This window comes from Podarcis melisellensis (assembly GCF_964234715.1).
Source record: "Podarcis melisellensis genome assembly, chromosome: 6".
Classification (NCBI taxonomy): domain Eukaryota; kingdom Metazoa; phylum Chordata; class Lepidosauria; order Squamata; family Lacertidae; genus Podarcis; species Podarcis melisellensis.
The window spans coordinates 25,104,403-25,176,491 of record NC_138538.1 but is presented as its reverse complement, the minus strand read 5'-3'; the positions used below and the strand labels follow the sequence as shown (position 1 = coordinate 25,176,491).

At 43.4% G+C, this 72,089-nt stretch overlaps 1 protein-coding gene across 2 annotated transcripts; it reads right to left on the bottom strand.

Annotated features, from left to right (window-relative positions):
* Positions 1-17,439: 17,439 nt before the first annotated feature.
* Positions 17,440-54,380, bottom strand: ARHGAP40 (Rho GTPase activating protein 40). 2 transcript variants are annotated; one of them, XM_081916882.1, is made up of 15 exons: positions 53,967-54,380; positions 39,617-39,813; positions 35,720-35,940; positions 33,399-33,474; positions 32,318-32,475; positions 32,003-32,168; positions 31,128-31,219; positions 30,903-30,980; positions 29,176-29,335; positions 28,158-28,240; positions 27,702-27,908; positions 26,452-26,592; positions 24,860-25,020; positions 22,805-22,860; positions 17,440-20,559 (listed from the first exon to the last, which is right to left on the bottom strand). In XM_081916882.1, exons 1-15 carry the CDS (start codon positions 54,074-54,076, stop codon positions 20,453-20,455), a joined length of 2,013 nt encoding a protein of 670 aa, XP_081773008.1. In that variant the 5' UTR covers positions 54,077-54,380; the 3' UTR covers positions 17,440-20,452. The 2 variants fall into 2 exon arrangements, with proteins under 2 accessions (XP_081773008.1, XP_081773007.1); XM_081916881.1 differs by having other exon boundaries at positions 32,318-32,478; positions 53,967-54,376.
* Between the last annotated feature and the right edge of the window lie 17,709 nt (positions 54,381-72,089).

Genomic DNA, 72,089 nt, shown 5'->3' with positions numbered 1-72,089 from the left:
CCTACTGAGTAAATTGCAGTAGACCAACAAGGATTTCTTATGTTTAGTGATAGCAGTAACAAAATGATTCCCCCTAAATTATACTTCAGAAATGGAGAAAGCTTAGAATTACGGGAATGGTGTGTTTTTGTGAGTAGGTGGACTGTGAGCTCCATTTTGTTCTGGATCTCAAAACGAAACCCCAAGGCTCAGAATTTGTTATTTCTAAGTGTTTACCTTTTGTACCAGGCTCCATTGGGTGAATCTCAGAACTCTAGTAAAAACACACACACAAAGCAAAGTTGAACCCATAAGTCTGAAGCCTGCTCACTCCTGCTTTAATGTGTATTTTCACAGCCAATAAGAGCTAGAAACTTGATGGCATTAAATGGTATTATAATAAAGTTGAATGTTAAAACCAACGTCAGCTCCTGGCTGTGCTTCTGCATGTGGGATTACAATATGCTAGCCTTCTTTGCACAGTATCGACCTTCATGAAACAAGGCAGAGTTGGCCAGCAAAAGAGCATATTTTTCCACCCGCACCACTCAGCCCGCTGCAATTCTCTTCCCCTCACACATTATCCTTAATCACAAGAATAATGGAGGTTCCATTTGAGCCCTCAGCTGCATTTCCTTCCCCATTATTCACAATGCTGTAATTTTCCTTATAATAAACAACCCCCCCCCCCGTTCTTTTTGGCATTGATCTTGCCTGGATATTCAAAGAGAGGCCCCCTTTTAAAAATAATTTTTGCACATTACTACGTGGAAGCCCCCCCCCCCCCCCGGCTGGTAATGAAGATAAAAACTGGGGGGCTCTTAACCAGAGCATTAAATTGCATGAGGGCACAATCAGGAGACTGCCAGCTTTCTTTGTTCTCTTTCAGATGCAGTCTCTGGAAAATGATTATCGTCATTTGCAACTATTTGTTAACACAATTTCTTCCCCCCTCACAGAGAAACGCACGATTGTGCAGACAGGGTAAGGTTCAAAACTCTTTGCACTCTTCTGTTGTATTCCTGGCCAGCTTCATCCTTTAAAAGCGCAACCCTATGCCTATTTCCTCAGAAGTAGAAATGGGGGTAATTTTTCATTTAGTTCACCTTTAAAAGCAAATCTACCAAAACAACACTTTCCAAAGAAATATGCAAACCATCCTTTGAAACCCGCACTTCTCCAAATTTTACAACGCAGCACTCCAGCCATAAATGTGTCCAATACAAATGCATAAACTTAGGTAAAGTGTGCTTAAAAATTAATAAATTCATGAAAATGGCATACAAAATGCATTATATTAGGCCAACAAGCTTGTGCGCATTAGGAAAGAATGCATATCAAAATGTGTTTATTCACATTAAAGCATGTGTGGATTTTCATGAGGACTTAAGAAGAAAAAAATCACAAACTGATAGGGAAATGTGAAGCCCTGGACTTAAGGTTGGAAAAATGAGAAACTGAGATAAATCAATATTGACAGATTATCCCAAGGGTGCATTCAATGGGACTTAACTCTCATTGTTTGTAGCATGCAGAGTAGTAGAGTAGTAGACATTCATTCTCTGCTTCAAGAACTATGAGAACTTGTGGTGGCTTTGTACAAATTGAGGATGGCAGAGAAAACCAGGAACTGTTGCAGCTCGAGCCAATGGGCCAGTGGATTCTACTCACATTTTAGGTAAGTTGTGAATATTCTTTCAACTTTGGGGTGTTTGCCAACCTGGGTTTCTTGGGGAGGAAGCGTGGGATATAAATCTGATATTTATTTATTTATTTATTTAGCACACTGATGGAAGGCAGCATAGCTCCAACTGAGTGAGCCTTGTGTACTGGACCATCCACACAACATCCCCCCCCCCGAACATCCCAGCACATTGTTGGTTGAGGGGAAGAGAGAAGAACAGGTTTCTCAATCCCTATTTTCACATGAGTAACATATCTGTTTTCCAGACTTTTGTAGCTCAATTAAGAGTTCAACCCGGTAGCTAGTGTGCTATGTTATGGGTGCATTATATTCTCATCCTAAATTAGGTTTGGAATGTTTGAACATTTGGAAGAGTCTACATAGTTTGAAGATGACCACCTGCCAGAGATTCTTTAGTTGTGATTCCTGCATTGCAGGGTATTGGACTAGATGACCCCGTCAGGTGCTCGTCCTACACTTGAGTAGGACCCTGGTAGAGACACATGCCTGACTGGCATGTTCTCTCCCTCCTGGTCGATCATTCAGGAGCTTCAAAAGCTATCTTCAGCCCGAACATCACAGCGACCCATGCCAACAGACACTGGCACACTTAGGGATCCGCAGAGTCTGTGCAGTTCACGTGACAGATCTCAGCAACTCAGCATTTTGGCTAATCTACTTTATTTACATATAAACACACACAGAGCACTGCAACACGGCTCCCCCTCTCTCTAGCATCAGACAGCAAAGAGAAAAAGAACAAAGGACAATAGTCCCGCTTCACGGAACACAGTAACAGAAACATCCTGTTTCCATCACTTCCCACTCTGTGGAGTCAAAACATATACTCTCATGTGAAAGACAACAATCCCATGACTGCAATCACAGAGCAGGAATTCTAACAGACCCTTGGATTCCTTTCCAACTATACAATTCTGTGATTCTGTAAGAAAAGCAAATAGCTTCACCTTGAAGGTGTCACCCAGGCCAGGCCAGGTCCAAGAGAAAAAATGGTGTCTCCATTGTAATAAAAATATAACAACAACAACCCTGACAATTGCTGCCAGTCAATGTTGACAGTACTGAGATAGATGGAACAATGTTCTGACCTGGCATAAAGCAGTTTCCAAAGTGCCCATGTAAGCTTTGATATTAAATAGTCAATGGAAGGCTAGCAGTCATAAGCAGTTACAGATAGGTAGCCGTGTTGGTCTGCCATAGTCAAAACAAAAAAAAATGCTGATACACTACCACTACCGGTAGTGTATCTGATACACTACCACTACCGGTAGTGTATCTGAAGAAGTGTGCATGCACACGAAAGCTCATACCAAGAACTAACTTAGTTGGTCTTTAAGGTGCTACTGGAAGGATTTTTTTTTGTTTTTACTCATAAGCAGTGTGAGTGGAATCTTTTCCACTTGCTTGCAGCCTTTGATTTATTATTTGCATTTGCTGGATCATAAACACATTGGCCATCAGTCCACAAACAGTTGCCTGTTTGTATCTGAACCGCCTTGTATCTGGCCTGATGATTGATTGAATGTTGTGGGTGTGCCTCAAAAACACAAGCCCGTCTCAGCTAGCATGATCTGTACCCATGGAACTTAATCATTATCAGAGTAGCCCTTGATATCCTGTATTCAATCATCCCCATATTTTCTCCTGGTATTATTATTATATTGCTATTAGCCTTGGGGAAGCATCTTCAGCTATTTAGTCTGAATTAACCATGTACGTCAATCCTGAGAGCACACAGATTATGAGATTTAAACCTGTGCTTGCTTCACATCTCGTATGCTGCATCTAGAGGATTGTTGATTAAAATGGTGAATGACTTTTCTTTTTCTTAAACTGCCAAGATTATTTTCACGCAAGCTTTGTGACACGCCAATATTTTAAGAGGCAGCAGAATGGAGCCTTTTTCCATTGAAATAGAATAGAACAAAATAGGGCGTAGAAGCAAGACAGCAGATGAAAATAGGAACATGCTTTCATTTCCAGTGCTTTTCGCTTGGCCAGTTTCCTAACACCTCTTGTTCTCTTTTGCTCAGCCATAAAACAGAACTGGAGACCTCAAGCCTGCAGCAAAAGAGCTGTGACTCAGTGGTAGAGGACGAAATGCAAGGAGTCAGGAATATGCAGATTGCAAATTGTTGTGTATTCTTGTGTGCTTTGCACAATACTTCTTCCCTGGAATAATCAGCTTCGGGGAATGGCTGTAGCCCAGGTAACTATGCTGAAATAGGGAAGTTTACCCAAGCCCCCTAACATGTATTTTTAGCCAACAAGGGAGAGGCAGTCAGGATGATGAGGGGGAGCTGGTAGAAGTCTCTTCATGCTTCAAGAAAGGGTGGAGGGGGGTTCTAGTAGAGAAATATAAATTCTGCACTTTTCTAAAGCACACCCACACCGAAGTTAGTGAAAATTAAGCTTAAGAGGCAATTGATTACTAAATACATCAACATATATATTTCTTCTCAAAGCAATAACATATGCCTATTGAGCCCCTTATCAATGTAAAATGAAATACATCAATGGTATGGTCCTTATAATAGGCTTTGGGTGCAATTCAGTGGCAATATTGACTGGGAAAAGCAAATTATGATGTAGAGACTCTCCATTGGTATTAAGTCTCTGCCCGTTGCTCAGCCAAAGATATGCCAGCATAATTTATTCAGCTAGCTGAGGCAAGATTGGTGAAAGTCACCCCCCCCCAAAAAAAGGCATTCCAGGAGTGTATCAGGGTTGGGATCAGAGAGTGGGGACTTAGGCTGGATCTGAAACCAGATCAGCTCAGCTACATGACCAAGCAACCCATTCCAGAACCATGTTTTAAAGGCTTATTTCCCATCTGCCAGGCTTAGGCGGTGGCAGCCCTGTTTGGATCCAGCATAACTTTACCCCAGCTTAACATACACTACTTGCTTCACGCCAGTTTCTTGTGCACAGAACTTTCTCCCCTAATAATTATTAAATTCTCAGGAAAGAAAATACTACAGTTCTAAAAAGAGATGACACACATTTATGTTATGTAAGTTGCACCATTGTGGTATTATGTTGGTCACAAGAAATGTTGCATGTAAAGCACATTGAAGTTAATATTGCACCTCATTATTGTAATGCTCAGAATCTCAAATATGAGAATAAAGTTCAAATATATATATTTGTCTTTCCATTTGTTTGAGGAGGGGAATATGCATTTTTGTGACAAATGTAACACTCTCAAGCAACCTAAGCTTTGCTGTCCTAAACTCATCTAATTTTGTTGCTAATGTAAAAATTCTTGTCATTTCACCAAATGAGAAAGCAAAACTATCAATACCAATACTGGTTCTTCTAATAATGTGCAAAATCCAATTTTTAAAAAACTGTTGTCAGATAATCAAGAGTCTGGAATCTAAGCCTTATGAGGAATGCTTGAAGGAGCTGGGTATGTTTAGCCTGGAAAAGAGGAGACTGAGAGGAGATATGATAGCCATCTTCAAATATCTTAAGGGCTGTCACATGGGAAATGGAGCAAGCTGGTTTCCCCCTGCTCTAGAGGGTAGGACTCGAGCCAGTGGAATCAAGTTACTAGAAGGGAGATTCCAACTAAACATTTGGAAAATCTTTCTAACAGTAAGAGCTGTTTGGCAGTGGAACAGACACTCACAAGAGGTGATGGCCTCTCCTTCCTTGGAGATTTTTCAGCTGAGATTCCTGCATTGCAGGGGGTTAGACTACATGACCTGTGGGGTCCCTTCTAACACTAAGATTCTAGGATTCTATGAATTGAAACTTTGGAAAAATCATCTTTAAAATGATACAGAACGTTAACTACATATGAAAATGAAAAATCTGTCTGCATATTGACATTTTAATGGAACTAACCAGTCTACTTTTTCAGGGTTCCTGTAAGTGGCACTGAAATAGTGCACATGTAGTGTTCTGAAAATTATGCATTCAGAAACCACAGCTCATACATATAAGCAAAGACACAGAGTAGACCCAAGCCTTGCATTTAAAGCCCATCCAAAGCACATTTAAAACAAATGACTCCCACCCCTGGGATAATATTTGGAACTGTAGTTTGTTAAGTGTGCTGAGCTTTGTATCTCTGTTCCCAGGATTGTTTGGGGAAAGACTTGGTTTTTTTATTTTTTAAAAAAGTACTTTGGATGTGTTGCAAATGTATGGGGTGAAACTGGCTCCTTAGATTTTAAGTAGTTAAAGGGGGGTGAAGTCAGTCGGCAGTGATCTCTCCTGTTCCTTCAGATGTAGCAGTTGGAGGGCATCCCTCCGTGATGTTCTGTGTTCCAGCGTTTTAAATATAGTCATTGCCCCTGCAGCCTAGCTCATCTAGTGATGACTCAGAAGTGTCTTTGAATGCAGAGATATCCTTGCTTGACAGGGGACCAGGCTGGAGAGAGGGATGATGGATGAATGGATAATCTGTTTTTCCCATTTAATCCATCACAAATAAGACTGAAATACTGTAAGAGGCTTGGCTATATTTGGACAACAAACACACAAAGATGTTCTCCTGCACACGCTCCCTTGAAATGAAATCCCATTTCATCACGACAGCAATTTGCAGGAGACCTTCCCAGTACACTGTGCCATATGTATACCATAAACAACCCCCGTTTTTAGGCAGGGGAGGGGAAACATGCCTGGAGTAATGGAATAAACCAAGAGGGGTAAATCCAAGGTGAATAATTATTTTTTCCATCTCATTAGCCTGCCAGCTGTAGCCCTTTCATATGGGCAGAGAGCAATGCCAAAAGTTCTAATTTCTTCAGTCATGAAGCTCATAGCCTTAAAATGAAAGGAGGAGCAGACAGGAGGAAACAAAGGTTCATCTTTTTTGGCTGACCTCTTCTTGAAAAGTCAGCCACGATTCCATTTTATTAGCCTAGATTTTTAAACACACAGCCCCCCTGTCCTGCTGAAAGGCTTGCAATGACAACAGAGCATTTCATAAGCTGTAGAATTTGACATCTAATGCATTTGGCATAACCCTTGCTGCAAGTGGCCAAACCTCAGTGTCCATATTTGGAAAAGCAGTTAATGGCTACAGATGAGCAGGGTTATGCTACTGGGCCAAGTTCAAGGTGCTTGTGCTGATATATAAAGCCATGAAGGACCACCTGAGTTCTTACATCCCAGAGGAGGGTATAACCAAGAAGAGGGAAACCAAGATGTTCAAGGGTCTGGAAACCAAGCCTTATGAGGAACAGTTGAAAGAGCTGGGCATGTTTAGCCTGGAAAAAAGGAGATTGAGAGGAGATAGGATAGCCATCTTCAAATATCTAAAAGACTGCCGTGTGGAAGATGAAGCAAGTTTGTTTTCTCCTGCTCTGGAGAGTAGGACTTGAACCAATGGCACCTAATTTCCAGAATTAGAACTTTATAATATAGTGATTAGGGTTGTTCTTGTTCTTGTTTTTATTATACATTTTGTGTTATTATTTTGTGATTTTATGTTGTATTGGGTATAGGGCAGTATGCAAATTTAATAATTTTTATAATAATAAAGTCACAAGAAAGGAGATTCTGATTCAACATCAGTAAGAATCTTCTGACAGTAAGATGTGTTAGACAGTGGAATGGGCTCCCTCAGGAAGTTGTAGACTCTCCTTCACTGGAGGTTTTTAAGCAGAGGTTGGATGGCCATCTGTCATGGATGCTTTAGCGGAGATTCCTGCATTGCAGGGGATTGGACTAGGTGACCCACAGGGTCCCTCCCAACTCTACAATTCTATGATTCTATTAGTCTATCCCAGCTTGATCACTTAGATCACCTGGTAGTGTGCTGCTAGTTGTCCCCCATGTCACAGATGCTCAACTGACCACCACTAGAAACCAGGCAAATAGTGTTGCTGGTCCCTTGCTGTGGAGCCCTCTTCCAGCAAAGATTCAGCAGGCATCTCCACTTTTGACTTTCAGGGGTCCAGTCCAGTGGAGACTGGTCCAATAGGACCACTTGGGCACTGCCCCACCAACTTCAGCAAGCCCTCCACCTACCTTCTTACTTGCATCCAGTCCAGGGGTGGCACTGTATGCTAGTTTCTTCTTCCTTAGTCTGCCCCAGGGGCGAACGAAGGTGTTGTGACACCTGGGGTGGGGCTTCGCCATGTACGGCACATGTGCGGCATAGCGACGCCACACATGTGCTGTACATAGCTGTTTGCTGCTGGTGCTGCTCCAGCACCATACACACGGTGCCAGGATCCTCTACATGCATCTGTAGCGGCGCTGGAGGGATCCCACCACCATCTGTACGGTGCTCGAGAGGCTCCGGCGGCAAACCACCATGTACAGCGCAGGAGCAGTGTCGTTACGTACAGTGCATGTATGTGACAGCGCACATGTGCTGTACATAGCGGTTCTCCACTGGCATTGGGATCCTCTGCTTGCAGCTGTGAACAGAGGATCCTCCACATGCGGCGACGGCAGTGCGACGGCTGCTCACACCACAGTGGCAGGGCGAGCCCCCGCGGAGTGCCTTCTTGTCACCCCCCCCCCCCAGACATGGCACCTGGAGCACACCCCCCATTGCGACGCCACTGGTCTGCCCTTGTAGAACTCAGCAAGGAAGAGGATCGGAGGAAAACTTGAATGACCTGTCTCTGGCTGTCATTTCCTCTGACTCCACCTGCAGTTGGCCTCTCTGCTCCCAATGGGCACCAGCCACCGCTTCAAGCATCTCTTGAAAACCTTTTTATGCTGACAGGCCCATGCAGCCTTGGTCAAAGGCAATTATGTTTCTGAATACCAGTTGTGGGAAATTGTGGGCGGAGAGGGTGCTTTTGTTCTCAGCTCCTGCTTGTGGGCTTCCCAGAGGTGGCTGCTGTGAAAACCAGATGTTGGACTAGATGAACAATTGTTCTTCTCTAGCAGGCTCTTCTTATGTTCAGCTCTGTAAAAACACTGATTTGAAAGTCATTTGAATAATTATTTTGTAGTGCCCTATCTGGGTGGATGGAGCAGCCAAGTAATTTCGTTGTCCCTGAGAGGGGGCAATGACAATAAAGATATTATTATTATTATTATTATTATTATTATTATTATTATTAAGAAGAAGAAGAGTTTGGATTTGATATCCCGCCTTTCACTCCCCTTCAAGAGTCTCAAAGCGGCTCACAATCTCCTTTCTCTTCCTCCCCCACAACAAACACTCTGTGAGGTGAGTGGGGCTGAGAGACTTCAGAGAAGTGTGAGTAGCCCAAGGTCACCCAGCAGCTGCATGTGGAGGAGCGGAGACGCGAACCCGGTTCCCCAGATTACGAGACTACCGCTCTTAACCACTACACCACACTGGCTCTCAAAATGGTGTTTGATTATTATTGTGTACATATTGTTCTACACCACCACTTCAGTTTTCTGAGACTGAAGTATATAACTCTTTTAAAAATAAATAAATAAATATTTTAATAAATAAATAAATAATACTATGAAGTGGGGGCAGGGCAATATTCCAGTTGTCATTTTTCAGGGGGGGGGGCAGCCATTTCAAATCAGCAACCTGTCATAATATTTCTGTTTCATTTGTCTGTGAGGGTAGAATTTATTGACTGCAAACAGCCTGGCTTTATTTATTATTATTTTTAAAAAATATAGTACTGGGAAATATTTTCAAATATTTTCATTCACAAAATGAAAACCTTACCCCCAATTTAGCTTGATTACACACTTGCTTTCCCAGTCAGTTCTGTTAACTTTGTGTTGAGAATCAGATTGGTTTCTTCCCTTAAAACCCAATATTGTCTAAAAAATCTGCCATCCAATAAATTTATGTATTCTTGACCCGTCAGAGTTTGGAAATGCAGCTCAAAATAAATGAGTCTCTATGCCATTGACTCTGGAGTTAATATTAAACTGTTTGGCATTGAGGAAATTGCTTTTCATAAACATCCTGGGTTCTCTCTCTCTCTCTCTCTTTTTAAATGTCTGATACACGGAGAATTGTCGTTAATCTGTATGAATCCACAAACTGCATCACTAATGAGACAGGAGGAAAATCTATCATTTCTGGATATTGAAATATTGGGAGTAGAGACTGAAACTAAAGAAGGAACTCCCATTTAGCAGACTGCAGTTTTCAGAGGTGTTGAATCCTGATACAATTACTTACTTTATTTAAAACATTTGCATGTGACCAATATGAGAATACCAATATGAGAAACTCAAGAAAGATACGATTTCTCTCTGTGTGTGGGTTTAAAGTGGGGGAAAACAGCATAATGACCTTGTCTGGTTAGCTTAACCCTAGCAAAAATGCTCATGCAGAAAGATTTTACATGGTTTTCATTAATCGCCTTTGGAAATATGACAATTGCTATATTTGGGGATGATCGGACTAACATGAGACTGTCTTGTGCATAGGTGGCAAATGCCATTTTGCTGCCTGAGACAAAAAGAGGGGTGGTGCTGTGTTGCCACACCATCACAGCCTCCCTTACCTGGGTTGAGTGGTGGTGGCACTTGCTAAGTAGTGACAGCTGCTTCTAGCGAGATCTCACCCAAGGCAGCTGTCTCACCCAGCCTCATGGGTTGGGTGGGCCAGCCAGCCCTGGTGCTAAACGTGGTCAGTAAATCCACTTGCACAATCAAGGTGAAGTAAATTTCATAAATACCATCTTCTTTCTGTCGTTCTATGCATGAGAAAGTGGAGAGCAGGAAGATTTGGCTCCAGCCTAGCTTAGAACTGAGAGGGATGCGGGTGGCGCTGTGGGTTAAACCACACAGCCTAGGACTTGCCAATCAGAAGGTCGGCGGTTTGAATCCCTGCAACAGGGTGAGCTCCCGTTGCTCAGTCCCTGCTCCTGCCAACCTAGCAGTTTGAAAGCACGTCAAAGTGCAAGTAGATAAATAGGTACCGCTCCGGCGGGAAGGTAAACAGTGTTTCTGTGCACTGCTCTGGTTTGTCAGAGGCGGCTTAGTCATGCTGGTCACATGACCCGGAAGCTGTACGCCGGCTCCCGCGGCCAATAAAGCGAGATGAGCACCACAACCCCAGAGTCGGCCATGACTGGATCTAATGGTCAGGGGTCCCTTTACCTTTACCTAGCTTAGATCTGGGTGGAAGGTCACAGCCTACCATTGCAGGGGTGCCAACTTGAATAAAATATTGGGGTCGACGCATAGTTAAGCCCCACCCTGCATAAGCAATCACAAGATGCGGCACACACACAAACAATTTGAATGGCAATGCCCATCAACTTTGGAAAGGGGGATGAGCCCCTCAAATATTTTATTGGGGGGGTCAAAGGGACGTTGGCTCCTAGTAGTTGGCTCCTATGTGTCCCTGCCTCCCCTTGGACATGTGGGGTGAGGGAACAGGGGCTTACTATGATTCTGCTCCTGCCAAATGCAGAGCCAAATCAAACCCCAAGCTTCAGCCAAAATTTTGGACAGAGAAGAATTGAGGTTCACCCTCTCTCCTGTAGAGCTCCAGAGTCTGGAATAAGCTTATCTCACTTGCCAGAACCTTGCTTCCTCCTTCACTATAGTAAGGGGAGTGAATGAGATTGTCAGGCCCTGGCTATAGGTGTAAATGCCGCCTGAACAAGAAAAATAAAATCCACTGGCCAGCTGCTGCCTCAGGAGCACAACAAACCAATTTTGACAATGACTCATGCAAGCCTGAAGGGCAGTTATGAAAGGAGACAGAAATGCCAGGCGTGAAACATTGGGAAAATGTTGCAAAGGGCTAGAAAAGCATTTCATCCATGTCCATTAAGGAGCCCCAGGTATCTTATTTTATTTATTATTATTTATTGAATTTATATACTGCCCTATACCTGGAGGTCTCAGGGCACTTCACAGAAGTGGCCTTTCAGAACTCTGTGGTTGCGTTGTGTTTGCTGCATTTTCCTTTATGATTACTTTAAGTCTGTCAAAAAAAAAATTTATCTTGGAAGCCACCCAGAAAGCTTCTGTAAATAGTATAAACACCAAGGGCTGTGTGTTTGGATACCAGTTGCTGGAAACTACAGGAAGGGGAGATTGCCCATACACTCAGGTCTTGAATGTGGGCTTCCCATAGACATCTGATCGGCCACCATGAGAACAGGATGTTGGGTTAGATGGACCGTTGGCTGGATCTAATGATCAAGAACCCTAAGGAGGGAAAAAAAGAAGAGATCAACAGTTAGAACCTGGACAGCAGACTGAGCAGGCACACAGGTCACCTGCTGACAGTCTTCTCCATTATGGTGAGATATACTGCATCCATCCATCCATATACAGAGGTACCTCTGGTTAAGAACTTAATTCATTCTGTAGGTCCATTCTTAACCTGAACCTGTTCTTAACCTGAAGCACCACTGTAGCTAATGGGGCCTCCCGCTGCCGCCGCACCACTGCTGCGTGATTTCTGTTCTCATCCTGAAGCAAAGTTCTTAACCCGAGGTACTATTTCTGGGTTAGCGGAGTCTGTAACCTGAAGCGTCTATAACCCAAGGTACCACTGTACATATAAAATAGCACATGCCCTTTATCCATCCTCTTTCATTGGCAAAGTAGCTACTATATTGCAAGTTCCAAGGAGCCAAATTCCATGTTTTGCCAGGGTGAGAAACTGGGTCAGGTTGGTAGTGTGGTAAGTGATAAGTTTGTTATCACAAATAAATGGCTATGGAATATTGCATATGCCATGGACCTGGTTTCTGAAAGCAGTTTAAAAGCTTCTGCACCAATGCTGGGAACACAAATATTTAGAATCAAGCAGTCTATTTGTGGCAGTTTTGTGATTTAAAAATAGTAATGCAATCAGATTGCACAACAGGAATCCCCTAGCCCTACCTTCCCAACGTGTCTGAAGGGAATGACACAGATTCTAGCAGGAAGCAGAAAGAGAGCCAGTCAGTAAGCACGTTAAGTCATAAGATTAAAAATAGCATCAAAGAGTCCAAAACAGACCTGGGGGTAGGCTGTTGTGCATTGAAGACTTGAACTGTTGTAAGAAAAAACCAAAGGTTCTTGGCATAAACTGGTTTTTTGTTTTCTATAAAAACCTATCAATATGTAGCTAGGAATAAATTATCATTTGCATTGCAGCTAAATTGAAGAAAATTATGATTATTTCCTCCCTCACCCTTTCCTCCCAGAAAACTGGAGATGTAGACCAATCTGGGTTGCTAGGCAACTGAGGCCTGCACATGGCTGATAACACTCAAGGCATTATTTGCCCGCCTGACTGCACTGAGTCAGAACAAAGGCCAGCTAATGAAGCTTTCAAATGCTGTTGGCTCTTGCCTTTGACGGTTCAACACAGGTTCTCCCCGCATGTATGTGACAGTTACAGCAGCCATGCGACATCCCCTCCAAAACACAAATGCCTCCTGAGCTTGGACAGGAAAAGCCCAATGGAAAGTGACAGACGGACAAGATAGAGTATGAGCAGCAAAATGTCTGACAGATATGCAGCCGCTAGTTTCCAAAATGGAGGACAGCCGGGAAGAGAAAGAGAAGTTAATAACAAACAGAAGCCAACAAACAAGCAAACATATACACAACAATTGCAGACCCGATGAATGCTTTAAATCCAAAACTGTGTACATTTAATTTTCAGCACAGAGTAGAATTCTGTTCTCCAAGACTGAAGTCAATGATTCATCTGATGCCAGAGCACAGCAGAAATGTGGTCCAACAATAGTACAAACTTATAAAAGATGAATATATTTTTTTCCTGCATTAGTTCATTTATAAATCCCTTGATAAAGAGCCTGGATATTTTTATTTGCAACTCTGTTGTGTAAGATGCAACCTATAATCTGGTAGTGCTCTATAAATTAGGCCTTCAGCAGACTTCATTCAATCTACTTGGTATTGTACCGTATATCAACTGTTCAGAGGGAAGCAGCTGAAAGGAAAGAGGGCCTTGATGTTGCACAAAGCATGCAACTGCAGCTCCTTCCTCTGCCTGAAGAACTGCTGCAAGAGCAAAACATAGGAGAAAACATCTCAGAGAGGTAGACTTGCATTCCTTGCAAATATGCAATTTTGCAATCGCATGCATGCATGCAATTTTCAGGATGCAATTGCATTGAAATTTTATGCTTTAGGTAGTTCTAAGGCCCTTGGCGTGCTATCCAACATTTTCTATATTCTGTATAATTTTTCCAAGAATGTTGTTTCTTACATATGCAAATCAAGATTTTTGTTATTCTATTTTCTCTTTTTAAAAAAATAATTAAAAAGTTATTTACACAACAAAAATAGCTGCAAGGCAGGCCTTGCAATCCAGCTGTGCCCAGTGATGCTGTTTGTGTTCTGCTTTGAGCAAATGCCTCAGCAGTATCTGGGCAAGGTTTCCATGGTACCATGGACAGCTCTGCTCAAAGCCTAAGGCTTAAATACTGTGTTGTTGTTTAGTCGTTTAGTCGTGTCCGACTCTTCGTGACCCTATGGACCAGAGCACGCCAGGCGCTTCTGTCTTCCACTGCCTCCCGCAGTTTGGTCAAATACTGTAGTGTAGGATGTTTCAGCACTACCTCAGATGCTAGCTCTGCCTCCAGTGATAGAACCGCTTTATTTAAAAGAGGCCCAGCCTGCTTTGGCAGTTGTTGACTCTCAGTGAAAGCTGTAATTCCGCTTGTGAGCTGAAGTCCTTTGAGCCAGAGAAGGGGAACTTTACACAGTAAAAGGATTATAGAAAGTTTTGCTGCTTTTTCTTTAGATAGGAGTGCAGAGCATTCTGATCCTCCATGGAGACAAAGCATTAATACAGAATGCATTTAACCTTAATTTATATTATTGCTGTATGAAGTAAGAAGGGCCTGTCAGCAACTGTTACTCATGACATCTAAATGGAAATGCAATCTTCAGAGAGATTGGTGGGTGTTAGATAACAGGGGCCAACAATAAGAGAGGACTATCATTACCTTCATGCTGTGAGATCTTCCAGATAAAAGGGGGCTACATTTTATGAAGACACACTTCTCTACTGGATGTTCCAAACAACACATGATTACTGCTCAGAAATACTCCCCTCTCAATGATGATTATGAACTATAATAAATATTTCAAAAATAGTAAAAGAATTTGCTATTTAAACTTGAATATATCCAGGACCTTGTCTCCCCACCCCACCCCCACAAAAAAGCCCCAGGGTGTTTTGGGGGGTTTTTGGCAACAAAATGTTTTGGGCTGCATACACACCATACATTTTCCCGAAATTCTACTAAAATACCTTCTGGAAGACTCCTCAAGCTCAGTATCATATGAGGTGGCCAAATTTTGCACTTTAGTAATCAGGAAGCGTAAATCTCTTCTGTTGAATGGCACACTGCGAAGTTCCCTTGTGTATTTTTTCCCCCCCTGATGTTGTTGTTGATTCCTTTTTGTTTGATCTTGTGGTGTTTAATGTCACTGGCTTTTGCCGCAATAAAACTTGAACTGAACTGAACTGAACACCATACTTTTAAATAACATCCCCCCAGACCCCCCAAAAATATCCTGAGAACTGTTATTTACCTCTACAGTTCCCAGGATTTGAGAAAGGGAAAATGTGTTTTAAATATACAGTGGAAACACATTCTTGGCCTGATCTGGCTTGTAAAACAGTTCACTAACCCATGGAAACATTACAAAATCTGCTTTCGGACATCTTCAGTGAATTTGTTCTTTTCCCTGATTATCCCTTTCTGTACCAGTTTCTGACTGCAGAAATGTGCTCTGGCTGCAGACAGAATAGCCCAAGAAGAAAGAGTTGCAGAGATTTCCATTCTGGGTTGTTACTGAGAAGCTTAAGATGCAATCCACTTTTGCTACTCCTATAATTTGCAGCCCTCCTTCCCCGCCTTGATACCGCTAAAGCTGCTCTCATTTTTGTCGCCCCTTTATTCTGTCCCGAGCAAGTCAAACAGCTACCGGGATTGATCAGATCGTTAATTGCAGTAATTTTACCTTAAATGCAGGCAGCTGAGTGATCATCAAGTCACAAATTTCGCTGTTGAGTAAGACCTCCCCCAAGCAAAATAATTAGGGGATAATAACAAGTGGATCATAATAAATGCAACACACAACAAATGTGCTCTAAGGACATGAAGCAGAGTCAGAAGGGCTATTAGAGAACCCCTGCGACTTTGCTCCCTTTTTTTGAAGAGGGGGGAGAAAAGAAAAACAATGCAATATCCTTAATTGTCTCTTGTAAACGGGAATCCAGCTCATCAACCAGCTCTGTTGGTTTGTTATAAATAAGACCCAATTATTCCCCTTTTGGCAGCCTCTTGTGTCCAGAGAACAGCTTCCCAGTGTCATCAGCACAGATGAGAACTGCCACCTCAATTTACATCCATGCATAAAAAGCTGTAATGGAAGGCAGTAGGAGATACACACTTAAGTTAATTACAGTATTCTCAGACCTGCACCTGACAGAAACCAATTTGCCACAGCTCCCCTAAGTCTTGCACAGCTATTTCAGCCTCTGTTCCCTACCGCCTCACCAACAACTCCAAAGGTGTGGGTTCAGGTGCTCTGGGACCCACATGCAAAGCCTGCCCACCACGCCATCAAATTATGTTGGGGCTTCTACTCTCATCCACTTGAATGCCCACAGTTAGGGTCCCACTCTATGAGCACAATTAGGAAAGGGCTGGAAATGACCTGAAGATGGCTTCGGCTGCAAGTGTCTTAAAGACCATATCCTCCCCGATATGATCATCCTCTGCTGCCCTTCTTAGAGTCTTCCCACCTTCTGGATAGTCAGGCAGTAATTAGAGAGCTTTGTTGGCTGTGGCATCCACTGGGTCAATGGTGGAGGACCTTTTTCCGCCCAAAGGCAACCTTCTGGGGCCTATGTGTCAATAGCAAATGGGGCAGTGGATGGGATTGTTTCCTTTATGCAACCATGCAGTGCTCATATACTGTGCACACACACAAAGAGAGACATCTATCTAGGCAAGCAAGAGGCATTATCATGGTTCAAGGATGTACCCCTGGGCAAGGGGGCATAGACTGGGCAAAGTACCAAGGTCCAGAGGGAGAGAGCTTGAGGATTGCTTTCAGCCCCAAGTCAGATGTTCCCCATCCCTGACACGTGAATGTCACTATCCAGGAAGGCTTGCTTGGTACAAAATTTCTCAGCGGCAAGGGAATACATTGTTCTTTGGGGTCTGGGGGATGTTATTTATTACAGAATGTCATCTGTTTGAAATCACAGTATTTCATTGTCACTGCTAATCTGATTCATTTTTAAAAATTGTTCTGGAGTCATGGCTTTGCTTATTCTTATTGACAATGGCACAATGGCTGTGTGCATGTGGTGGAACAGAATCTCCCTCCCAACTCCAGCATTGTTGTTTCTTATCTGGTCCAGACTGGGCAAGAGGTTAAGAGACTGGCCAATCCAGCAATTCCTCTGGTGAAACTGCTTGGCTTCAACTACTTGCAACCAGGTAAACAGCAGTGACACTAGATGATGGTTCTGCACCACCACTGCTTATTGGTGATTTGTCAATCTGGAAGTTGAATTGAGAGCCAAAACCCCTTTTCATGTTAGAACAAAACTGGATGTTTTCTGGACTCTACTTCTAAGGCCACTGGTTGAGAGACCAACAAAGTATTTGAAAACCATGTCTCGATCCCATGTTGTATCTCTTTCTGGGTCTTTGCTTACTCTCCTTCTTAGCTATTGAAGTGTGTTTTCCTACTGTTTACATTCCTTCTTAGTCTAGTACAAAACCATTTCTTTCCCCGTTGTTGTTGTTGTTTTTAGTTCACAGAACCTCTCTCATCAACAAAAACAAATCCAGCAACTGACAAAATAAATTACAAAACAGAAGACATTTTGGAAACGTATCTAGTTCTTTATTGATTAAATACAGCATTAAAAATAATATAAACCATCGTTTTTTAAAAAAATACACACACGCACACACACAAGTGAGCTTTACCATTTTATGCCTTGCCACTTTAACTGCCATCAATAAAATTTCTAGAGACACAAAAAGACAGTGAAAGTGATGACAGACTGTCAATATTATGGACAGATTTGGGCCTACACCATCTTTCCCCCTCAAATGTTAGTTTCTCTCAGGTTTTGCTCCTGCACACATAGCTTTTTGCAATACTCATTTCACATTACTCTGTTAGCATTTGACAAATCCGAGTCATTTTCTTTCATCCCCCAAACTATTCGTTCAAATTGGCCCCAAGTACAAAACTTGAAAACTTGGAAGCAGAGATTGGCCTCCCTTCGACCTTGACCTTTTCTGAATTACCAAAATTGCCACCTTGCACCCTTTATCATACAGGACCAAAGCATACCCTCTGCTTGGCAAGCCTGCTATGCTCTTAAAGTTCTATACCAGCTTTCCCCAAGCTTTGGACTACAACTCCTATCACTCCTGGAAAATTCCCCATGCTAGCTGGGTGGGAGTATGCAGAGGGCACCAGGTTGGGGAAGACTGTACTGTACTACTTTCAATGCATTGGCATGAAACGATTTTGAACAGTGGATTTAGAGTGTGCTATACCTATAAAAAAAATACTCAAGGGATTTTGTAGACAATTCTGTATTCTTTTAAGGCTGTGCTGTGCCATGTAGATACTTTCCTAAGCACATCTTAGTCATCCAGTCTGTGTTGCTCATTACATCTGTTAGTACTTTTCCAGAAAATTCTAATGGACTTCTGCACCTATCCTTTCTCTGGTAAAAGTCTACAAAGGATGAGAAATGCAAAGTTTGGAAATGTTTATGCTGAGCAAGACATGACTCCTGCACTCTGGTCAGAACAAAATGACACAGCTTTAGAAGAGAACAGCTTCCGTGTGAACTATTCCCCACCTCCATCTGTATGGTTAAATAAAACTTGCTTTGTGTTGTGATGTCACCATGATTCCCTACTTTCTTGCCCCCAGCACTGACCGTCAGTGAGGCTGGGGAAAGAAAACACTGGCAGTAATGATACCAAGACATGGGGCTAGGTTCGACTCAAACTTACACAGGGGGAAGGAAGGGGAGATTTACATGCTGTTGCCATTTTTAGCAGGAGACACCTCTTCATGCAATTTCTCATTCCGACCTCCAATAAAGCCCCAAGGGATTTGTGAACTACCCACGCATCACCTCTCAACGCCACCCATTTACACTGGAGGGTAAGCAGTCAGATGAGACTATAAATGGACCTAAGGAAAGAAAGCACAGGGCAAGTGGAAAGTAACTTCACCGGTTAATTTGCTTTCTTCCTATCCGTATGGCAACTCATTCACCAGATGTTACAGGCAACAGCCCTTGATCCTCTCTTCAAAAGGCAGCCTTAGGAGGGCATGATTGACAGCTGAGCAGCAGGGAGGGGCATTAACCGTTTCCCTCCTAGTGTAAGCAGCTTCTCCCCTCCCCGCTGCAAAAGAAGAAATGGGGTTTCAGATACTTGCTTCCTTTCTTCCAAAGCTGCTTTTCTACAGAGATCAGATGTGCAATGCACGTTTGAATTAAAGGTGGACTCCCTGCCCTACTCATCCACCCTCAAGCACGAATTCCTTTCTTATGCTGACAAAATGCTTCCTTCTAAACCCTTTTATGTCCAAATGAGGCAATCTTCTGGCATATGTGTTCATATTTTGCTCTTCTGACAACATCAGCTCTGGTGTTGGGCTGAGAAAGGGTTTAGCTTTCTCACATCCACTAGTTTGGAAGTGGGTAACATGAAACAACCATTTAAACATCTCTATTAGTTGACATTTTCAAAATAAATAGGCCCTCTTTTAAGTCACAAGTGCAAAATACAGATATTAAGAACTACCAAATTTGAGAAACCCTCTACACATTTAGGTGGATATTTTGGCCTTTTAAAAAATGTGAGCAAACAAGGAAAGGAGGATTTTTAAGTACAGATCATCGCTTTCTCTAGAACAAACTAGACCATTTCAACAGGCTTTTGGTAAATATACCTACAAACACGACATTTTAAAAATGCAACACCAAAGAAACAATGAAGACATAAAGACTAAGAACATTATATGGCTCAGGTGTTTCTGGATTGTCTTGGTCATAACAAAAAGACTTGTTAGGGCCCAGTATAGGAAGACAAGTCTCTGCTGGGGAGTTTCTCTAAAGGAAAAAAATATTACAACCAGACAGGGATGTGAAATCCAATCTGAATATTAAAAAGGTTGAATTAAACAGTAATACTGAGATGGTTTGCTCTAATCAAATAACAACATGTATGTGGAACTGTGTGTGCACACACAAATACACGTTTGTGCACTGAACTGCAATGTCAAGGCTGCATCCCAGAAGACATTACACACCTACAGTTCTGCATAGTTAAAATGTCACCAACACTGTGCTTGGGACATTAGCATTTTGAGGGCAGAACTTCTCCTCTACATTCCTGGCAATTTGGTTACCTTCAGAAGCAAAATGTAGATAACCCCAAGCTTCTATCTGAGAAGCCTTACTTCTTTAGAACGTATGCAGGCTTTACATGGCAGCACATTTGTTCACTGGGGTGTCTTTCCACTAATGTGAAAACCTGAAGCTTGCGCATTAAAAGAATCAAACCCAGATGATCTCCATCAATTTCTTCAAGGACAAGACTGTCTCTTTTTAAAACTTTCTTTCCAGAAGTCCTTTACTACAGGCAGTCACATCCTATAGAAGCTCTGCTACCCCAATGTAACCCTTCAATTAGCCACAAGTTCATGCGAACAGTTAAAGGGAATCGCTTCTTTTTTCACAGCCTCCCATTAAAATAAAAATAAAAATCCAGGAATAAAAAATTCATCCCCCCGGCCCCATTTGACTATTTGTTTAACATAATTTCCAGCTAGGTCATTTCCCTCTTGCCAGTCTTCCTAGAGTGTCCTTGGAAAAGATGGGTTTTGTCTTATAACCCATTCTGCATGAGGATTCACATGGTACAGGTCTAAGAGGTATGTGTCTGGGTCCAAGCAATGTTCACCTGTTGGGATAGAGAGAAAAGATTTATTTTAAAGAAACCATTCCACAAAAATATAGATCCCACTATTCCTCCTGTGCCTGGTAACTTTGGGTAACTTAGTTTCAGATTATTTAATAAAGTCCCTAACAGTGTCAGGACTTTGGAAAATATTACCGTATTTTTCGCACCATAGGATGCACTGGACAATAGGACGCACCTTGTTTTAGAGGGGGGAGAACAAGGGGAAAAAATTCTTCCGCTCTCTGACCAGCGCCCCTTCAGCAAAGCGGCAGGAAGCGCTGTGCAAAGAGTGGGAGAATTTTCCCCCTCTTGTTTTCCCGCTCTAAAACAAGGTGCCATTTAAGGTGCGTTCAGGCGGCTACCTTGGAAGCCTGGAGAGCTATAGGTGTCAGTGCGCACCGACCCCTCTCACTCTCCAGGCTTCAGGTTCCTTTCGACCTGCTCTTTGGGGCTGGCGGGGGGAAGCCCACCACCAGCCCCAAAGAGCAGGTCTGGGAGCAGCGGAAAGGCGCAGCGGAGAGGCTGCTGCCATAGTCACGCGTCACTTCTCCAGCTGGGAGAGGGTCGCGGGGCTATGGCTTCTTTATCCCCGTCCGCGCTCTCCCGGCTGGAGAGGTGACGCGCGGTTATGGAGGCTCCTGCCAGAGCCGCGCGTCACCTCTCCAGCCGGGAGAGGGTCGCGGGGGGCTGCTTTAGCTCCGCGCGCGCTCTCCCGGCTGGAGAGGTGACGCGCAGCTATGGAGGCTCCTGCCATAGCCGTGCGTCACCTCTCCAGCCGGGAGAGGCTCGCGAGGGGCTGCTTTAGTCCCGCGCGCGCTCTCCCGGCTGGAGAGGTGAAGCGCGGCGATGGAGGCTCCTGCCATAGCCGCGCGTCACCTCTCCAGCCGGGAGAGGGTCGCAAGGGGCTGCTTTAGCTCCGCGTGCGCTCTCCCAGCTGGAGAGGTGACGCGCAGTTATGGAGGCTCCTGCCAGAGCCGCGCGTCACCTCTCCAGCCGGGAGAGGGTCGCGAGGGGCTGCTTTAGCTCCAAGCGCGCTCTCCCAGCTGGAGAGGTGACGCGCAGTTATGGAGGCTCCTGCCAGAGCCGCGCGTCGCCTCTCCAGCAGGGAGAGGGTCACGAGGGGCTGCTTTAGCTCCGAGCGCGCTCTCCCGGCTGGAGAGGTGACGCGCGGCTATGGAGGCACCTGCCAGAGCCGCACGTCACCTCTCCAACCGGGAGAGGGTCGCGGGGCTATGGTGTCTTCGCTCCATAGGACGCACACACATTTCCCCTTTTGAAGGGGAAAAAGTGTGTCCTATAGAGCGAAAAATACGGTATCTCCTATCACTTTCTGGATTACAAGTATTGTGAGTTGTGGGGTGGGTGGGTTGCCTATAAGCATGAGTCTCTTCTTGTTCCTGAATCCACCAAGGATTCAATTGCTGGAATAGCCAGGCCAACTTTTTGGTGAGCTAAAGGCCACTCTAAGTATGGGTTGCTAGGGTAACAAAGAAAGTGGCTTTGTGCCAGAAGTCAAATGGGTGTGCTGCCACCCTCTACACCTGGGTGTTGGTGAGAAGGACAAGAGCCAGAGGTGTGTAAGTGCTGGGCTGGAAGAAGACTGCTAGAAGAAGCAATGCTTGATTTCTGCTTGAATCCAAGGCTGTGGCTATGGGATAAGCAAGACAGTACAGAGCTACAGGAACTTATGAGCCAACTTGTTATAAGGCAGTTTCCTATGTTCCTAAGCAAGGCTAAAAAATAGATAGAGGCATAATCATTAACCACATAATGGGAGAAGTGTTTTCAGGAGGACTAAGTGAAACTTTGAAGCTCTCTTCTTATTTTTGCTTTTGGATACTGCTTGTTGTTTAGTTAATGTTGTTATATTTATAGCATTGAAATGTGGGTTTTGTACATTATTATATCTGCTATTGTTTTGCTATTATTATTATCATTATTAGGAAATTGTTACTATGAAATTGTTTCTGTACTCTTTGTTCGAAATATATTTCCGTTTTCTTTGCTCGAAGCCACTTTGAACATATTTTTTAAACCGGCTTACTTGGTTATTTGCGTTATTAAGGAAATGCCTTTAAACAACCCTATGTGGTCCAGCAAGGCTTAGGCCTGCTAATTCCCAGTGGTTCCCTATTTTGATTCATTCCTAGGACAACTGTTTGCTTCAGCTGCCCACCTCTTAACCCACTAACTCACATTCCCCACCATGAAAAATAAAAAATGACAACAGTTCAAATTTACATACTTATGTTGCCGCCGACTTCATAGAAGAGCAGGTTCATCGTATCTACCGAACCATTACTGCAAAATTAAAAAACACACACTAATTATAACCATTTCCAAGACAAAGAGGCTAAAATATATATATATTGGAATTGCTCTAAATAAGAGTTCTCCAACATGGTGCGCCTTCCAGCTGTAGCTCAGAACTAGATTTCCCATTATCCCTGACTATCAGCCATGGAAAGCATTAGGTTGGGGAAAGCTGTTCTAGACCTGAGGATGGCCAGCTCATGTTAAAACGGTATAGTGAATTGGAAAATATCCTTTAAGGTTGCCTTTAAAAAAACATGCACATTAAATGTAATGGATCGTTTTAAGTAATATGGACGAGGGTGGCCCTGTGATCTAAACCACTGAGCCTAGGGCTTGCTGATCGGAAGGCCGGCGGTTCGAATCCCCACAACAGGGTGAGCTCCCGTTGCTCGGTCCCTGCTCCTGCCAACTTAGCAGTTCGGAAGCATGTCAAAGTGAAAGTAGATAAATAGGTACCGCTCAGGCAGGAAGGTAAACAGCGTTTCCGTGCACTGCTCTGGTTTCGCCAGAAGAGACTTAGTCTTGCTGGCCACATGACCCAGAAAAACTGTCTGTGGACAAACGTCTGCTCCCTCGGCCAGTAATGCGGGATGAGCGCCGCAACCCCAGAGTAGTTCACGACTGGACTTAACTGCCAAGGGTCCTTTACCTTTTAAGTAATATATATGTATTCTTTTAGAAGACATCTGAAGGCAGCCCTGTATTTTACTGTATTTTAATATTTAGTTGGAAGCCTGGGCTGTGGACTGGTGTTTCATACTCACATAAACCCTTTTAGCTTCTCCTCTCAATAGCAGTTTCACCCCCAACCCTAAAAAAACTTTCCTCTGAAGTTAGGGGCTCTCAAGAGCAGCACCCAAACCTGACCTAAGGAGTTGCCAGCAATGGTTTAAAAAGACCACAACCACTGGATGGTCTCCCGCTGTATCCAGAAACATTTGCACACTATGCATGGAACACACAGTTCTCAGCTATCAACTACTGTGCCCCAGCAATGAACAATGGTGCTTTCTGCCCCTCATGAATGCATCCTATGCACTCCCCAGATCTGCTCCAGACCATTGGGGGAGGGGGACCCTAAAAGACATTTAGCGGCTGTGTGGGGATAATTATATTAATGATTTGTTATTATTTATATGCCGCCCATCCAGGGCCGGATTTAGGTTTGATGAGGCCCTAAGCTACTGAAGGTAATGGGGCCCTTTATATGTCCAGCTGTCCTTTGTCAACAACAAATTGTCGCTGTTTTTTGTGTTGAATATATGCTATATGGAAATTTATGGACCTAACAGGTATCTAAAGCCATTTGCACATAACAAATTTTATCAAATTTGTTTGGTTTTTATCTTATATTTTGGAAATGTACATCCAGGGTTTCTTCCCTTTAAATTTTTTTGGGGGGGAGGGCCCAAGAGAGAGGGGCCCTAAGCTATAGCTTGTCTAGCTTATCATGTAAATCCGGCACTGCACCCATATGACTGGGTTACTCCAGCCACTCTGGGAGGCTTCCAACAAATTAGAACACAATACGACATCAAACATTAAAAACTACCCTAAACAGGGCTGCCTTCAGATGTCTTCTAAAAGTCAGATAGTTGTTTATTTCCTTGACATCTGATGGGAGGGTGTTCCATAAGGTGGTGCCACTACCAAGAAGGCCCTCTGCCTGGTTCCCCAAAACCTCACTTCTCTCAGTGAGGGAACTGCCAGAAGGCCCTCGGAGCTGGACCTCAGTGTAAAATCTGAGATGGAGAGAACGTTTCCTTTGACACAGAGAAATTCTTACACTGTCAGACCACTGGCGTAGCTCTACATTGGATTCCACTCGTAAAAAACAAAAAGACTGATTTAAGTGACACAGCGGAAGTCCCCTTCATTAAATGCTGCTCATCTCAACAGACATTTAAAAAAGCCTCCTGCCTAATCACGCATAAAGAAGACAAGCTACATTTCCTTCTAAGCTAAGGAGAGGAGGTGCTTTTACCACTTGATAAGTTTGACTGTGTTGACAATATTCCAGCCATTTTGACAGAGGTTCTTCTGGAACTGCCTCAGGACATCTGCAGCTTTGGTTCCACTGGTTAAGCGAACTTCCAGGGAATCCTTTAGGAAGGGGGAAGCCTGGACTTTCACTATTTTGGATGGCTGGAAGATGAAGGAGGCAGCATTAGGGGGGCGGCGGGAGGAAACTTAGATGTAAGAAAATCCAAAGCGTGTGCACAAAACATGAAGACATAATCAAACACTCTGTTTGAAAATGCTTGTTGTCCTCCAAGTAAAATGGTTATGTATGCACTTCTCCAAAAGCAGGCAAAGGGCAGGATGGATGCAAAGCAATAAAAATTAAATTTGATTCAGTCACACAGCGTGAGAAGCAGTAGCATTTGACTAGCGTTAATAAAGTAAGCATGAGTGCCCCCTGGTGTTCACGCAAGGGGAAGTGTTTGTTTCAAGCAAAAAATTTCACCATCAGCCAGTTGACCACGCAAATAATTTCTCTCTCTCCATTGAGCAAATCTCATATACAGCAATTAAAAAAACCCAAAACCTGCATGCCAGGCATCTCAGAGTTTGGTTGCCTCTGAGAACCAAAAGGTCCACACAAAATCATTTGATTTAAAAAAGCAAACAAAGAATATCAGATGGGCCCAGGTCACCTCCAGATAACCTGTTCACTGGACTTCATCCTGATTTTTTTGCACAAGGTTTGCAAAGTGGTTATAAACATATGTTGGCTGTTCACTGAGCATACATTCCAATTTAGATGGCAGGGAGGTTATACAATGTCGTCTCAAGCAATTCTGGGTTTTTTAAGGCACTATGCCATACCAGAATGCCAGTCCCTTTTTAATTGCACAACGTGAATCTGTAAGAACATGGTTGGCTCCCACCTACAAAACCTAGAAGTGCCCTCAGACTAGAAGAGTTCTTTTGTTTTAAGTACAGATCTAAGAGGCATCAAAGTACAGGATCCCCTGCTCTGATGATGAACCTATCCTACAACTGCTGCTGTTGCCTCTCTGAGAACCAACAGCCAAACATGATAGTGGCCCACTAATTCCTTGAAACTTCTGTCTGTATCTCTTCCAGCTTATTCTGCTAAATCACTCACGCTTGCAAATCCAATCTAACTCTGAGTCAACATGGGAAGACTTATCCTACAGTCTGCATGTGCCAAAAGACAATTGCAAGTGGGCCTGGCTGGCCACAGTTCCATCTTCTAATGCAGCCTTCAGCAACCTGGAATCCTCCAGATATTTTGGATTACAACTCCCAGCTCCCATCAGTTCTAGCCAGCATGGCTGCGGGGGCAGCAATATTTCTGGATAGGAGTTCATGGAAACTGCAGGGTAGAGAATGCTCTTATGATTGGGTCTTGTTTGAGCCCCTACAGGGATCAAAGTGGCCACCGAGAGAACAGGATGCTGGAATTCATGGGCCAGATCCAGCAGGCTCTTCTTAAGTTCTTATGGAATTGTAGGTCCAAATACCTAGAGGACACCAGCCTGGTGAAGGATGCTCTTAATGCATTGACCATGCATTGACAATGCAGTGGGCAATGAGGATTTCACTCACTTCGCCATGGTTTTTCTCAGTCTTCTCCTTGTCCAGATTAATCTTCCTTAACAGGTTTTTGATCCTCCTGTCACAGAACTGGTACCTCCTGCTGCTGCTCTCGTTCAGTTTTCTCACTTGAGCTACCAAGAAAGATGCAACCTAAAAGGGAATGCAAAAAAAGAAAGAGGTGTGAGGCTGTTGTCATTCTGAAAGTATCTCCGGAAGAGATGAGAAACAGGAGGTATGTAGAGAAGGGTGGATGGGAGGGAAACCTTTCTGGCACAGCAGGTCTGACCTTCTTTTTAGGGTCTTTTATTCCAAAACTCTGTACCTACAGCTCTGAATAACAGCTGCTTGGTATCACAAAGAGTCCTGTTACAATTAGAGCTGGGTAATACCTTGTTTTCAACACTGTGATATATCAGCAGCTAAATTCCATGATATTCTGATATATCACAATGTCTGGAATGTACCTTGGCTGCTTCTTTCTCCCCATCTTAGGGGAGGAAGCCGAGATACATCACCCAGCCCAAGTCCCCATACCTCTCCAACTCCCACGAGCCAGGGAGTGGGGTGGGGGGCTTCCTCAAAGGTGCAGGCAGACAGGAAGACAGTGGCCAAGAGTGAAGAAAATTATTTCCTTTGTCAAAAATCAGCTGCAGGAGGGGGAGGAAAGTCAATTTGTCTGCAGGCAATTTGAGCTGGGAATATATCATGGCTCTCCGGCCACTGCAATGTACTGCCAGCTCAAAAACCAGTATCATGATCTGATACGGTTTCAGACAATTTTCCCAGCTCTAGTTACAATCAGGTCCTGTTTCTGGGCTTCCCATAGGCATCTGGTTGGCAACTGTGAGATCAGGATAGCTGGACGAGATGGGCCACTGGCCTCACCCAAGAGGCTCTTTTGTTGTATGCGGCTGCCATTTTAAATATCAAAAAGGTTACAGTAGTACCTCGGGATGCAAATGGGATCCATTCCGGAGCCCCGTTTACATCCTGAATGGAATGTAAGATGTGACGGCGCGTCTGTGTGTGTCGCATTTTGCCGCTTCCGCAAAAGACGTCATTTTGAGCATCTGCGCTTATGCGAGCAGCGAAACGCAGAAGTAACGCGCTCCGTTACTTCTGGGTTGCAGCGGAGCGCAACCCGAAAACGCTCAACCTGAAGGGCATTCAACCTGAGGTATGACTGTATTTTAAAAATCAATATAGAGTTTTATCAATGGCAACTCAAGGATGACTCAGAAAATATGGCCCCAACTTACAGTCCAGAGTAAATCCTGATAATGGATCATCATCCGCACCACGTCTGCCGCACCCTCAGCCAGCTGTTTCTCCTTCCCTTCCGGGATCTTGTTCGGCAGCCCCTTGTGCATGAAGAGATTTGGAGCAATGACTGTGGAAACGTTCCAAAGATTCATCTTGTTTTTCCGCTCCCTGGTAACCACCAGCCTCAGAAACTCCAGCAAAGCCTGATAAAGGAGAGGAAAATTATTTTCCGTTATCAAACATCGGCTGTAGGCAGTGGGGAGAGAAGTCAAATTGTCTCTGGGTTCTGAGATGAGGAATATGAGAGAGTGCTTGCAGACAACGTATTTGCAACATTGTGATGTAAGAATGTTGTCCGTACAGCAATGCCACAGTTCTAAAAGGGCGAGTTTGTATATCATTCTGCACTCTACAATCAGGGCACTACGATCCCCAGGAGGTGGCGATATTACCTTCAGGGTGTTTCGGTTGGGTTCTGGCAAAATCAGTATAAGCAGATTGAGAGCCTGCAGCCTCTGTTTCAGATCTGGGATATCTGTAATGGAAGGAACAATTGACATCCAAAATTACTGGGAAGAAGAAAATATTGGCCTAGAAGCCTCTTTAAAACTGCATTTTATATACAGTCAAACCACGGTTGTCGAACATTATCCATTCCAGAAGACTGTTCGACTTCTGAAACATTCGACAACTGAGGAGCGGCTTCTGATTGGTTGCAAGAGCTTCCTGCACTCAAGCGGAAGCTGCGTCGGACGTTCCGGTTCCGAAAAACGTTCGAAAACCGGAACACTTACTTCCAGGTTTTCGGCATTCGGGAGCCGAAACGTTCCAAAATGGAGGCGTTTGGGAACCGAGGTTTGACTATACCAGTAGAAGACAGGGCCACACTATTTCATACTCACTCATTGCCTCTCATACACAGTAGCCAGCATGTAATACCTAGGCAGTTTCTTAAGTAGCGTGCATGGCTTAGCATAAGATGAAGACAACTCCCATGGCCTTAGAAATGTCAGATTACTCCAACATTTAATACACACAGACACCTTTAAGAGGATGGCATACCTGCCGTTGTTCCTATTCAATCACCTGAAAATACCCACCCCTTACTGTGTGGAAGGACAACCTGTTGCTGTTGGGCTACAACTACAGTCATCCTTGGGGTGATGGGAGTTGACCATCTGGCAACATCTTGAGCGCAACAGGTTCCCCATCCCTGGCTCACAACCATCCGTCAGTGACACTTGTATCACACTCTCCCCCAAGAAGCTCTGGAAAATTTAGGCTTAGCTGTACAGAGCCTGACTTTGCCCAAGGTTTCTTGAGTGAGAGCTTTATGGCTGAGCAAGAAATTGACCTTGGTTATCTGACGTCCAACGTATCTGCTATACAACGGCCACCTAATATACTCAACAAGGAAGAAGACAGAAATCAGTGGCAGGGCCTGATATCTTTGGCCAAGGCCTCACTCACTTTGCACAGCTGCAAAGGCAGGTAAGTATTCTGCCGTCAGCAGAGGGGTGGGCAGTTCCCGGATGAACCTCTTCAGCAAGCCAGAGACATCATTCTGATGGACCTCATCCCACTGGAAGAAACCAGTATAGAACTCACTTTCTAGCTTTTGTTCCAGGCTCTGTGGGGGAAAGGAAAAGAGGGGAAAGTCACATACTGAAGGTAGAAAGATTTGGAAAAAGTAAACATGGGAAGGGGTGGGGAGAAATGACTGCAATGTTTCAACAGCATAGCAATAAAAAGCAGCTATGAATATTAATAATAAACCAGAGTTTGGGGTGCAGGCTAAGGGAAGAAGTGGGATTTCTTTCCCTGGTGACAAAGTACTGCATTTTAAAGAACTGGGAAGACTGAGATGTCCCAGCAAGGGAAACGTTTCCATGAGGAAAATCACCTAGGATTCTATTGGCCATGCTGGGGGAGGGGGGCTGATGGGAGCTGTAATTCAAAACTCCAGCAGGCTTATGGGAAGGTTACTCTATGGCTTGGAGTTCAGCAAAAGGAGGACTATTTCTTTTTGCAGACCTTCTGGTCTGACCGGAAACACAGGCTATTGCATTTTTAAAGAAGTTATTCACAGTGAAACTTCCACAAGCAACGGCAAGCACAGGAAGACACACCGAACCTTTTGCATCCATTAACGCACGACACCATGTGGGTAGTTTTCAAATATCTACCCCCAGGGAACACTTTCCACACCAACCTGTCGGATGAGGAATCTCTTAAGACTCCTGCATATTACGGAAGGTTCCAGAGCATGACTTTCAACACCACACTTTGCTCAGGCACTGTGGGGTTTTCTCCGTTGACTAACCTCACATGAACTGAGTGTGCGCTTGAAAGCAGCGGTGGGTTGACCTATGTGACCTACTTCTTCTGGGGTCTGCCAGTCCACTTTACATTTACGAAGGGATAAAGGGCACCCTCAGGATCTCAGAACTCATATGTGTCAAGTGATTCCCATTATGCACACTTGCACATGAAAAGAAGAACAGCCACTGCAATGCTTGTTTGGGGGCATGAAGACCTAACTGCATCAGACCTCTATCCACCATCAACCTTTCCCCATGATTACCCAGAAACATGGCGGTTGAGGTGCCTTCCAGCTGTGAGGATGAGAAGGTTAAGCTGTAGGTCCCTGCCCTTTAAGTGCAGGCACAATCACCTTGCTAGTCCAAGGTTGTTGTTGTTTTTTTTCAAGAATCTCAGCAACCAGAAGGTGTTAGGTTGTCCACAATAAATTAGTAATCCACCTTAGTCTGGATCATACCCAGCACTCTCCTTCGTCTGTATATCACAGGGGAATGTAGATACTGTAGCTGTAGATCATGGGTAGGCAAACTAAGGCCCGGGGGCTGGATCCGGCCCAATCGTCTTCTAAATCCGGCTCACAAATGGTCCAGGAATCAGCGTGTTTTTACATGAGTAGAATGTATCCTTTTATTTAAAATGCATCTATGGGTTATTTGTGGGGCATAGGAACTCGTTCATTTTTTCTCTCCAAAATATAGTCCGGCCCCCCACAAGGTCTGAGGGACAGTGGACTGGCCCCTCGCTGAAAAAGTTTGCTGACCCCTGCTGTAGATCAAAATCTATGCGGGAAGTGTGACCTTCTCATGAAGAACACCTAAGTTTCCAAGGAACTAAAGGACATTTCATAGGGTATTAATTTGACCATTGAATTCTACCTTAATGCGGCTCTGTGATCCTGAAACTCTTAGGATTCCTTCCGTGTCCAGACCTTTCTTTTCTAAACATGACAGCAACTATAAAACAAGACAGCAAAACGTCATCACCAAAAGGCAACAAGGAGCTGTCAATGAAGCTCAAAGCAAAGAATAGACAATGATTATTTTTTTTATGGAAGAAAAAAAAACAGGAGAAAAACAAATGAAGTTGCAAAATAAACTTACTGCTTGCAGAATCAATGGAACCCTGGTATTTGGGAAGAGCTTTTCGTCATTTTCTAACAAAGTGCCAAGTGAAACCCCAAAAAGCTTGCGCTCTGCAATGGAAGACACTGTGTTATAAGCGTTAAAAAAAAATACTTCATCTATAAATAAATAAATATTTCTGTTTCCTCAATTAATAAATAAGGGCACACAGCCATCCAGAGAAATCCAGGAAGTGACATCACATAGGGCCAATTATCACGATACCTGCCACATTCACACAATACTGTTATAATCAAAATACTGGCCTATATCCCCTACCCCATCGGGTTTGCCCTTATCAAAGAAAGTTCAGCAAGATTTTGGTAGGGATTTTTGTTTATTACAAGAAAACAAAATGCTGTTGCTAATGACCCATCTGCAATACCCCAATGACCCACTTATAATACTAAGCACCCGTGTAGAGTTAGCCAGAGTGTACATTGTGCATAGCCAATGCTAGTCCACACTAATCTCTCTCCCTTTTCCTTACAGGGATAGCAGGGGAACCCGTGCAGATCCATTTCAAGGCATACATGTCTCAGATCAGGCATGGAGAAGCCATGGTGGTGCTCTAGGCATTACTGGACTTCACCTGCCCAGCTAGCATGGCCAATGGTCAGGGATGAGGGGAACGGGAGTTCGACAATACCTGCAAGACCCACATCCTTGCCGTACATACACCAAATCTGCTGAACAAAACATCTGCAAGCTCTACCAAAAGGAGACTGCTTGCAGATAAGCCCTTTTACTCAGATTGCTGAGAACTACCAATAGTTTTCCTTCCCTAATTTTAGTCAGTGACAAGAACCACAAGATGTCAAATTCATGCTAAGAAGCACCAGGAAAACAGGTACCTGCAGCCTTCCGCTTTACTGCTTTGTTTCTCTTCAGCTCCAAGCCAACGACGTCGCAGAGAGCGGTTAGCTCAATGAGTGCCAGAGTGGGAATCTTTTTCATATCCTGCAGAGATAAGTCTCCAATCCTGGTCACTCCCAGCCTCCCCTTGGGAATCTTAAATTTCTAAAGCAAAAAGGACAGTGGGATGGAGACTGGAGTGACATATCAGAGTCAATGCAAATTATTATGTCGCTATTATTGGTGATTATTATCATTACTGTCAAATCACAGCCACAGGAATCTGCTAGGATATAGCAAAGTCTTGCACTTACAGGTAAACAACTCTCATCCTTTATCCTCCTGGATTCCCTTGGGAAAGATCCTTTGAGTAGGATGGCTGCCTGCTCAGAATAAGCAATTTCCGTGCTGAATAGCTCCTCTCTTGCAGAGCCTCTCAGTGGCGATGGGAAGTCCTGGGTTTCCGTTGGATCTGCTAAGGTGGGTGGGATGCAAAGGTGCATTCAAGATTTGCAACACAAGATGGACCTGAACTTAAATGCATAATTATAACAGGCACCTGAACTGCACATTTAGACTGAGCACTGACCACATTCTGGCCCATTTGAGGAGCTTATACCAGCCTACTCAAACCTGGAGAATTTCAGATGTTTTGGACTACAACTCCCATCAGCACAGCCATGCTTGATGGGACTGACAGGAGTTGTAGTTGAAAAACATCTGGAATGTGTCATATTGCGGAAGGTGGGCTTATGCTAAGATATAAAGCTGAGCACGCAAGGCAACTGAGAAGTTAAAAATCACCTGAGTTTATATCCTGAAATACAGCTAATCCATTGCTAGTAAAAATCAAGTCTTTTTTACCCAAATAGGCTACAACAAGGTCTTTTGATTTGCAAATCTAGCTGCTTTTGAAATGATGTTACAATGCAGGCTATTCCCGTGTTTTAGGTCTGGTCTGATCAATCAAGGCAGCTTGATGAGTTTCACTTTTTAACCTGCTTTGGGTCACTTTTACTTGCAAACTGACATCACAATTCCCACAAAATTTCCATTAAATTCCATTAAAATTCCATATCCCACACTCCTGTTTCTATAATATATCAAAGGTTCACATGGAGCTTCACCTATCCTAAGTACGTTGAATTAATGAATCATTGCCCTCTGTGACAATGGGAAAGCAAGAATTAACTAAGCCTTCCTTGGGAAATGCTGTATAACATTAAGCCTACCTACTGCTGTTCCTGTATATGCCTACTCAACATTAAGCCCCATTCAGTTCAATGGGACATTATTCCCTGCATGTACGGGACTGTAGGTTGGAAGCCTAGACTTAAGACTTTTAAATGATCTATTCCCTTCTCTCTACCCATGACAATACAGCTACTGTCTTACTTTTCTGGATGTTATTTGACGATGCAGACGTGCGGTGTGATCTGTCCATTTCCAGATTTGTCTCTGGCTCAGTCTCCTACATGCAGGACAAAGAACATAAATGAAGCCACGTTCCATGAAATCTATTAACAGAATACCAGGCCTTAGACACAGGGAAGCAAAACAGAAATGTAGGAAGTTTGCCTTATGACAAGTCTGACAAAACCAGTCCACCCAGATCAGTGATGTCTAAACTGAATCGATAGCTTGTACGATTTGGAGACCCCAGAGACTGAACCTGAGAGCTTCTGCACTCAAAACACTTCCTCTACCAACACAGCTACAGCCCTTCCTCCCCAAATAAAAAAGGATGCCTCACTGGTCACGGAGAAGAGGAAGCTGGGAATATTAAAAAGGAACTCGTTGTCCAGAAGAAGTGTTAGAATCTTGACATGCTCCAAACTCTCACTGCTGGTCAGTGGCATAATCCCACCAAGAATATGCTATCATTGGTAGGTATTAAGTACAGATTTATAATGCAGAACTTCTACCAGCTTTTTGAGTAAAACTCAATATGAATAGGCAACTGCAGCAAATGAAGAATGAATCCCCTTTCTTGAGCATATCCGCATACGGGATATCTATATTTCCAATGCCTAATGGTTATGAACAGCTAGATCCAACCTCTATACTTAGGCAGGATTCCTGTCAATATGGAATAATTTCAGCCAGTTCTTTTTCCCAAATTCAAAACTGCTTCCAACTATTCATTATTATGATTGTATTGTTTTTAACATTTGATTGGGAGCCGCCCAGAGTGGCTGGGGGGACTCAGCCAGATGGGCAGGGTATAATATATATATATATATATATATATATATATATATATATATATATATATATATATGCAGGTTTTGGTGTCCTCGGGTGTCTTCCCGTGTAAAAGTTGGGGTGTCTAGGCGACGTTTCGACGAGGTCTCACTCGTCATCTTCAGTGAGACCTCGTCGAAACGTCGCCTAGACACCCCAACTTTTACACGGGAAGACACCCGAGGACACCAAAACCTGCATTCCTGTACCCGTGAAAATCTACGAAAGCATATATATATATATATATATATATATATATATATATATATATATATATATTATTATTATTATTATTATTATTATTATTATTATTATTATTATTATTTTGCCACACAGTGGTTAATATTGTCTAAGGGAGGTACACTAGATCTTATGGTACAGCAGCATCAAGGTATAGTTTCAAAGAGAGGGACCGAGAACCCATCCCACCTGAAAGCCTTGTCTTCCCACCTGGAAATTATGAGCTCTAATTTCTATGCTTAAAAGGAAAGGGCATTCTTGGCGTAGCTGGGTGGTGTCATGATTCCTGCATTTGCTTCAGTGCTTCACCTGGGAATTAAGGTTCTTTGCTAAGCTCTATTTCAAATTGAACACTGATGTCATACAGCCATAGATCAAAGCGCAAAAAGCGGATCAGTGCTAATGCAAATCAAGTGAGACAACCTGAGTCAGAGAAGTTTCACTGTTCTCTTTTTCCTTCAACAAGACCTGCAGACATCCCAGGAGCATAGTAGCTATGGGTCAGTGCACAGAAGGCACACTATGTGATGCTGAAATGCTCCAAATTTTTAGAGAGTCACTGAACAATCTGGGTGTGTGGCACTCAGCCACCAGGTTGTTTTGTCAACCAAAAATAGATTACTCAAGGTGGGGTTCAAAAGTTCTAAAATTAAATCAAAGCTGCTAGGGGCAAAGGAGACAATTCTTGGTATTTAACCAACAGAGATTGCAGAAATTCAGACAAGTCTTGATGTCCTGTAACTGGCAGCTCATGGTTGCAGTTTAGAGCCCAGGAGTTCTTTTTTCAACAAATTTTTCACACACACAAAATAAACCTACTGTGAGTTTAAGTACATTTCTCCCCCAGGGCACTGTTAAATTTGCTTAATATTAGGACTGTAAGCTCTACAGTTGTTTTAAAACTGGGTTGCTCCATCAGCTGACAACCCACTGGGTGGGGCTGCGAGTTATGGGCACACTTGTCTGTTGTTGTTTTTTAAAAACACTTTCAGTTCAGGTGTGATAGTATAATAGAAAAGCAAAAAGGAAAATAAGAGAGGAGAACTGTAAGCCCACATCATGAATGTTTGTGCAACAGAGTTCAGCCCTTATCAGGTTGAATCAGGATACCTCTGTGACTGTACAGTAGTTCCATGATTGTATTTCAACTCCATTCTATTAATGGAGGAACAAGAGCTGGAAAAGTGGGGTCGGGGGCCGATTGCAGAGCAAAGCATGTGAAGTAAACACACCGCAGAGCCAACCACTCCAAAGATGTCTCGGACATCACGGACAGGCTGCTTGTTCTTCTTTCTCCGAGAGCGGGTGTAAGTGTCAAGCCGTCGCTGCACAGCTGCCGCCTGAGTCTTGGTCAACGTGGAAAGCAGGACACTGTTGCCATTCTCTGCGGCGTGGTCCCCAATTAGATCCGAAAGCCCTGCGTCTTGGAGCCATTCGGCTTCAGCTTCCCCTTCTGAGAGGTACAAGGAACAAGGAGGAAGGCAAGGTCAAAAAATGAGAAGAGCCACAGAGTCGGTAAATCCTGGTAGGCTAGACTGCCCAGCTCCCAGCCTTCTGGCAGGTTACCATGTTTATCCTAGCTAGGGTCAGTTGTCACCTCCCCCAAACCTGGCCAAGATGATGTTTTTAACAGATGCATGACAGGCATAATTTCAGCATGTTGAGTGTGTTGAATTTCTGCCTGTCATTCAGCTCTTAAAGGTGCATAGCAGATAAAGTCTTGGGCTAGACTAGTGGTCCATCTGGTGCAAACAGACTATGCCAGGTGGTGGTGGTTCTTCACTGTTTCAGGCAGAGGAGTCTTTGCCAGTCCTCCTTACCCAACATCCTCTCTTCCTACAAGGGGACTGAACCTCAGAACTCCCATAAGCAAGATATATGTTATGTGGTCCCTCCTTCTCATGAAGAAAAGGAGGCAAGCCAAGGCATTTCCATCAAACTACCTGAAACCACATACCTAGGTGGCCTACCTTTGAGGTTTCCAAAAGCAGTTACACAGCATCTATCATGGGCAGTTCAACAGCTGGAATACAAAAAACGCCCAAAGAAAACCCACAAAATAATGATGAGTCTATGAACTATCACTGATGTAGAGTTCTGGAGCTGGACTAAGGAGGCCTCAATCAAGACGGGACAGTTGTGCTCCTAAATCAGGCGACAGAAGAAGGATTCAACCTGTTTTTGGATGAGGGTGACTTCCCTTGAAGAATCAGGTTTGCAGTTTAGGACTGCTCCTGGGTGCAGCTTTACGTCTGAAGAGCCAGGTGGCAGCAGTGGCCAAATGTGCCTCTGCTCAGTTTAGTCTGGTGCACCAGCTGTGACTCTTCCTGGGGAAATATTATCTAGCTAAGGAAGCATATGCTTTAGTTGCAATAGATTACTGCAGTGGATTATATGCTCCGCATCTGAGGTCGCCAGCCTGGGCCCCACAGTCGCAAGACTCTGAGCTTTCATTGTTTTTAAAAACAAAGTCTTAAGCTCTCCTCTAAAGCAAGCTATGCAGTAAAATATACAGGTACCAATCTAAGCAATTTCTGTAAAATGAGCAAGACTGGCTGATCCCACCTGCCAGTTCTTTTAGCCAATGAGTGAAGTCAGAACTCTGGCTGGTGAGTTGTCTGAACAGCAGGTAATAGGAACCCTCAGGGTCCTAAAGACCTGCTGTTTCCCCTTCCCTTTTAATGCACTTTTCCTGCGTCTGTCTTATTTTCTGGGCAAACACTTCAACAGGTTAAGCCTTTTCTCATATGGAAATACAATTGCGCAAAAAACAAACCTTCACCATGACTGTAGTTTTTCCAATTTTGTGTTGGATGTATGTTATGGATCTATTTGGTTCTGTCTGTCTGTATGTTCTAGCGTTTTATCCATGGATAAACAATGGTTTTCTGCTGAGAATAAAATTCAATTTCTCTTAAAATGAGGATAATATCCCCAACTATTTTCTTTATAGGGCTGTTCATCTATGCAGGACGTGACATTTCCTCCCATGCTCAAATTTATGATTGCTCTGGAAAACCTCCAATACATTTAAAAAGGCTACTGGATAATGGACTACCTGCAGCACTCCCCAGTGGTCCCAAACAATTAGGCCCTGTGTAGGGCCAACTAAGATGCTTACACACAGAGAAACAGGCTATTGGAAAAGAGATTATTTGTAGCACCACCTAGTGGGTCCAAACAATTAGGCTTTGTGTAGCATCAGCATTTACTGTGAAACTAAGGAGTGTATATACACACACAGACATAGAGTCGTACCTTGGTTCTTGAACGCCTTGTGACTCAAACGTTTTGGCTCCTGAATGCCACAAACCCAGAAGTAAGTGTTCCGGTTTGCTAACGTTTTTTGGAAGCCAAATGTCCAACACGGCTTTTGCTGCTTCCAATTGAGTGCAGGAAGCTCCTGCAGTCAGTCAGAAGCCGTTCTTTGGTTTTCGAACATTTTCGGAAGTTGAATGGACTTCCAGAACAGATTCCGTTCGAGAACCAAGGTACGACTGTATTAACACGAAAAGCAGCATACCACCTTCTGTTGTTTAGTTGTTTTCTTCTGACAAGCTTTGGTCACAAGCAAGAAATTCCAAGCAAGCAATGATTATTACTCAGTTCCTCTTAAAGGCAGAGGTAGTTGTTTCCCCATAGGAGTTTTCATTTCCTCTCCCCTTAAGTCTAGCCAGACATGCAACATACCCCTTGGGGGATGGAACCACAAAACTCGGCATCCATTTATAGCCCAATTCTTCTTGGTGAAGGAGAAAGGTGTGCGCACAACCAATTATTAATATGTCTGGGTTTGTTTGTTTTTAAGAATCTTATTTAAAAAAATGGGAAGTGGGGAATTAAGGGTACTATTACGCATTATTTTCAAAACAAATTCCATGACCCAAGTTTCACAACAATGAACCCCAAACTCCATACCCCTAAAAACACAGAACACAAAAGAGCCCGCAAGATCAGTGCAATGGCTCATCTATCCAGCATTCTGTTCTCATAGCTGCTGACCAGACAGATGCCTCTAAGAAACCTGCAAGCAGGATATGAGCACAAGAGCACTCTCCCCTCCTGCAGTTTCCAGAAACTGGTTTTCAGAATTTCAGTTCATCATCTGGGAACCAGTCACATGTCTACAGGGACTTCTTTTGCCCCTCAAACACAGAAGGATTTCATAGAATCACAGAGTTGGAAGGGACCCTGTTCCAAACCCCTGCAATGCAGGAATATGAAGCTGTCCTTTAAGGAGGTTGAACCTGCGACCTTGGCCTAACCTACCTCACAGGAGAATTAAATATATGAAACCTTAGACTACTTGGAGGAAAGGGTGGGATATACCGCATTTTTCGCTCTATAAGATGCACCAGACCATAAGACGCACCTAGTTTTCAGAGGAGGAAAACAAGAAAAGCCAGCAAAGAGTCGCAGACACGCTTGCTCGGCGTGGTTCTTTAAAGATAGAGCGGCTCTTGCTGGCTTTTCTGGGAGGTGAGAGAAGGGACTGACAGGCTGCCCTCCATCTCTTCTCCCACCAACCTGAAAAGCCAGAGCAAGCTGTGCAGCTATTGCTAAAGCCAGCAGAGCAAGAGCGATAGCTGCGCTGTGGCTCTTGCTCTGCTGGCTTCCCAGCAAAGCGGGAGGAGGAACGGAAGGGGCTCCATAAGCGCTCCCTTCCGTTCCTCCTCCCACTTCGCTGAAGAGGTGCTGCGCTGCGCTGCTGAACCCAGCAGAGCGAGAGTGAGAGCTGCGCAGTGCCTCTTGGTCTGCTGGCCTCCCAGCGAAGCAGGATGAGGGATGGAAGGGGCTCCATAAGGGCTCCCTTCTGTTCCTCTTCACTGGGAAGCCAACAGAACAAGAGGCGCTGCGCAGCTCTCGCTCTTGCTCTGCTGGCTTCAGCGACAGCTGCACAGCCTGCATTCGCTCCATAAGGTGCACACACATTTTCCCTTACTTTTTAGGAGGGAAAAAGTGCATCTTATGGAGCAAAAAAATATGGTAAATGCAGCACAAAAATAAATAATAAAATATGCCTCCCCCCCCTTTAAGCATCTTACTCAGCTGATGACTCCAGTAAACAGGCACTTTTGCAAATTATTCTGCATTCCCACAACTCAAGTGGAGCTACTGAAACTTTTTACCTTCTGGGGGTTTGGCATCCGTAAGGTTGCATTCGTCCGGCTCACATTCGGTACTCTCTTTGATGCTCTCCACCTCTAGCCAAAAAGTATCCATTGCTAAGTTGCTCGAGGAATCTGCCCTGGAATGCCTGCATTCTGACTGCAGCAGCTCCGAGGAACTTTTCCGAGGAAAGCGGCTCATTCTGCAAGCGCAATTTCTAATGAGGAGGGAAAAGGAAAGCAAATGTTTCAGAGACTGAAAGATATCTGCTTGGCATTCATGCTTACTGCGTGAACACACACACAAAAAACCCATCATTCTCCCAACAAAGATGACATCCAGAAAAAAGATAAAATTCCAAAGTGTCTTATTTTTCTGTTTTTGTTTAGTGATAATGTGGGCTGAAGGATAAAACCGAGCCCAGTCTTCTGACGTGAGTGGAGCTGCAACAATGCAAGCTTCCTTGAACTGTCCTGTACATGACCTAGAAGGGAACACTCTGCAGAGAATGCAAAGGAAGAACCAGAGCTTCTGGTTCTTGGAAAAGATTCAGAACTGATTTAAGCCTGTGAGAGTCAAAGCTTCCAAACCTTGAAGAGGAAAATCACTGCAATCCCAGGAAAATGTGAGTCTGACCTGGAAGCCTTTTAAATATGGCATGAGCACAGAGGGGCTTCACTTCATTGGTCTTTGTGTGTGCCTATTTGGGTGCAAGGTGATGGGAGAGAACTAAGAATTGGTAGCACGTGGGGCAAGGACAAAGCAACGGGAGCTCACCCCGTCGCGGGGATTCGAACCGCCAACCTTCTGATCGGCAAGTCCTAGGCTCCATGATTTAACCCACAGTGCCTCTTGCGTCCTTTAAGCCACATACAACCCACTAAAAGCACCCTGCCAAACTCAACCCACAGGGGCTGGGTAAACTTTTTCAGCCCAAGGGTCACATTGCCCCTTTTGCAAAACCCCCAGGGCAGCAGGCATGCAGTGGGCATTGTTACTTCTTAACTTCACACATGCACACACATACAGTAATACCTCCGCGAATGTCCACCCCGTCGACTGTCCATTTTGGCGAACGTCAGCGGCAAACCTAGAAGTACCAGAACAGGTTACTTCTGGGTTTGCCGCTCACGCATGTGCAGAAGCGCAAACCACTCCGTGCGCTTGCGCAAAGCGGCGATTTGTCGAGTGTCCCTTTCATTGAGCGTCCGGGGCTCCGGAACAGATCCCAGACTCAGGTTACAAACACCTCGGGTTACAAACACTTCGGGTTACAGTCTCCACTAACCCGGAAGTAGTACCTTGGGTTAAGAACTTTACTTCGGGATGAGAACAGAAATCGCGCGGCGGCAGCACGGCAACAGCGGGAGGCCCCATTAGCTAAAGTGGTACCTCAGGTTAAGAACAGTTTCAGGTTAAGAACGGACCTCTGGAACGAGTGGTACCTCTAGTTGCGGACACAATCTATATACACTTCCGGGTTTGCCGCTTCGCAAGCTGAAAAGACGCAGCATGAACCTAACGCAACACGAGGTATGACTGTATACCACACACATAAAGGCTATTAGCAGTATGCCTCTGAATACCAGTTGCTCAGAAATGGAGATGGGCAGAGCGCTGTTGCACTCATATCTTGCTTCCGACACACATCTGGTTGGCTATTATGAGAACAGGAGGCTGAAGTAGATGAGTCACTGGCCTGATCCAGCAAGCTCTTATATTCTTAGCACAGTGCAGTCACAGAGCCCATCCCAGAGCTCAGGTGACCCATCTTAAATTCCCCTCGTATTGCAAAAAGGCAAAGAGGAACCCCTCCTTGCAGCCAGTGCTGCAATGGGGAGGGAAATCACAGTAACGTGAGGAGGAAAACCTGCTGCAGCCACCTTCCCTTTGGGGGCCAAAAAATTGCTACAAGATAATGATATACTGTATAGTCAAACTCACTCAAGAATGATTAAATCATCCAGAATGATTGTATACTATTTGCCTCCTTAATTCATTTGAAACAATACGTCTTGAGGTCACTTAGTTCAAAGCATTTGTAATACATTTCCCACTGCATTCAGCTTTCATAAAACCTGCCTAAACTCACCCACAAATCCAAACTTTTGTTTAACGATTTATACCAAATCAATAATTTCCCACGCAACGTACATACACAGTTAAGACAATGCAGCAAGAAAACACAAAATGAAGTTGTCCAAATCAGGCAGGAAAAGCTTCAGCATTAACAGGAAAAGTTATCTACCAATGCCATCATTCCATGCCTTGGGAATAGTAGGGTGAGCACCAGGCAGAAGCGTTTGCAAGAGTTACCAACACTGACAAGCCACACTCCTGAAGCTGGTGGACCTCAAAAGCAGGACCTCATCTGACTATGTCTACACTTTGATAGGTTCATCTGCGAGTAGGTGATGCTTCAGATAATCTGGGTCCTAGGCTATTTATGGTTTGACAGGCAAACAAAACAAAACAACGGTACTGTGCATTGTGCCTGGCAACCACTCAGGAGCCAAGAAGGTCTTTCAATACTGACAATAGCTGATCAATTCCAACTTAATAACCTTCCTCTCCCATTTTGTTTCTGAACTTTCTTCACAAGCAGCCCGTGTATAATGCATTACAACAGGCATTTCAAGGTTCTGTTTGATTTCACAATAATTGTTTATTGTCTTATTGTCCCCTTTTCTGATGGTTTTTTTTTAAGAAGGGGGAATAATTAAGCAGTGTAGAAATATCTCAAATAAACAAATAACATTAATATAATCGTAATCCAATGTAGGCATTGCCAGGCATTGGTAACTGTGACAAGATTGGTATTTCAGGAGACACCACCATGAGGCAAAGATACCACATAAGCAAGCCATAACCAAGTTGAGCATATGTGGAGACAAAGCTTTACTTCTACAAAGAGTGAAGTCTCTTGTGCCCGTATCAGCTCTCCTGTGGGACAGCCCTAAAAGGTGTTCTCCAGAGCTCAAAGCTAGTTCTCTGACTTAGTCTCACACCAACACTCCAGCTTCCCTTCCCTTGATCCTTTTCACAGGCACAGACCCAGATGACATTGTCCTTAGCTGAGGTAGGGAGGGCAAGAAAGGTATGCCTCCACTAAGAAGGATGTCATGAACCAGGGGCCTAATCCCACCTCCTCAGCGGAAGAGGCCCAAGGCAGCACCTCGCTCTCACACCAGCAATAGGATGTGCTGCACAGATCTTGTGCTGTGCCAAAACTGTCTTCAAATTTCTCTTCACCTGCAAAAGGTGTTTTTGTATTTCTGCCTCTTTTGTAGGACACTTAAGAATTTGCAAATGTTTGATTTATCCGGCGCTTTGCAGTTTCTCTGGCTGCACACCATTCCTGAACAAACAAACAAACAAAACAAAACAAAACAAACCCATGGGAGGAGTGACCACATCACATCCTCCACTTTTAATTGAAGTGAAAGAAGCCACAATATATATTTTTTTGGGGGGTGGGGTGAACGAATTCCTATGCCCCACAAATAACCCAGAGATGCATTTTAAATAAAAGCACACATTCTACTCATGTAAAAACACGCTGATTCCTGGACCATCCGTGGGCCGGATTTAGAAGATGATTGGGCCAGATCCCGACCCTGGCCCTTTGTTTGCCTACCCATGTCCTGTGGCAATGAGTTACAAGGACTAACCATGCATAGAGAAGGAGTGCAACTTTAAACTTGTTGCATTTCAATGCCTTTGCTCACTAATAGTAGCAGTCACAGAAGAATCTGCTTTGTGCTACATTTCCAGAGAATTATGCTTTCCAAATAAAATTGAACACACACATACGGACACTTCAAAGTTGCTGTTTCTGATGTAGATTAGAATCTGCTATGTTTTATGGAAACACAACGTATGGGATTCAAGAAATACTTTGAAAAATATGCAACATCTGGAAACATGGAGGTCGTTGAATCAACGTGTGCGTCAGTGAAGTTATGTAGAATTCCCTTTGAAGGCAGCAAGGAAGGAACACTGAGTGATCTCTGGCGAGGAGCAATTTAGATAAAGTGTAGATTATTTTGGCAATGAATCATTGGGGGCAGCTGCTACAATAGCACAGTGGGGAAGAGGGTTAGAAGAAGATGACTAAATCAAGTTCACTTGAATTCTCATATTTTAATTTTCAATATTTTTATTTTTTTAAAAAAAACCTTACTGCGTAATCCAAACTCCTGTCAAGCAGAGGAAGGTCACGAACTCACCAGTGGTTCCCAGGCTGGCTCAGCCCTTGCCCTCTCCCCAGATGCTCCATTTCCAGGCTTTATCCAGAGTACACCAGCAGTACCTCTGCCTGTGGCAGAGCAGGGATCATCATTCCATAGGCAGGGAGCTGTTCTGAGCTGGGTGAAGGGATAACTTCACCCTACCCAACACACATGACGTCGACTGTGGGTTTGGATTGCACCCTTAAGTGCTGGCGTTGCGTTGCCCCCTATCCAACAACCAAGTCGCATATAGCACTGCCCTCATGCTTTAGGAATAGCAAATGCATACATTTTGGAAGTCAAAACCTGGGCCTGTCAACGCTATGATAACAGCCTTTACCAAAGGTGTCATGGACTTTGAAGACACTCAACCTCAGGACGCAAGGGAGAAACATGCTAGGAGGAAGGCACGCTTGGCAAATCCACACTGTGATCAGCTCCCGCTCGTAAACCAATGTCCCCACTGTGGAAGGACGTGTGGATCCAGAATTGGCCTCCACAGTCACTTACGGACTCATTGTTAAACCTGTGTTTATGGAAGACAATCTTACTCGGCTACGAGTGATCGCCAAAGAAAGAGAAGAAAGAAGACATAGCTCTGCCCTGAATCTCATTATATGTGCTTAAGGACCCAGAACACAAGTGGTTAGCTGTTAATTTCCTATCCATACTACTTTCTTCTTCTTCTTCTTCTTCTTCTTCTTCTTCTTCTTCTTCTTCTTCTTCTTCTTCTCAACCTGATTTGTGGTGTGCCTGTAAGAAATTAAGTCATCCAAGCAGATGAATCCCATACATGTTATGTCAGATGTGGTGTTCAAAGAAGATTACTCCCAGCTAAGGGTGCAGAGAATTGCAATCTAGGGCTGTGTGTGCATTGCTACTTACTCTATATCCAGTGTACTCACTCTGCTAGTTGAAGTCATATACACATGATGGTAACCACAAACCATATCATTCCTTCACTTACTGGAGATCTACTGCTTTTGATGTGCCCCCCCCAACCCGCTTCAATCCAACTAGAAAACTTAAGCCACATTCACATCGAACTTAAGACATATGTGCACATTTGAGAGTTCGGGGCATGTGTGTCTGAATAGGCTGCGCACATTGGGTGATGATGATATCCCCACTTCCTCTTATGATGTGTACAGCACCATGCAAATATGACTTGAAACGCAGAAGGCGAAAACAGATTTGCTGCATTTTAAGCCACTAATGTGGACATAACCTTAGTGGACATTTCCAGTTGTTAACTCAACATTAGAGCCCATCAAGTAACTTTCAATATTCATAACCATAAAAACAGACCCCAAAAAAGGGAAAAGATGCACACAGGGCCAAAATATGCCCTTTGCACTGGTTACTGACCAGTAAACATAAGCCAAGGTTGCTATGCAGTCGGTTGTTCCAAGGTTGAATCATTCCACCCAAATAGATGCTCCCCGCCCCCGCAAGCTATTGGATTCCTGCCTTGCGTTTCTCAACGCCCTTTCCACATGGAGGATGGAATTAGACAGCCTTCCAGTTCAGCAGCTGCGTTAATAAAGAGCATTTCCTCTTATTGTTCTCAACTGCTTTAAAGGGTAGACTTGCTTGCCACAAGCAGAAGCCAACAATAATGTGATCCACTTCACAATGGTTCCAACTTAGCTTGCAATATAAACGGAAATGGTGATGGTGGCATCTCATGTCAACAACACTGGAAGAAGAAAATTCTGAATACTATAGTAATTTCTAGGGGCAATGGACCTCCACTGTCAGAGACAGTCTACCTTTGAATAGCAGCTGCTGGGAATCACAACTGGGGGAGAGTGCTGTTGCATCTGACTGGTCACTGTGGGAACAGGATGCTGAACTAAATGGTCTTTTAGCCTGATGCTATCAGAGCTTAGGCAGAAAAGATTTATTCAGACACAGCTGAGTGAGGAGCCCGGTGAAAGCTTGACCACTCAAGTGGATCAGGCCACAAAGTTGTGTATACATAGTAAACACACCACACATATAACCAGGGAAGCATTTGGTAAAGAGGGGCGCCAAGAGATGTAGGAAGCCAGAGGACATGACAGACAGCTTCAAGAAATTCAGCTCTTCCACCAACCTTCAACTAGTCTCTCAAGGTCAAATAATCAGTTAGCAGAGAGAAGATGGATGAAAGGGATAAAAAAAAGAGCAAGGGGGAGGGGGTTAATGAAGTGGGAAACTAAGTCCCTCTTTAATTTGCTTCCAAGTTTATGCCTGGAGCACTCTCGTTGCAATAACGGATTGTACTAAGCAATTACTTAAGCCTACATTGGCCTGATCAACTGATACAAGGACTCCCTTGCAATGCAGAAACTTTGCAGCAATAACAACAATAATCATAAAAGAGGTGGGGAAAGCAGCCAAGTGAGAAAGCAGGCAGATATGTGCCTTGGAGAGTTAAAAATTGGAGACAGTGGAGAGGGAGGGAAGGAAGGTTGAGGTGTGCAGATCAACAGGGGCACAGGCAAGGGGAGATATGGCAATAGGGCAGGAGTGAGTAACATTCCCTTGTGGGGATCTGGGGTCCGCCTGCCAACAGTGGGCAGGACCCAGTAGCCGAAATGAGAAGCAGCCGTGGATCCAACGCCTATCTTTGTACAGAAGGGTACTTTCTGCCCATGCAAAACACAAGAGGGTTCTACACACACACACACACACACACACACACAGACAGACACACACAGACAGACACCTCTACTCAGCAAGGAGGAGATGTCCAGGGCACATTCCAGCCAGGCAAAAAGCAGGGCTTACTTCAGATGATGCCACAGTAACTTGGCTGTTGTATAGAGATCTCTACATGGAAGATTTAAAGCACATGGCATCTCCCCAAGAATCTTGGGAGCTGTAGTCTGCTCTTTACAAGATCTACAATTCCTATAGCCCCCTTCACAAACTACAGTTCCCAGGATCCTTTGGGAGATTGCCATGTGCTTTGAAAAATTGGTGTGGAGATCTCCATATAACAGGTAGGACACTGGCCTGATCTAAAAGGCTCTTCTTATGATTTTACAGGCTTTTTTACATGGAAACCATCTATTTCTGACACAGAAAAAACATGATATTCCAATCAGTTGTATACAACAGAATTAAAATCAAGAATGCAAAAGGCTAGCAACTGCTAAGGACCTGTTCAGTATAGGTGCTGTATTAGAACAGGGTGTAGAGATGGCAGCCCATTATCTGCAACCAGGACTTTTGCCTCTCCAGAAACATCTGCAGTTCCTAGAGGCCTCTGCAGCCTCTGGCACTGTTATCGCACAACATACCAAATCTTGGCTTAGTAGGACTATGAATGCACAGAATCATAGAGTTGGAAGTGACTCTGTGGCTCATCTAGTCCAACTTCCTGAAATGCAGGCATATGCAACTGTCCCATACAGGGTTCAAACTTCTGGGCTCTTAATGTTTATTCACTGTACCAGTGGCCTGGTTCACACAGCATGCTAAGCTAAACCTTGGTTTTGTGATATTGCACAAACAGGTGGGCTCCTGTTTGGGCTCCAGAGCCGATTTGCTCCTCCCAGATCCTTTTTGCTGCCACTTTGGCTTAGCATGCCACTGGAACGGAGACTCAAGGCTGTGTGAAGGCAAACCATGGCTTTGCTTAGTGTGGAACACTAGATTGTAGCAAAGCGGATGTGACTTCCCCTCCAGGAGTCTGCACATTTGCATGGTCCTGCTAAGCTAAAGTGTGGCTTAGTATGTTGTGTGAATCAGCTCAGGGAAAGCTTAATCAAGTTGCGACACAAGCAAGCTTGTGGACTTGACTGTTGTCCCCACACATTGCTTGTTGTCTGATTTCAGATTTTCACATCTCTTCCTTCAGGTCTTGGGAGGTAACTGATTCAAAGAATTGGTTCCCTTTGCTGCTGGAATGCTGTTTTATGATGCTTATCTGCTTTATGGTTTACATTAAAAGAGGCCAGTGGAGGTTAGTTCCTTTTTAAATTGCATTTTATCCTACCCTTCTGAAGACCTCAGAGGAGCATGCTCAGAGGACCTGTTGATGGCATTTTACTGTGGAGAGTGTATTAACTTATGGTCTGTGTGTGTGGTTTGGGAGCTGAACGGTCAGCGAAAAAACAATGCTGTCCAGGGTTGTAAAGACTGCGGAGAGAATAATTGGGTGCACTCTTCCCACCTTGGATCAAATCTATGCTTCCAGGTGCCATAAGAAAGCTGCAGAGATAGCGCAGGATAGTGTGCACCCCGGAAATGATCTCTTTCAGCTTCTGCCTTCTGGAAGAAGGTACAGGGTTATAAAGACTAGGACTAGCCGCCTGAGAAACAGTTTCTACCCAAATGCGATTTTGGTTTTAAACACAGTATAAGGAGTCTCTATGGGAGTATATTGTATTTAAAAATGGGGTATCAGAGTTTTTAGGGGCTAACCAAGTTGGGATAGCTGGGATAGCAGGCTTGCTGGGTTTTGAATTTTTATGTAGATTTGTCAGTTTTGTTGTTCTGTATGGGACAATGACAATAAAGATTATCATATTGTTCCACTCTTCTACCTCCCTTCATGTTATTCTCACAAACCCTGCAAAGGAGGTCAGTCAGAATACGGGCAAATGGCCATCCAATAGTTTTAACAGATCTGAATGCAGATCTGAATTCAGGTCTAATTCCACTATATGTGGCTCTTGTATGCAGCCACTAGTTCAACAAAGCAACACCACAGGTTAAGAATTTCATAGATCAAAATTCCAATACTGTAGATACCTATTTCCAAATGGATGTCAGGGAACATTCCATCTATCACAGAGTGCTTTAATAGATGTTGAGATTGTACCCTGATGGCCAAGCTAAGGTATCTCATTAGAGCAAGAGAACATAATTTCTTTCTCACACGCATTTCCTGACTGAATGTATTTATTCAACATTGTAGAATGCAAGGCTGTTCCTTGTATAATAGTTATGGCTTCATAATTTTTTGAGAATGAAAATGAAATTGTTTAATCAACATATGTGTGACCACTGATTTTGAGCTAAGGAATATAGCCATATATGACCTGTGGCTTAATGGAAGCTCTTTCTTCCCTTTCTCCCTGTTTGGCGTTATTAATTATGCCTGTATTTTTCTTTTTATCTTGGTGAATTTCCTTGTAAAATAAATAAAACTCCAATAAGTAGACATGCTCAAAGCAGGGCTCTGAGGTTTTCCACAAATGCCAATTCAGTGTTAACGTGGATGGAAACTGTTAGCGTAAAAGGATAAAAAGATTAGGCAATGAACGGGGAGGTGAAGTAATTGTATAACAGCCACAGGGCAGTTCTCACCACTCCCAGTTCTGTTTTTCCCTATATGCACTAGGGTGGCTGTTGCCTCTACAGGCACAAATGGCATTCAGTTTCTCAACATTTGTGGCAACTAGGTCAATTCAAAGGAGAGCACCTGCTTATCAAATTCATGAGCCAAGTCAAAATCAAAGGGTAGTGAGAGAGGACTACCTTCACTTCCAAATCACTGTATCAAGCGAAGAAACCAAGTCCAATGGCACTGGCACCTGCTAAATGTAACCCTGACAGGCTACTTAGCCAATTACAAAATGCAGGGGCTTTCTCACAGTTCAGAGAAGAACTTCTCTCAAAGGAGGCCCATGCAGCTGAGAGCCCCTCTGCAAAGTCATCCCTGATGCGCCAAGGAGTTGGATGCTGAATGAGCTGTGTCTTCCATTTCCTGTTACACTGATTTATCAATAACAAAGGGGTAAAAATGAAACAGCCTTTACTACATATATGATGATCTCCTGCTTTCTCTGCTGCTGAGCCAAAAGCACAATGTGGGGCAATTCGTATTTCCTCCAAGATCAGTGCTTGTTTGTTTTTTGCCTAAACTAACCTCTTCCTTGCTTCACCTGACAACAAACAGCAGCTTTTCTTTCTCAATTTAAAGAAGTTTTTGCAGTTTTCATCTACAGTCATACCTCGGGATAAATACGCTTCAGGTTGAACGCTTTCGCTCCGTGGTGACCCGGAAGTAACGGAGCGCGTTACTTCTGGGTTTTGCTGCTCATGCATGCGCAGACTGTCAAAATGTGCGGAAGCAGCGAAACACGACCCGCGCAGACACACTGCCGCGTCTTACGTTCTGCTCGGGATGCGAACGGGGCTCTGGAACGGATCCCGTTCGCATCCCAAGGTACCACTGTACTTCAAAACTGTTTTGGAAACATTGTGGCTCAAGTTGTAAGACGGTTGGATGGGATGTGGAAGGCAAACATCTAGGTTCCCTCTTAAGCTCAGCTGCCAATTCCTTGACTAGATTTCAGTAAATCAACAGATGTACAATAAAGGCCTTTGTCCCACTCATCTAGAGGAGGTGGAGGAGAGAAGACGACTTCTAATGCTCTACTTGGGCTTCTCTTGCACGTGATCTAGATTCATAGCATCACGGAATTGCAGAGTTGATCATCTTCTAGTCCAACCCTGTGCAATGCAAGAATCTGCAGCTGTCCCATTTGTGGATCAAACTTGCAACCTTGGCATTATCAACACCATGCTCCCACCAACTGAGCTATCCAGGCTGAAGAAGCTACAGTTAGTGTGCAAAATGGTGCAGCACGATTGCTGGCAGGAGTGAGACCCTGTTGCAGCTTGGGACTGGTTTACCTACAGGACCACCTTACCCCTTACATGACCACTTGACCACTTCAATCTGCGAAAACGGCAGTGTTACATAGCTGCCACACAATACTCCTTCTGCATTAGTAAGAAATTGATCTTTTAGTATGGAACTCCCTGCCTGTTGCCATCAGGCAGACACTTTCACTTTTTGGCACCTTATAAAAACATTTTTGTTTAGGCAAGCCTACTCAGATATCTAGAATTCTGGCATGTGTTTTAATCTCTGCTTCTCTTATCATTATTTTTATTTTTGTTTTATATGGCTGTTCTTGACTAATCACTTTGTTTTATTCTTTTTGCTGATTCTTTTGTGTGTGTTTTTTACAATCAAACAGAAGTCTTTTATTTGGTTTTTTGTATTGTATGTTATGCTCACTGTATGTTCACATTTAACGAGTGTGGATGTGTGTATTAGGGGGATGGGGGTTTATGTTATGTTGTAAATAAAATTCCAATACAATAAAAAATTACAATCAAACGGTATACTGTATAAATATTATGAAACAAAGAAACAAAGGGTTCAAAAGCAGCTGAGCACGCTGTTTCAATACTTATAATATCCTCTGTCTGACCCTGCAGGGTGTTATAACTCATGCTAGTCAGCCAATGCATAACTAATACATACACTGAGATGTGTGGCAGACTTTCCCTGGCAAGTGTAGGAGTGATCCAGGGAGAGAAGCCACATGCTGGACAAAAGATTCCTGAACTTCAGGGGGTTGGACTAGATGACCCTTGTGGTCCCTTCCAACTCCACAATACTCTGTTTCTAAAATTCACTGAGAGGCCTAATGGGACACTACTGGTGCCACTGAAATGAAAAGAAAGTCGGAATCTGAAAGGTTTTCAAAGAGGAACCTTTATGATTCCTTCCTCTCCCCTCCACCAAACCCCTCTGGAATTTCTTTCCAAAGGAGGCCTTCCTCACTTCCCACACCTCACAAGTTTGGAAGGGTAACCACCGTTTTCCAGTTGGGTTTTAAACAGCATGTGCTTTGAATATCAGGCCTTGTAGTCATTTTGATACATGTCAAACATGTTCTTCCACCAGACAGTATGATATGTAGAATGTACAAATTCCTCTTTTTCAGCTGGTGCAGGGCTGATGGGACTTGTAGTCCAAAACAGCTGGAGGGTGTCTAGCTGGCAAAAGCCAGTTTAGATTGTTATGCAACTAACTTGATCAGTACAAAACCTATCACATAATTTAACACAGTTTTGTCACCCCATCCTTCAGAGGTGACCAAATTTCTACCATATAACAATGGAGGCATTCTCTCTCCCCCCCCCCCACCACCATTTTTGGGAAGCATTTGCTGCTCAAGAACATTGGGAAACAGAAACTATTCCGGCTCAGTGATTAGCAAGGAATGATGTAAACAGCGGAGGAATAAACTATTTCCAAGGCCACCAAAACAAAACCCAAGAAGGATCCACTTAAGCTGCATGCTTAAAGAGATTTGCAGGCCATGCAAATTAAAAGCACAGATCCATAAGCTCCTTGTAGTCACCATTTCCCCCCACCCCCAGATGGAGAGGGGTCAGTTTGGCTCACAAAACCAAATCCAGACTTCAGCGCTGCACCTGCCACTTAGCAGTACATCTTCTTTGAAGCGAGATGTGCAGATTGGGTTAAATTCAGGGTCACAGACAAAGAGAAAAAGGGATAGGTGTTTATTTTAAGGCTTATCTCGAAGACAAGTTAACCCCGCCACAAAAATGCACCAAATAGTTTCTGCATGAAGTTTGGTCACCTTGTGGAATGTGACCGAGTGAGGTTTTTTTGAATTGCGAGAAAATGCAGCACAGCTGGCACTCAGTCGGCGGCGTGCTGACACTAGAAATACAGGCTTCATCAACCTGAATTTGGAAGGGTGAGGAGGAGTGGGAGATGGTGCAAGGGAATCTGGATCAATAACCACAGCCTTAGTAACAGTTATTGGAAAGGATAGCACTGAAGACTGCGGGGTTCAACAAGGCTAGGCATCTTAATGGCAATCCAGTACGGATGCTGTGGTTACTAGGACACTAATTGAACATGTGGCCATTCGGAAGAGCAATTAAACTATTGGGATTTTTGGCATATCATTTTGCAAGCATCACGTAGTCACAGGCACCATCAATCATGCCTGCAAATACGTAACAGAGTATTCATTATGCAAGCACTGGGTGACTTACATGCATGCATGCATGATTTCAATTTGAGCAGTATATTTGAGTTTCCACCATCAGGCTTTGGTTAATACAGTGGTACCTCGGGTTACATATGCTTCAGGTTACATACGCTTCAGGTTACGCACTCCGCTAACCCAGAAATAGTGTTTCGGGTTAAGAACTTTGCTTCAGGATAAGAACAGAAGTCGGGCTCCGGCAGCATGGCAGCAGCAGGAGGCCCCATTAGCTAAAGTGGTGCTTCAGGTTAAGCAGTTTCAGGTTAAGAACGGACCTCTGGAACGAATTACAGTAAGTACTTAACCCGAGGTACCACTGTACTAAAATCCCATACATGATGCAGTCTGAGGCAAAAACAAAAACAGATATATTGAAATTGAGACCCTTATAAACACTTTCAAGATTTTTTAAATAAAAAAACCCCCCACAGTCATCTTAAACTGCGCCATCTAAAGATTTCAAAATGAAGTAGACCCTCCTCTTATTTTATTTGCCATTGCTTCTTGACAATTTCCCAGAAGCCCATCCTTCAGTCACGACTTCCCCACCAAAAATCCCAAAACTAGCCTGTTAGAACGAGAAGTATATAAAGCAAAGAAAAAACTCCTGGTAACAAATGCCTGTCAAAACAAAAACAAAACTACCAAACTTGTATTGATGTATCCATCTGCCTTCTATTAATATGGGAAATGGAAAGTACTTCCCAAGTCAGAGTGCATGATAGTTGACTAAATATCCACAATACCACAATGAATATACTGACACTGTGATCCTAAGTATATCTCCTTGGAGGCTTGTCCAGCTGCTTTCACTGGAACCAACAAGCAAACAAAGGCGCTGAGAAATGTAGCCTATGTATATCTTATATAAAAACTCTGGGCGCACACCCACATTTGGCTCTAAACTATGATTGAGGAAATTTCAGTCCATTAGAAGTTAATCTATCCCTTTTACTTCCCTTTACTCAGAAACAGTTTCCAAGACAAGTTATCATTTTTTTAATAAGGGTTTATGCAGCAGTTTCTAACACTGAAACAACTTTTTGCATTTCCTGAAACAGCCTACTAAGAAGCTCTTTTAAAATACACCAATTTAGACTGCTATTGCAAAACAAACAAACAAATAAGCGATATCAATTACCGGTATTTGCTACAATCTTTGCGTACTGAGTTTTATTAGTCCCTTAAGTTTGGGATTTCCCATTTGATTACACTACCAGCAGAGAATAATACTGTCTTCCTAACTCCATGCCACCTTCTATGCTAGTGTAAATCACCAAAAAGGTGGCATCCCAAAACAAAGGTGTGAGAATTACCTGCAAACACCTGGATGACCAGAAGGCTGGATTGGCTGCAGTAGGACCTGAGGTCTAGGAATGCGAGTCCTAACAAATCCAGACCTGCCATGCTTTCCAAATTTATCCATATTCCTTTATACAGAGTACAAATTGCTCTTCTCGGCAGAGAGAAACACCAACCACCAGTCCATCTGTGTCTCTCTTCAAATAGTCCCAGAACAGAGTAAGTTCCTGGAACACTTTTGGATTGTTGAGCAGCTGACTGCAGCAAACGCAACAGGGCTGCAGCACCACCCAGTCACGTCTCAGGAATGCTGCTAATTAGACAGCAAATCCTCCTCCTTCTTCTCTCCTCATATACGGCAGGGTGAGAACGGAGAGATAAAAATCTAGCCAACATACCCATGACTTCGGTCCAAGAACAGTCATCAACCACCTCGTGCTTGGAAGGCTCATAAGGAAGGCACAAGCTGGAATTGCAAGGCTTTACCAGTGACAGGCGAAGCCAGCAGAATCCAAACTTTGACTGCTTTTGGGCAATCTCTGGTCGGCTGCGAGGCGGGAACCAAACGGGAAATACCTGTCCATACCAGGTCAATCTACAACCAAGTTTAGCCCCGACAAATGCTATCAGGGTGCAGACAGTTACTTTTGGGAGTCAGACAGCAGGGAGTGAAAAGCTTAAATATTACACTTTAAAGGCTCTGATACGGCTCCAGAAGTCATGCCCACAACTAGAAGATCCAGAAAGACAAGGTTGTTATAAACACACACTCACTACTCAAAAAGACAGCACAGTGCCTTTGTCTGAAGTCTGCTTCTTCAAAAATTGGCTGTGTACACACCATACATTTAAAAGAGATTTCTCTTCTCTCCCTCTACCCTGCAAAAGTAAAAACTGGGAACTGTAGTTTGTGCTGGGAATTGTAGCTCTCGGAGGGGTAAAGTTCCCAGGGTTTTTGGTAGGGATGTACTTTAAATATATGATGTGTAGGAACCCCAGATCTCCTTATGATAAACATATCCCACATGTTTTCAACAAGTCTTTTAAGTGGAGATCATGATCCCAGTCTGCATCTGTCTCAGAACTATTTTTAACTGACTTTATAGATTTATTTTTTAAATGTTTGCATTTTGTTAATAAATGTGATTGTTTTACAAATGAAGCTGTTTTGTTATGACTATTATTATTACTTATTAAATGTGTATACCATCCTTCATTTGAAGATCTCAGGGCAATTCACAGCATAAAATACAGAATAAAACCACAAAGAACATAACCAGAAACAAAACAAAACAAAACCACACACCCTCTTGCAAACACATTTAAAAGGACATAGACTGTTAATCAGCCGAAGGCCTGGTTGAAGAAGAACGTTTTCGCATGGCGCTTACAGATGTATAATGAAGTCGGCATTTGAACACTTCTTTTAATTTATGGTTGTGACCATTTTGTTTCAGAATCATTTTGTTGTAACCTTCCCTGGGACCTTATGGTGAAGGGTGGGTATGAAATCTAATAAATAATAGTATGCGTTCTCTCTCTCTCTCTCTCTCTCTCTCTCTCTCTCTCTCACACACACACACACACACACACACACCTCTATGTATTTCACAAGAGAAGCAACCTTAAAATATGTAAGATGGCCCCTTTCCATTATATCAATGCCTGCTGGTATAACATGACATCTTGTAAATATTTATTTTACCTCTTAATCAGATGCCAAGTCTCTCACGCATTAAAGAGAAAGACGGCTCAAGCAAAATCTTTTCCCAACACACAGATATTTGTTACTTTAAGGAAAGAGGCCTAGTCTGGGTCTACACTGCTCATATCATAGGCTCTTAGGGTGCGACTGAGAAAGCGACAGGGAGAAATGTAACGTACAGTACTGGAATGCTGCAATTCATTTTTTCAGATGTAGCAATCTCAGGTAATACTAGAAGTTCAGGCTATCCACTGAAGTCTTTCTTGCAGTATTCCGAATGTGAATTTAAGACTTTAAGTGAAGTATTTAGTCCTCTAGGTAAAGAAAGCCCAGTAAGATCAACAGCCTTGAAACATGCAAGAACAAGAGTTACATGACAGTGCGGATGTTATCCTTGCTGCAATTTTCGCATTAGAAAAACGAAAACACAAGTGGGAAAACAAATGCAGCAGGCAATTAAATAGTGAAAAGTCTGCCACTATTTTCTGTGAATCCAAGCACATCTGTAACTTAAAAATACTGTACATACTGTACCTAAGGTAACACAGGATGTGTTGTCTAGAAAAGATAGGCACTGTGCATGCATGGGTGATCATTTTAAAATCTTTGTAAAGCAGGTTCCCAATAAAGCAGGTTCAAATTACTCATGAAACATCTCATAATAGTGCAAATTATGTTAAAACTTTGCATTTCCATAGAAAAAAAATAATTGGGTAGGTTTAGCAATAAGAGACACCTAAAATGCATCGAGTGATCCATAAATTTGTTTCCCTAACAATTCATTACAGTAGATCAGGCCAGCTGCTGCTAGACCTGCAAAATGTATTGCAGCGTTCCGGTATGTTAGATTCCTGCATATTCACAACTGCACCACTCTACCAATAATACAACAGTGCAACGGGCATTAATTCATTTCTAGATCCAACACTTCCTGGGAAGGCAATTCAAAACTTCCATGACTACTTACAAATTAAACATCTCTTTCAAATTGTGCTATATGGTTATCATCTTGCCTGGGTTATTCAAATTCCTTGTGTAAATTTTAGTCCAAAAGTTGGTGGCTACTTCGAACCGCCACCACTGAATTATTACAAGTGTCTGATTTTGGGAGAGCTGGTGCAGCATCAATACCTTCTACTTAGCCCTGCCTATTAAAATTCTTCCAATTCCTCATATTCCTCTACATCTGCTCCAGTTAACAGCTTCTCCCACTGCCCTGTTGCAACCTCCTCCCTGTCCCCAAATCTCCATTACATTGCACAACTCCTTCCCATCTCAATGTTTTGTTTCGTTTTTTCTAATAAAAAAAATCAGTTTGCAAGCCACTCGCAGCATGCAAGGTGTCCTGGAAATAATAATGTCAATGAAACTATACAGTGACTTTAGAAAAGGAACAACAACAACAACAGGAAGAATTTGGAGTCATTTCACACAACTATTTTGAGATGGAATAATATTTTCCACAATGCAACTTTAATTTCTCAAATATTGTGCATGATGCTCCCTATTCATTTAATTCTTCTCTTCTAATCATGGTTGGCTACAGTGGTTTGTGAAACCTTTTCATCATTATTTCTGACACAAACTAAAAAGCAAAGCAAGAAGTGTTCAAATGCGAGCAACAGATTACAGGGCTGATTTGCACAATTATTTTGAGGTGGACGGTCTGCCCTGAATAAACTATTATTTAGAGGACAGAGTGCTCTTGTGAAAATCCAGTCACAGGACCACTTCCTCACAAATGTCCATATACTAATAGTAAACTCACTTTCTGAGGGTACATTATTACAGTACGTAATCGAAACAGCACCACCAATGCACAAATGGGAGAAATCATCAGCAGGCTTAGGGGAACAAAACGCTTGAAGTTTTTAAAAAAAACTTTTTTGGGGGGAGGACGACATCCTAAAGGGAAAGATGCCACCCAAACCCCAGATGGGGCATGCTCAGTGGGCAAAGAATACAGTGGTACCTTGGTTCTCAAACTTAATCTGTTCCGGAAGTCCATTCCAAAACTAAAGCGTTCCAAAACCAAGGTGCGCTTTCCCATAGAAAGTAATGCAAAACAGATAAATCCGTTCCAGACTTTTAAACACAACCCCTAAAACAGCAATTTAACATGAATTTTACTATCCAATGAGACCACTGATCCATAAAATGAAAGCAATAACCAATGTACTGTACTATAAAATAAATAAGACTGTATTGTAGATGATAAAAATAAAAATGGTTATTTTTTCGTACCTGCACTGATGATAGTCATTGTTTGGATGGGGGGCTTTTATCCATTTCCGCAGTCACACAATCAATCAATCAATCAGTAGCTGAACTGGGTTCCACACAGTCACAAAAAACAAATTAACCGGAAAAGCCTCAAAAACACAAAATAAATAGCTAAAACAAAAGTGCCAAATACAGTTGCACCTTAATCCATTCTGGAACTCTGTTTGACTTCAGAAATGTTTGAAAAACCAAAGGTGCAACTTCTGATTGGTGCAGGCACCCTGGAAACAATAGCTGACAGCTGTATCAAACGTTCAGCTTCTGAAAAACGTTCACAAACCAGAACACTTCTGGGTTTTTGGAGTTTGGGAACCAAGGTGTTTGAGAATCAAGATACCACTGTACTGAGTGGTGAGAGAGAACAGAATGGAGTACCATCATGGTGTCTGGTGATCACAGTGGTTTGTGGTTTTTAATGATACGGCTTAACTTGCAACATATTACAATATGAATAGTGAATATTACCATATGAATAGTGGGGGTGGGGTGAGGTGGTGAAAGGGGGAGGGAATCCTCAGAAAACATCTTAAAACTGAGTTTGTAGGGGGGGGGGAATTAAAAAATATTTTGTCAGCCAGGGATGGTAGAAGAGTAAAAGAAAGTGGCAAGCCTTTGATAGTTGGGTAAAAACTTTCCAGCTTCAATCCCATCGTGCCATCCATCTCCCTCCACTTACCAGTGTCAAACGCCACAACGTGGATGAGTGTGATCCATACCACCACAGATTCGGTGCCTGGAAGCACTATTGTCACTTTAGCCCTGGGTGCTGCTTGAAGAAGTCCAGCAGCGACGTTTCTTCAAAACCGCTTAAGCAAAACATGCAGCAAGTGAAAAGCACCATAGTCATTGAGGCCTTCGCCTCCTCAATCCAATTGCTAAAAGAGGTTTGGCTCTCCTAAGTGCAGAAAACCTAATCAGATCACACAGCCCAGAGCAGCATGACGGAGCGCATAATGTGCCTCCATATGGAGACTCCTAAGCTGCTTTAAAAGCACCAGTGTGTTATGTGACAAACAGAAGATTAGGTCTTTAGGTGGGGAATAAGCGCACTGCTCTTTAGAAGCAAAGAACTTGTATTTATAATATAAGCAAGTTACTAGCAGATGGAGATGAAGGTGGGACAGGAAAGGCCAGATATATATGCTGCCCACTGGTACACATCAGGCAGCTATACAGCTCTCAGCTAAAAGCCAATTCCCAACTGGGGAATGACGAAACTCAGCCCACAAACCAAATTTGAATTCATCAAGTTCCCTAGTGGCTCTATCCAATTTAATCAAGGTGTGACAGTTTCACGCTTAAGGAAGGGAAAAGTGCTTGGAGAGATAAGAGATTTTCCACACTTTATGTCAATGTCTCCTTTTGGGTTGTATACCATCTCTCCTGTACAAAGATCCTATGCCTTTTCCAAATAAACAGGTGACTGATGCCAGAATTCCTCTTGAGGGAATCCTTTAAAAAGCTCATTCGTCCCTCAGGCTTGAAGGGAAAAGTAGTCATTCCCATGGATCCTTATCAGGGAACTCACATCACGCAAGGTCATGTACTCTGTAAGTGCGAGGTTTCACAGAAAAATGGCATCCAGATTATTATATAGCTCAGCTATCTTCACTCATGAGAGAACACACCAATGTGGCCTTTGAACCACAGTCTGAACAACCACCCAGAGTTGCTCCTTTAAAAAGGGAAGGTGGGTTTGCATGATAGATAACCAGGCTCAGAGAGTGGAATCATGAAGAAAACTATCCAAAAATTCATGCACCCCAAAGAGTACAAATACCATGGCATACTGGGGAACCATACAGCAGCCCCACAAGCTCATATAAAAACTAGGACTTTGGAACACATGGAGGAGAGTTATGATCTATATTTCCTGTTTAATTGATTTCAGCCTTACAGCATGCCTGTCCAAACATGAACCCGTGCCTTGTAACTTTGATCAATATTGAAACTTAAACCACACAAGACATTTTTAATGCCTGAGGAAGAACTTAGTAAGAGGAAGCTATGAGGCAGAAAAAACTTTTCGTTGTTGTTTTTATGGTTTAAGGTATGCACGCTTTTTTCTTCACATTTCTTTTATCTTAAATTGATTTCATAATTACAAAATATCATTTCAATCATGCGGCAAGCACCTATCGTATGACAAATACTGTCATATCAGAGTGAGAATGCCCGCATGTATCACTTCATTCCTTCTGTAGTTGTTGTTCCAATACAAAATAAAAACAACAACCAGTTTTGTTGAAAAATCTGGATTGTTTTCATTCTTCCCTCTGAAAGGCAGATATGACATGCAATTCTTCATCATCATAATATCCCCTACTTTCCTTAGCCATTGATCAAGGTTTGTTTTGAAGCGCCAAGTTTAAATAATGTTGGGTGTAAGCCCTGTGGCAAAAGAACAATCCATTTCACACAGCTTAGAGAAGACTCCTGATTTTTCATGTGCAATAGTGCTTGCATTTGGGCAGGCACAAATCCCCCAACATCATATAATGTCAAGCAATTTTACAGGTAGGGGAACCTGCCCATCTGTCATTGGCAGTTCCTACCACATATACATAGCAACAAGCCACAGGCCAGTCAATTGTGATGCAAAAGGTTGCTATTAGGGAAAAAAAATCCTGGTCAGGTTTTGGAACCTACCGGCAAAATCATGGCAAAAACTCCAGAAACTTCACTCCATTTTGAGATCTTGAAACTCAGAAGCATCAAATAAGGCCTGTGGTCTAAAGAAGCAATGGCCTGGTTCACACGCAACACCAAGCCACAGTTAAAACTAAGGTTCGTAAGCCAATAACAAACCATGGCTACAGATCATAGTTGGTTGCAGCACACACATCACAGTTGAGCTGCTGAACAAGATTCAGATGATCGAACAAACCATGGTGTAATAAATCACAGTTTAATTTGTTACTGTATATGCAAACCAGGTCACTATGTGCACACATGGGCACTGCTGCAGTTCTTGCTCTTAAAAGGGCAAGCTGGTTTTTAACTGGAGTGGCAGCTTTGGAAGTAGGAACTGCGATGAAGGAAACAGCAAAATAAAGCTCAGGCTCGGTATGTTTTTTCTCCCCTGTGCACGCATATGGCTGCTTTGACTTTTGGCCATGCAATTTGATTCTCCAGTGCAAGATCTGGTATCAGACATGGAGTTTACAGGATCTCACTTTTGATAGTGACGCACAGTTCTAACAACCATAGGGAAATCACTGTAAGCAGATTAAACAAAATCCTCAACAATTGGAGTTAGTCTTCCATTTGTTGGGAAACAGAATACTCTGAAGCAGCATGAAGCACCCATTTAGATGGTCTAGTCATTGAGCCTTCCTTTTTCCACCTCTTCTCCTCCTAATATTCTGAGCCCAACCTGACTCTCCCACTAGATGCCAAAAAGCAATCCATACAACCAATGAGGTGTTTAGGCAAGTATTGCACATTTCTGTAAATGTAAAGGTAAAGGGACCCCTGACCATTAGGTCAGTCGTGGCCGACTCTGGAGTTGCGGCGCTCATCTCGCTTTACTGGCCGAGGGAGCCGGCATACAGCTTCCGGGTCATGTGGCCAGCATGACTAAGCTGCTTCTGGCGAACCAGAGCAGCGCATGGAAATGCCGTTTACCTTCCCGCCGGAGCGGTACCTATTTATCTACTTGCACTTTGACGTGCTTTCGAACTGCTAGGTTGGCAGGAGCAGGGACCAAGCAACGGGAGCTCACCCTGTTAGGGGGATTCGAACCGCTGACCTTTTGATCATCAAGTCCTAGGCTCTGTGGTTTAATCCACAGTGCCACCCGTGTCCCTTTTCTGTAAATGGACCAAACCTCAATAACTAGCTCTTTTCACCGACCCAGTCTTCTGGGGTTGTAGGATTTTATGGCACAGAATTCAAATTCCTTTCTCGCAGATCCCAACAGCATACCAGTGAACCTCAGCCAATAATTTGGAATTGTTTAGTCTCCACCCAAGTTTCATTTTTCAGAAATACAAAAGTTATAGAAGGGAGCCACTCTTACCTATTAAAACTGAACACTTATTAAACTGCTGAGGAGCAATGCGCAAATAGTCTTCAAGTCTACAAACTGGTAGCTTTTGATCAGCATAGCACTGAAGATCATTTCATATATTATGTTCTTCCTGCCTCATAAGAAAAGCTTTCATGCTGACATACAACAATGAAAAGTATGCACATGACAAAATACATACATTATAGCCTGGCACGCTCTAGTGAATGACAGTTATGCTGCTTTTCATTCCACTTCCTGGCTTGCTATGTGCTCTGCCCCATATTTGTGAAATGGCACAGCTCTTCGCCATATTTGAGAGTTTTAGCGTTGTAGAGTCTGCAAGATCTATATGCTGAGACACCCAATGCAGCTTAGACAGCTAGTTTGTGACATGCTGTTTGCTTTACATATTTTTACCTCACCCTCCATCCACATTCCAAGGGTAGCTTACGCTAACAAAGAATAAATAGAAGAACTCTTACAGAACAACAACAACCTACCATTTACAACCATCACTGATCCAATTGCCAGGACTAACAGTTTAACTTAAAAGGCCTGGGAAAATAAGGACTACATTTGCCTGTCACTGAAGTGTCATCAGAGTCACTGCCAGTTGGGAGAGAGATGGTTTCACAAGCAGGGTAAAAAGGTAAAGGGACCCCTGACCATTAGGTCCATTCGCGGACGACTCTGGGGTTGCAGCGCTTATCTTGCTTTATTGGCCGAGGGAGCCGGCGTACAGCTTCCGGGTCATGTGGCCAGCATGACTAAGCCACTTCTGGCGAATCAGAGCAGCGCACAGAAATGCCGTTTACCTTCCCGCCAGAGTGGTACCTATTTATCTACTTGTACTTTGATGTGCTTTCGAACTGCTAGGTTGGCAGGAGCAGGGACCAAGCAACGGAGTTCACCCCATCACAGGGATTCGAACCACTGACCTTCTGATTGGCAAGCCCTAGGCTCTGTGGTTTAGACCACAGCACCACTACCCAAAATGCCCCCTCACTGTACCTCCAATGCTAGAGGCATTCAGGTGAGGGTCTCCGAAGAGGACCTCAGTGTTTCAACAAGTTCACATGGAGATAGGACTTCAGATTTGTCTCAAGCCCAGAGAGGCTTTGAAAGGTAAGCACCAGAAGTAAATTAAGCCCAGAAACAAACTGAAAGCCAGCACTTGAGACATGTTATCCACTAAATGGTCCCAGTTAGCAGCTTCAAGGTTGTGTTTTGAACAACTTGCTGCATTTACAGAACCGTTTCCTAAGGCAGCCCCACATACAACACATTGCCATATTCAAATGGAGGTGACGAGAGCAAGGATGACTGAGGCTCTAGGCTATCTGTCTAGAACAGATAGTAGCTGATGAATCAGTCTGAACTGCTCTAAGGCGCATTCAATCCAGCTACGTTTCTACCTGCCCCATTATGATGCCACATGGTGTGTGATATCAGGTATAGGGGCAGGTGGGTGTGGTTTGGGGGGAAATGGCATTGCAGACCAAACTGGGACCCATGCTGGGTCAAAATCTGGCCCACAGGCAATGGGTTACTCTCTAGGACAGGGGGACCTAATTTGGAAATTATGAAATGGAAAATTTTCCACAGAAAAATAAGGGAATGGAAAAAGGGAGGCCACTGACAGGAAAACCTGCCTGCAAACCTGCTCCTTTAGGAGGTGTGCAAGTCCCATCCAGAACAGATAGAACAACACAATCCTAGGCAGACAAACTACACCCTCCTTGACTATTCTACGCCCAAATAAGCCTTGGCAAGCCTAGAAAAAGCTATTGATGGGTGCCATGTAAATCTAAATAATAAAACCAACATTAACACAGGCATAAGTTACCTTCTACTAAATCACACTATTTGTCCATCTAGTCCAGTATTGTTTACTCTGAATGACAGCAGCTCTTCAGGCAGAAGTCTTTCCCAGCTGCATCTATTAGACATGCAGAGGATGGGACCTGGGACCTTCTGCATGCAAAGCACCTCCTCTGCAGTCACAGAACCTTCCAGCACAATGGGAGCAGGTATTTCCACTGCCGGGGAAGCGGGTGGCACTGTGGTCTAAACCACTGAACCTTGGGCCTGCCGACCAAAAGGTTGGCAGTTTGAATCCCCACGACGGGGTGAGCTCCTATTGCTCAGTCCCAGCTCCTGCCAACCTAGCAGTTTGAAATCATGCCAAAAAGTGCAAGTAGATCAACAGGTAACGCTCCAGCGGGAAGGTAAACGGTGTTTCCGTGCGCTGTCGGTGTTCCATTGCTTAGTCACACTGGCCACATGACCTGGAAAAACTGTCTGCAGAGCGGACAAACGCCTGCTCTCTTGGCCTGTAAAAACAAGATGAGCGCCACAACCCCAGAGTCGTTCGCGACTGGACTTAACTGTCAGGGGTCCCTTTACCTTTACTTCCACCTCTCCCCTGCACCCCATAACATGCGGAACTAGAAGGTAATTTTGCAGACTGCACACCACAGCAACCGTTCCAATTAAGGCTGCACACATGTCATAAATTTAAAAGTACATCATCCCCTTCTCCCCCAGCAAGGAATCCTGGCAAGTATAGTTTACATCTTGCAGAGCTACAACCTCCAGCATCCTTAAACTATAATTCCTAGGATTCTTGGCACAGCATCTGTGAAGTCCCAAGATTGCTGATGAGCAGCAGACCACTGCAGCCAGAAGAGTCCTACAAAGGGATCCCTGTTGCTGGGAGGGTGAGGGATTCCATTTATGCCCACCCTGAAATAGAGTAAAGTAAAGAATAATAATAAAATAATTAATTGAGCCTACTGTAGGCAGCCAATTTGTTTCAGAGAAGTGAGGAAGGCAACCACAACATGCAAATGTTATCAAAAAGCAATCTCACCTCCAGCTCCCTGTGGGTTAAAGAGAGAGAGAAAGAGAGTGAGTATTGGTTTCTCTGGGAATTAAATGCCACCCTACAGGTTTGTTCTTTGGACAACAGCCAGTTTCTTTGGTGTGGGAAGGGTGAACCTTTTCGAAAGCTGACAAACTGGTACGAGGAGAAGGCTAGCTGGCACACCAAAGCCGCAACTTCCCACACAGTGAGGCAATTTTACTGAAATACATAGACAGAAGTTCTATACTACAAATGGAATCAAGGGCTTTGCCTTACATTTTAGTTGGAGGGAGGAAAGTATTCCTCCTACTTATCTAAATCACACCTATGCATGTGATTTAGATAATTTAAGGGTAAGGTGATTTCCCTTACCCTTTATGCATGTACAATGTGATAAAGAAGGGCCTTTAAAACAAAACAATGAAAAGGGAAATCTGGTTTGTAGAAGGATTGCTGTGCAATGAACAGTGCCTTTGCTTAATACAGTGGTACCTCGGGTTAAGAACTTAATTTGTTCTGGAGGTCCGTTCTTACTTGAAACTGTTCTTAACCTGAAGTACCACTTTAGCTAATGGGGCCTCCCACTGCCGCCATGCTGCTGGCCCATGATTTCTGTTCTCATCCTGTAGCAAAGTTCTTAACCTGAGGTACTATTTCTGGGTTAGCGGAGTCTGTAACCTGAAGCGTCTGTAACCTGAAGCATCTGTAACCCAAGGTACCACTGTAATAAAATACATTCTTGTCATAGGGATGTCTATTTATCTGATTTATTCTCTTTGCTTCAAGGCACTTAAAACAGTTAACAAATCCAAACAGTAATCCCAAAATGAAACAAAATGATTCATACTAATCGATAAAAGAAAATTACATAACCTGTATTACAAGATCAGGGAGGGTTGTCCCACTTTTCAGACAACAGGAATTTCCTCTGGTACTTCTCTCTAAAAGTAAAAGGTAAAGGACCCCTGGATGGTTAAGTCAAGTCAAAGGGAACTATGGGGTTGCGCCGCTCATCTCGCTTTCTGGCCAAGGGAGCCAACGTTTGTCTACAGACAGCTTTCTGGATCATGTGGCCAGCATGACTAAACCACTTCTGGCACAATGGAGCACCGTGACAGAAACTAGAGCGCACGGAAACACCGTTTACCTTCCTGCCACAGTGGTACCTATTTATCTACTTGCACTGGCATGCTTTCGAACGGCTAGGTTGGCAGGAGCTGGGAAAGAGCAACAGGAGCTCACCTCTTTGTGGGGATTCGAACTGCTGACCTTCTGATTGGCAAGACCAAGAGCTTCAGTGGTTTAGACCACAGCACCACATGAATTATTGTTTTCATTTAGCACTAGCTTTTTACAGTAAAAAGTCTCAACAACAACTCCCATCATCCCTGACCACTAGCCATTTCCTTGGAGCAAATTTCTGGGGTGCACAAGGGGGCTGCAGTGGAGGAGAAAAAAGAGAACTGCCATTGCACAAGAAGAAATCTGCTCAATGCTGCCCACTATGTTTTAATATTTTATTGTAAGCCAATGTGTTGATTTTAATCAAAGAGTATGGTGCAAAGCCTTTTAGAATTATTTGACCAAGTCCAGCATTACAAGCATATGGTTAGATCGGTTTTGTCAAGGCTGCCTCTAAAAAGGCATCAGGAAAACATCCTGTTAGCCAGGGCACTACAGCATCCCATTTCCTGGCTCATGTGTTAGCCTAGTCTGGTCATTGTGATTGTTGGAACACATACACAGCAACAGTTCTTTGCATGCACCATCATACACACAAGCTACACCAGGCAAAACAATTGCACAGATCTTACAGTAGGCGGGTCTGTGCTGAAGTTCTACTTTGGGATGGGAGGAGAGGGCGAAGTTTAACATGAATAATCTCTGGATTCAGGCCAGCCATTGTCTCCACCTTTTCGCATCTTAACAAACAGACCAACCACAAACAAAATGCATAGAACCAATATTCTTTCTGCACCTGTACAGCATGAGTGCTGCTGTTAGATTAAGCTTCAAGAGATTTGTTTATCTAAGTTCACAGCTGTCTTGCCCAGCAGCCAAACTTTGTTTCCTGGTTCCCAAAACACTTCCTTTTCCCTCTTCATAGACTTTCCGCTTGTTAGGAGTAACTTGCTCTCTGTGAAAACAAATGGGCAGAACTGGGAAAGGCATTTTTATTTATTTTTTGTCCTGGTGAACATTTCTGGTATTTTACACAGTTTCGTTTCTAATAGGGTTGTTCTAGTAATGAAACAGCCTGCATTTTAATTATCAAGGTGTATGCGTGGTGAGAAGTAAAGCTTAAAATCATGGACACAGTCCCGAGATAACAATGTGCAGAAGGAAGCTGCAACCAAGTGGTACAGGTAAGGGTAAGTTCCATGAAGACCTGTGGGGCCTTTGGCTGTAGGGTAGCTACCCACTATCAATACTGGCACCATCAATACTAGAATGGTGGCGCTGTGGTCTAAACCACTGAGCTTCTTGGGCTTGCAGATCAGAAGGCTGGCGGTTCTAATCCCCGTGACAGGGTGAGCTCCCATTGCTTGGTCCCAGCTCCTGCCAACCTAGCAATTCAAAAGCACGCCAGCACAAGTAAATAAATAGGTACCACTGTGGCGGGAAGGTAAACAGTGTTTCCATGCACTCTGGTTTCCGTCACATTATTCCGTTGCGCCAGAAGCGGTTTAGTCATGCTGCCCACATGACCCGGAAAGCTGTCTGTGGATAAACGCCAGCTTCCTCGACCTGAAAGCAAGATGAGTGCCGCAACCCCATAGTTGCCTTTGACTGAACTTAACTGTCCAGGGGTCCTTTTCCTTTACCTTACTGGCACCCAAGAAATACCCCATTTGGCATATGATGCTACATTCGGCATTGATTTACGTGCACCAATGGCTAATGTGGATCATCTTTAAATTGCACCTGCACACACTCACAGTGGGATCTAACTGTTCAGCTCTCACACAGACCCTACCTGCGCACATGCATATCCTATGCAATTTATTGGGTTCTTTGAGAGAACTCACTGTTCCAACAGAAACATATCTCTTTGTTCTTTGAAAAGCAGCATATACATATAATTGTAGGCAATAGCAATGCCTTCTGCAGTTCTCTGGTTATACAAAAGTGTATTTTTTTTCAAAACAAATACCTCCTTACTAGACTTGAATTCAGAAATATGCTCAAGTTTCTTTGGTTGCCGGCATGGTCTACAGATAAGGTGTTCAAGGATATTTCAAGTTCAGATGCACAGCACATTAAGCAGAGTCAGATATTATTTGTGAACTGGGGACAGGAAAGGATAGGAAGAGCAAATAGGGAGACAATAGGGGACATATATATGCAAGCCTAAAACTGACGGATCAAGCCCCAGCAGACTGCTTCCATGCAGTCCCTGACCTTATTCAGCTAGGTGGAGAAATTGTAAAGGGATATAATATCTTGTTGAACTCTAATGTGAAGGTGTAATTTTAAAAAAAACGCTACTCTCAAATCCAAGCAGCTGCTTTTCAGATCAGCCACTACGGATGTGTATACACACCAACCCCGCTCCCTGGCTCCAACACAAAAGGACAGGATTTCCTTCGACTGGGCTAAGGGTGTTATTTGCAAGTGCCAGCTCTCTACAAGATTTCAACTTGGCTAGGAAAACACAGCTTAAGTCAAGCTATGGTGTTTTGTTTATCCATCTCCCACTGCAAAAGGATATCCTTCCTGTTCCATGATACATGAAGGCCACCTGCTATTGGGCTAGCAGGACTTAACAATACAATCATCCTGGCTCACTCTAGAGCTTTTATAAGCGAGAGCAACTCTTTGCCCGTTTTTGCAGCAGCTCCAAGGCCAACTTCATTGTTCAAGTCATATATGGCTTTGGAGAATAATTCCTGCATATAATGTGCAATAGGCACATACAACACCCAAATCCAACATGCATTCCTGCACTTAGAAAGTGTTTGTGGGGACTTAATGGCTCCTGAACTGTTGCTTGCTTTCTTGGACCTAGTTTGGATGCACTACAAGTGTTGCTGTTTTGAGCTTGCCCCTCTCTTGTGGCCAAACTTTTCACATCTCCCCCATGGCACAAAACTAAGGTATTATACCACTGTAAGTTTAGAGGGTCAGTTGGCCTGAATGCCAAGTCTCTTAGACTTCAATCCAGCAAGGGTTAAAATCTAATGGAGGATTCCATTATGGAACAAGCCAGGTAAGCTTATTAGACAAGCTTACCCACATATATCTTTTGCCCCACTCTTTCCAGGCAGAGGTCCACCCTTTAATGCTCTGTTTCCAAGAATTTTTTTTTGGGGGGAGGGGTGTTGCCTTGCACTTTCCCAGGAAAGAAACCCGCTCTTTAAAGCTGAACTGGAGCAAACATCAGTTTGGGTTTTCTGCGCATTGACCTTTGCTCCAATACAGCTTTAAAGAGCAGGCTTTCATGTGGAAAACTCCTTAGCCAAAAAAACAGAAAGGGGGTATGGGTGGGTGCTCAGACAGAGAACTTTAAATCGCAGACCGTGCCTGGAAAGAGTGGAGGAAAGGTATAGATAAGCTCCCCAGCAAGTTAATGGTCGTAAGATAATAAAATTAGGGGCAAATGAGTGTGCCCCCCTCCCTTCACCTGACTGGTAGTGAGTACAATAGCCAGAAGTGTGAGAGAGCTGCACTAGAAGCATGCAGAAGCCAGAGGGTAAGAGCCATCCCCGATTTCTGATAGAATCCAAGGCTGTAGCTATGGGAGAAGCAAGACTTTCCATGGCAGGCATGACCAAACTTGGTCCTCCAGCTGTTTTGGGACTACAACTCCCATCATCCCTAGCTAACAGGACCAGTGGTCAGGGATGATGGGAATTGTAGTCCAAAAACAGCTGGAGGGCCAAGTTTGGCCATGCCTGTGACTAGGGTGTTAATGCTGTGAGCTCCTCCATCTTAGGCTCAGGTTGTGTAAATAAACCATATGTCATAAAGAAGCCACAGGCTCTGCTGTACCTCATTTCAAGGAAATTGAACCCTAGATAAGCACCTGGAACCCCTGGAATCTCGCCCCGCTCAGAGATTGGGGTGGCATGCAACAATACTTTTGAGGCTGAATTATTCTGTGTGCTTACCTGGGATTAAGGTCCACTGAAGAGACTGAGTCGTATATCTAAAGTAAGCATGCATGGGATTGTTCTGCCATATGTCAAATAGCACACTTTCCTATGTTAACTAGAATTTAAATAAAACATTGCAAAATCAGTAATGTACGTTTAGGTTGGAGTCATAAGCATTGCGTAGATTTCCATTCCCCCCCTCCCCCCAAATATCCATTATTGTTTACAGGGAGGGGAATCTAGGACAGGGGGAATATCTTCCCAACCAACCCCAGTTCACAATTCCCAGACATTTTTCATCTCCAGTTGAGCACGATTCACACTTTTCACAAGCGCCATTTGAGAAATCTCAGCTGAAGGTGTGAACGTTCTCTGCTGAAAAGCTTTGTGTGAGCTGAAAATCAGGCAGTGTGAAAGTTTTCTCCCATCTATAATTAAAATGCTACAGCTCACATACTCGAAGTGTCACATTATGGCTAAGTGGCATGAATGCATATGTGAAGCAGCCCTTTGTCTGACACACAACTAGAGTTGTATGACAGAAATCACATAGCGAGAGACCTAAAGTGACTAATAGCTTTGGTATGTCCTTTGCTGGCTGGCTTCTCTTTCTTCATCTTGCTGCCACCTCAGTCTAGATTAGAAGCAGGAAGGATAGAGACTCTTTATGGGAACAAAGGATGGTTCGCTTTGAGCAGGGTGATAAAAATAAATGATTTTTTTAAATAAATAAATGGATTTTTAAAAATTTAAATCGGGTTGTTTTTTTATTTAAATCGGATTTTTAAAATAAAATGCTTTTGGAGGAAAAATATTTCTAAAGATGGTTTTCTATTTAAGTTATATTATAGTCCAAAGGCTATTCATCAGGAAATAAGGATTTGTTTTCATGTGTGCTAAAACTTAGTCTAAGGTTTTTTTTTAAAAAAAACCACTGTTTAACCACATCAGTTAAGAAACATGGATACATATACTATAATGTTGTTGTTTTAGTTATATAAATTGTTTAAATTGTTATTAAGGAAATTATTATTTTTCTCTTTCCAATAAAGTACAGCAGAAACGTTGTCCAAATATAAACAGTTTAAAGTTAAAATGAAAAGAAAGAAAGATGTTAAGTGATTAAGTTGATCTTATGAGAAAATTGGTTTTGGAAAACTGTTACAATGAAATACACTGAAATTCAGCTAGGGGGGATTTGAGGAAGTCACTTAACAATGTTACTAAGATTGGATCAAGTACAATTAAGATGTGTGTTTGTTTGTCTGTCAAAAAATTTTGGAAAATCAATAAAAAATTATCTGTTAATGTATTTCTAATAATATAACCAAATCAGTAATTTTTGAAAAAACTGTAAAAACTACTCTGAAAATGCATTATTCCAAAAATGAAACCTTTATCTGGTTGTAAATATTAAGATTATACCAGCAAGAATTGAGTCTTTCCATAAAAAAAATGATGTAAATCAAGTCTTACTGACTAGTGATTTAAATCAATTTGATTTAAATCAAATCCACCCTGGCTTTGTCACACAAAATTCAGGACTTGGAACATGGGTGTAGCCAGGGATCTATGTTTGGGGGGGCAAGCTTTATGTTGGGGGGGCAGAACCTCAGTTAATTAAGTATTTTTTATTGTTTTACTTGATTGGAGGTGGGGGGAGATGCCCACTTACTCGCCCCTCCCCAGGTTATGCCCATGACTTAGAAATATAATGAAGATCAGTTCCAGTGAGTAACTGCAGTAGATCCTGGTTGGAGGATAGAGAGGAATATGAAAGTGTAAAGAAACTAGCCTACTGTACAAAGGTAAAAGTCACATTGATTCCCAGTTCACTTTTCCCTCTGCCCCCTCCCACAGCTTTCATGCGAACCCTGGAGGTTTGCCTAGAATGCAAGGATGGAAATGCCACTTCTGAAAATCTAGCAGAAGTATAGGTTTCATTTCTGCATTAATTGTTGCCAGAAAGGGGGGGGAGAATGTTTTCATAGGAAGTTCTAGGGAGTTTTGTGTTGTAAATATCTGTAGGTCTCATGGATCACACTCCCACCGCTACATTTTGAAATTTTGGGCAGTATTTTGGAACACTCTACAGTGAATTATGGGGGGCATAAGTGTCCATGTATGGAAAGTGGTGGGGGTGGCAGCAACATGTCATGTGAGGTTTGCTGTTGT

Bases quoted from the DNA above. Each gene is read 5' to 3' on its own strand.
- ARHGAP40 (XM_081916881.1), bottom strand. From the start codon at position 54,076: ATGGATAAATTTGGAAAGCATGGCAGGTCTGGATTTGTTAGGACTCGC. The intron at 27,909-28,157 runs GTAATATCGCCA...CTCCTTTATCAG, and splicing joins CCAACCGAAACACCCTGAAG to GCTTTGCTGGAGTTTCTGAG. The intron at 20,560-22,804 runs GTATGTAAATTT...CTATCCCAACAG, and splicing joins TGAAGTCGGCGGCAACATAA to GTGAACATTGCTTGGACCCA.